This window comes from Bos indicus x Bos taurus, chromosome 3, assembly GCF_003369695.1.
Source record: "Bos indicus x Bos taurus breed Angus x Brahman F1 hybrid chromosome 3, Bos_hybrid_MaternalHap_v2.0, whole genome shotgun sequence".
Lineage (NCBI taxonomy): Eukaryota > Metazoa > Chordata > Mammalia > Artiodactyla > Bovidae > Bos > Bos indicus x Bos taurus.
This window is the reverse complement of record NC_040078.1, coordinates 3,354,005-3,426,093: the sequence shown is the minus strand read 5'-3', so window position 1 is coordinate 3,426,093 and position 72,089 is coordinate 3,354,005. Positions and strand designations below refer to the sequence as shown.

The 72,089-nt window shown below is 43.4% G+C and overlaps 1 protein-coding gene and 1 pseudogene across 1 annotated transcript; both read left to right on the top strand.

Moving 5' to 3' along the window:
* Positions 1-13,159: 13,159 nt before the first annotated feature.
* Positions 13,160-13,796, top strand: LOC113890390 (annotated as a pseudogene).
* Positions 13,797-31,235: 17,439 nt separating this feature from the next.
* Positions 31,236-53,318, top strand: LRRC52 (leucine rich repeat containing 52). The gene is made up of 2 exons (XM_027538279.1): positions 31,236-31,901; positions 52,787-53,318. The coding sequence occupies exons 1-2, from the start codon at positions 31,280-31,282 to the stop codon at positions 53,125-53,127; spliced, it is 963 nt and encodes a 320-aa protein (XP_027394080.1). The 5' UTR covers positions 31,236-31,279; the 3' UTR covers positions 53,128-53,318.
* The last annotated feature ends 18,771 nt before the right edge of the window (positions 53,319-72,089 follow it).

Here is a 72,089-nt window from a genome sequence, read left to right as displayed (position 1 = left end):
GGAGAAAAGGAAAGATATCCCATTTGAATGTAGAGTTCTAAACAATAGAAAGGAGAGATAAGAAAGCCTTCCTCAGGGATCAACGCAAAGAAATAGAGGAAAACAACAGAATGGGAAAAACTTGAGATCTCTTCAAGGAAATTAGAGATGCCAAGGGAACATTTCATGCAAAGATAGGCTCAGTTAAGGACAGAAATGGTTTGGACCTAACAGAAGCAGAAGATATTAAGAAGAGGTGGCAAGAATACACAGAAGAACTGTACAAAAAATCTTCACGACCAAGATAATCACGATGGTGTGATCACTGACCTAGAGCCAGACATTCTGGGATGTGAGGTCAAGTAGGCCTTAAAAAGCATCACTACGAATAAAGCTAGTGGAGGTGATGGAATTCCAGTTGAGCTATTTCAAATCCTGAAAGATGATGCTGTGAAAGTGCTGCACTCAATATGCCAGCAAATTTGGAAAACGCAGCAGTGGCCACAGGATTGGAAAAGGTCAGTTTTCATTCCAATCCCAAAGAAAGGCAATGCCAAAGAATGCTCAAAGTACCACACAATTGCACTCATCTCACACACTAGTAAAGTAATGCTCAAAATTCTCCAAGCCAGGCTTCAGCAATACATGAACTGTGAACTTCCTGATGTTCAAGCTGGTTTTATAAAAGGCAGAGGAACCAGAGATCAAATTGCCAACATCTGTTGGATCATGGAAAAAGCAAGAGAGTTCCAGAAAAACATCTATTTCTGCTTCATTGACTATGCCAAAGCCTTTGACTGTGTGGGTCACAATAAACTGTGGAAAATTCTGAAAGAGATGGGAATATCAGACCACCTAACCTACCTCTTGAGAAACCTGTATGAAGGTCAGGAAGCAACAGTTAGAACTGGACATGGAACAACAGACTGGTTCCAAATAGGAAAAGGAGTACGCCAAGGCTGTATATTGTACCCTGCTTATTTAACTTATATCCAGAATACATCATGAGAAATGCTGGGCTCGATGAAGTACAATCTGGAATCAAGATTGCCAGGAGAAATATCAGTAGCCTCAAATGTACAGATGACACCAACCTTATGGCAGAAAGTGAAGAAGAAATAAAGAGCCTCTTGATGAAAGTGAAAGAAGAGAGTGAAAAAGTTGGCTTAAAGCTCAACATTCAGAAAACGAATATCATGGCATCTGGTCCCATCACTTCATGGCAAATAGATGGGGAAACAGTGGAAACAGTGGCTGACTTTATTTTTCTGGGCTCCAAAATCACTGCAGATGGTGATTGCAGCCATGAAATTAAAAGACGCTTACTCCTTGGAAGAAAAGTTATGGCCAACCTAGACAGCATATTACAAAGTAGAGACATTACTTTGTCAACAAAGGTCCATTTAGTCAAGGCTATGATTTTTCCAGTGGTCATGTATGGATGTGAGAGTTGGACTATAAAGAAAGCTGAGCACCGAAGAATTGATGCTTTTGAACTGTGGTGTTGGAGAACACTCTTGAGAGTCCCTTGGGCTGCAAGGAGATCCAACCAGTCCATCCTAAAGGAGATCAGTCCTGGGTGTTCATTGGAAGGACTGATGCTGAAGCTGAAACTCCAATACTCTAGCCACGTGATGCGAAGAGCTGACTCATTTGAAAAGATCCTGATGCTGGAAAAGATTGAAGGCAGGAGGAGAAGGGGACCACAGAGGATGAGATGGTTGGATGGCATCACCAACTCAATGGACATGGGTTTGGGTGAACTCCATGAGTTGATGATGGACAGGGAGGCCTGGCTTCCTGTGGTTCATGGGGTCACAAAGAGTCAGACACGATTGAGCGACTGAACTGAACTGAGGTACAGCATTTAGCCTACCCTGACAAATACACTAAATATCTACCTAGTCAAAAGTAAACTAATTTTTAGATAACCAGTGAATTCCTTGGAATATGTTTTATGGGAAAATATATTTTGTACAACTGCTGGCAATTTCAGAAAAAAGGCTATAAGAATAAATAGGTAAAATTTTATGTATTCTCTAACTCATAAAACATTGAGAGCCACATTTGTTACTTTACCAACATCTACCTCTTGGGAGCTCCTGGCAAAACTCCTGGGATGTGCTCTTAATCAAGCATGGTATAGTACAATGGAAAGTGCCTTGTATTTGTAATAGGAAGACCAATATTCCAGCTTCTGAGATGCTACTGATCAGTCATGTGGCCTCAGGAAGCATTTTACCTCTTTGATGTCCTTTTTTTTTTAATGTATAAAGGGGGGATAATAGTACCAATCTTCAAGGGTAAAGGATTACACTGTAAGGATTAAGTAAAGCAATATCTGTGTGGTAGATTGCTGTAATCTCACCAGTGCTTTCCCCTTCCCTGTATCTATACCTTTCGCCAGATGATTCTATTAATACAACTCCTCCAACAAAAGGAGTGAAGTGCATTTCCCCATACTTGACACTGAGTTCAGCCATGTGACTTCCTTTCACCAGTAGCGGAACCCTAGCACGCTTCTGCCTACTCCTGTGCTTCTTGCATCAGCTCTTCCATCACCACGAGAACACACCTGGGTTAGCTTGAAGGAAGACAGGAGAAGTGGGTCAGATCTGAGTTATCCAAGTCTTCACAGCGAAGGCCATTCTAGGTCAACTGACAGCCAGCTGATCTCTGGCTCTATGACCAATATAGCCGGACAAGATCAGCAGAGCCGCCTAGCAAACCTCCAGACACGTGAGCCGTAAATGCTTATTGTTGCACGCCACTGAGAGGTCACAGTTGTTTGTTACACAGTATCACTGTGGCAGCAGGTAACCAATGAAATAGAGTACGAAATTAGGCTCCTACAGACTGTAAACTACTGCACAGATGAAAATTGTTTAAGTTCATGGGCGAAAATGTATATATATGGGGCTTCCCCAATGGCTCAGCAGTAAGGAATCTGCCTGCAATGTAGGAGCTGCAGAAGATGCAGGTTCGATCCCTGGATTGGGATGATCCCCTGGAGGGTACAGAAACCCACTCCAGTACTCTTGCCTGGAGAATCCCATGGACAGAGGAGCCTGGCAGGCTATAGTCCAAAGGGTCGCACAGAGTTGGACACAACTGAAGTGATTTAGTATGCACAGCACATATATATATATACACATATAGTGGAGTCTTGCCCCAAAGCCACAGGTGTGAGACCTGGTACCAAGGCCACAGAAGCAGAGTCCAAAACCAAGGTCACCTTCAAAGGTGACTGAGCCCCTTTGTAACTGTTGCCAAAAGCCCCCTGATCATCAGCAGCAGACTTTCTGACCCCAAATTAGGCAAAAATGCCCACTCCAGTAGTCACCCTATAGCACCCTAGAAAGTGAAGTCAATCAGTCGTGTCCAACTCTTTGTGACCGCATGGACTATAGCCTACCAGGTTCCTCCGTCCATGGGATTTTCCAGGCAAGAGTACTGGAGCCCCAACCAGTCACCTAATGCTACCCTTCCAGCAGGAATTTTCTTTGTTTCAGGGTTATAAAAATTGGCTACTAACCCACGAAAAGCATCAACTCTTCCTGTTCTGTGAGAAAGTCGACCCACTGCTTGCAGCGTCCTATAACAGAGATAATAGTATTCTTTGTTCTTAATAAACTCACTCCCTTCTGAAATGCTGTGTCTGGAAATTCTTTTCCAACTCGAGTTTGGACTACCCCAACATATATGTGTGTATATATATATATATATATATATATATATTTATATATATATACGTATATATAGATATATATATATTTAGTATATATATACATATATATGATATATATGATTGATATATATATATACACATATATATCATATATATATACATATATATCTCCAAGGACTCCCTTGGTCTATGAGATATTAGAGCCTGTGAAGAAATTTCATTGAGTCCTGATTCAGAGTCATGAGATCAAAGTCTGAGTAGGGCAGAACCTTGAAAGTGAAAGTGTTAATCACTCAGTTGTGTCCCACTCCTTGTGACCCCATGGACTGTAGCCCACCAGGCTCCTCTGTCCATGAAATTCTCCAGACAAGAATACTGAAATGGGTTGCCATTTCCTTCTTGAGGGGATCTTCCTGACCCAGGGATCAAACCTAGGTCTATTGCACTGCAGGCAGATTCTTTACCCTCTGAGCCACCAGGGAAGACAGAACCTTGAAAATGGTCTAATCTACCCTCTACCTGTGTATATAGACTCGTTTTCTCAGCCACATTGATTCTCTTTTGTACATACTACACGCAGGTTTGTTCCTTCTAGCACTTTTATGCTCTGACAGTTATAAAAACTTCACCTTTAAATCTTGCCCTCTCTCTAGCAGTCCCTGTGTTAGACAAGCCAGGAGGCTGGGTCCAGTTCCATTCTTCTCAATTCACCATTTCTCTGCCTTGGCCTCTGTTGGTTATGCTCTGATCATGCTGTGAGTTACAATTTTCTCAGATGCCTTCAACATGCAGCCACTTTACAGACTAGAAGCTGCTAATGCTGTTTCATTTATCATGTTTTCCGGCATATTGCATTCATCCTAAATATCCAGCTTAATTCACACAAGAACACCCTCTCTGAATATAGGAGGGCTGGTCTACAAAAGCCCATAAAATAAGCATCCTCCTAGCTTCCAAAGGAATGAAAAGCCACAAGAATAAATTGGAAGAGAAACCAAGCAAGCTGTTTTTTATTTTCTAGAGGAAGGAAGAAATTATTCAGCCTGACTCAGGCCTCTTTCAGGCACCTCACACATTATTATCGCTGAACATTTGTTATTATTTTTTATTATTTTTCTTAACAAGCAGGTAATCTGAGATGGACCTTTTCTTCCCTAAAAGGAATAAGGAAGATTTCCAGGTCTATTTCTGCATCCTAAATGGTATCTTTACCTTACTAGCTGAAGGATCTTTTTTTTCCTCTGAGAAGAAGGCAGGAGGCAGAGTGCCTGTCTAGAAAGTGACAAATCAGACATGACGTACACACAGACCCATTACTTCTGTCATATTTCTCCTCTTAACTTTTCTCAGCAATTAAGGTTTCCATGAGCCTCCCACTCCTTTTCAAATCCTGCTCGTGAGGCAGTTGTAATTAAATCCCTTGATTTCCCAATGCTTCTTTATAAAGTAACTTTATATTAGAAAAGTTGTCTTTTAAATTTCCCCAAACACCCTTTCCTGACTCAGACTGTGATGGGCAACAAAAATCTCTTCCTCCTTCTCTTTGGTGTCTAAATTCAGGTCAAGGATTGTCTCCTCCAGGAAGTCTTCCTTGATAACCTAACCCAGCCTCATTTTAATGCTCTTTGTCTGGACTCCCATGTCCCCTATACTTGCCACTATCATAATATTTACTACACTGTCTTATAGTCTTCAATGTCCTTATTGTCTCCCACACTTTGCATTCATGGAGCTAGTTTTGGCAGTAGAATTCTAGAGTAGGAACACGGACCAGTTGTTTATCAACCCTCACAGCAACTGTTTTGTTCCCCATTGAAAGTATTCTCAATGTGTAAGCCTAAACCCAGCACTGCCTTTGTTTCTGCCTTATTTGCATCACAGTGAGAATAAGATTGTGATGATTTACCTGGAAATGAGCTTCATGGGATCTTCTGAAATCATCATGTTACCAAATAAACTTTGGTACCACATTTGTACTGGGCACTGTGGTGGGCGATTGGGGGAAGGTAATAAGGAAATACAAAACTAGGTCTCAGACAACCAGAAATATATTATCTACTTGGAGTTATAGGTATATGTATATAAAACACTAATTAACATGAGGGTAAATGAGTGCCAAATAAGTCACATAGATACAATAGCTAAGGGAGACATTCAGACAGAAGGAGGTTACTGGAATAAGCAGGGCTTCCCTGGTGGCTCAGTGGTAAAGAATTCACCTGCCAAGCAGGAGACACAGGTTCGATCCCTGGGTTAGAAAGATCGCCTGGAGAAGGAAATGGCAACCCACTCCAGTGTTCTTGCCGAGGAAATCCCATGGACAAAGGAGCCTGGCAGGCTACAGCCCATGGGGTCACAAGAGTCAGATACAACTTAGCAACTAAACAAAAACAACTGGAAAGAGAGGAAAGTTGGAAGTGTTTTCAACGCAGCTTTACAAAAGAAGCTATAACTGGGTCTTGAAGGAACAGCATAAATGCAGGCACAGAGGTGGAATCTGCACTATTTCGATTTAGACAATAATAAATAGACTTTTTGGCTAGTATAAAGGCCTTGTGCTGAGGAACAATGTGAAATTAGGTTCCAAAGCCAGATCATATTATTTTCATTTTCCCCCACTAAAAGAACTGTCCAAGTCACCTACTTTTAAGAGGCCCCATCAAGTCTATGTCCTGAACAGGAAATGTGTGCTTAGCAGGGTGCACATTATTACATAACTCAACCACCACCAATGGCTCTTCAAGAGCACCATGTTAACTCTTGGTTAGCCAAAAGCTATCTTTCTAGTCTGTGCTCTACCTCATTCAACCAACCAGTACAGATTGCACACCCACTAAGTTCTTCTTTCTGAATTGAACTCCCTAAACCACTAAAAAATGAAGGAGATAGAATTCCTAATTTCAAAGAACATATTTTTGTCTTATTTTTCTTTTTCCATACTTGTCTATCTCCCACCATTTCTTATGGATAGTATTCTTTTAGGCATTTCATCAAATTTCAGACCTTCTGCAGCACTTCCCTGTTAAACACATTGTAATTACACTGGTAGATTTTAAAAGAGAGGAAAGAAGAAAACAAGAAATGCTTTGGCTTTGGAAATGAAACGGTTACATTCAGAGAGCCTTCTTTATAATACTAGATCTATAGCTATTCTCTCCTCAGTGGTTAAGAATTGGTTCTATCTGCCAGAAAACTTTTTTTGCATCTCTCTCTGATGAGAAATAAGACATCTCTCTTCTTGTCTCATGGAGAATTGAAATTGTGGCCAGGCCAAGATAACACTGTCCAACTCATCCTTCTGAGCTTAACTTCTACCAGCCCCTGAGCCAGCTCCAAGGCAGCATAGCATGCCTGGAAAACCCTCCTTTTCACTGCGCCAAGCCATGTGTCTCATCATTTAAGGAATTCCTAAAATCCCACCCTCTCTGTGGTCCTTAAGACTTCAAGAATAACCAAGTGCTTCCCCTCAACAGAAACTGCCTATTCATCCAAGTCATTGGCCACTTTCCCTGATTGATTACCACTCCAATCCCAGCCCTTCCCACCTCATCCCTAAACATATGTGCCCTTGAGCTGGCCTTACTAGAAACAGCCTACATTTTAACTCATCTGTGGCATCATGAAACTTTTCTGTGGGTTTAAGTAGTCCTGGGTTTGCTGGGATGTAGGGAGCTAGCCCTGTGGGGGGTTGTTTTCGAAGGGCATTGAGAGAAGCCTACACCAAACAAGCAAGCACCCATTCACACATTATTTTCTTATAACAACTAGAAAAAAATAGCATTTCCATAGTATTGATAAAATGCTTTCATATCCATGACCTTAGTTTTTTCTTCAACCTTACTCTTCAAGTTAGGATGTATCTTATCATCTCCTAATAAGGAAATGGAAGTTAAAAGAGGTTAAGAAGAAAAAAGAGGTTTAAAAAAAAAGAAAAAAAAGAGGTTAAGTTGTTTGCCTTTGATCAAGTAGTAAATGGTTCTAGGAAAACTATTTGGGACTAACATCATCTAGGCCCTTCACCTGACACCATAAAGCAAAATAAATCTCAGATGGATTAAAGAATTAAACATAAAAAAGTAAAACTATTAACAAAAAGAGAAAATGTAGTTGAAGATTTGCCTAATCTCTGGATGAATAAAGAGTTTTCAGGCATAAAAACACTGGAAGAGATGGCAAAAGGAGAAAATTTAATAGATCAGTCTACATAAAAAGGTAAAACTTTTACTTGTCAAAAAATCAAATAAAAAAACAAGCAACAATCTGAGGGGAAATGGTCAGGCTATTGTAGCATAGCCTTGCTCAGTCTCAGCTGGAGCCACCTCAAAGTCCAGGAGGGACTTTCTGGTGGCCCAGTGCTTAAGAATCTGCCTGCCAAAGCAGGGGACATGAGTTCGATCCCTGGTCCAGGAAGAGCCCAAACTAAGCCAAAACCACAACTAGTGAGCCCACATGCTGCAACTACTGAAATCCGTGTACCCCAGAGCCTGTGCTCCACGAAAAAGAAGGCTCCACAATGAGAAGCCTGCACACTACAACCAGAGGGGAGCCCCAGCTCTCCACAACTAGACAAAGGCTCTGGAGCAGTGGAGATCCAGCACAGTAAAAAATTTAACTAATTTTTTTTAAAAAAAGAACACAAGAATGTTGACACAAATGCTGAGGCCAGTTCCAAAGGAGTTAATAGCTGGATGCCAGGTCTCTCATGAAGGGAGATGTGAATAGCACATCTACACAGAGAAAAGACTTGAAATGCACTAAAATGTTGACAGTAGTTATGGAATTATAAATTATTTTTGTTTTCTTCTTTATCTTTTCCATATTTTCCATAATTTGGCAAAAAAAAAAAAAAACCAATAATCGGGGAAGAAAAGGTGTTATATTCAGGAAAATAGGTCTTTTTATTTTAAAATGAGGATTATCAAGGGATTTTTGTTTTCCTTAATCTCTTGTTCTTATCGCCACACATCGTTTGAAGGTGATAGTCTAATATATCCATAGTTTGCCTGGAGACATTTGTGTCAGGACAAGACCAAGCTTTAAATTACACACGTATACACATAGCACTTGGCTCACTCTCTGAGGTCTTTGTTTCCTTCAAGGTTTATATGAAGTTCCAATTTCTCTCTTGAAACAACTGCATTGGGAGGAAGATAAAGAACTTGGAGTTGAGGGGCAAAGGAGTTCACAATTACAGTCTGCTGTATGCAGGGCTGGGGCAGGGGTTTCCAGCACTAGCACCGTGTATCTGGGGTAAATTGTACCATTACCACTCCACAAAAAACAAGGTTCAGAGTCAAGTCTATTGCCGCACGTCTAGTGAGAGCTGAAGATGGGATTCACTCCAGGTCTGGCCCCAAATCTTTGCTCATTCATCTACACCTCAACTCCCTTCAATCAAGGTATATCTATATCCTGCAGCTCAGCAAATCTGGGGGAGCTGAGCATTGGAAATGCCTTGGCAGGCAATTTGGAATTCTGTTGAGAGCGGGCTGAGAGTCAAGGGATGATTGCCTTCTAAGAATGACCATGACCAAGGTGCCAGATGACTTTGGACAAATTTATCTTCTTGCCCATAGAAAGAGTAGTTGGAAATAGTAGTTTCAAGAAGGCTTTCCTGTTCTTCACCTCTGGCTCCCTTAATATTCATTTATATATGTGTGAGAAGTGTGTCAGCAAGCCAAGACTACTCATTGTGCTGCAGGGAAAACAGAGGGCTTGAAACAGTTCCCTGTGAGTGTCTCACCAAAAACTGCCGAAAAGTCCACCACACGCCAGCAAAAGCATAGTAACAATCCAGACGCCAATGGACAGAGGACTAGTTAAGTGATGTTGTAGCCATACAGTAGAATGCAATGCAAATATGAAAAAGAATTGGCAGAGTTATCTAGCACTTTCTATGCTGGGCTTCCAAAATGCCACACTCACGTTTTTCTCCTTCCTCCCTGGTCATCCCATTTCAGTCTCTGTAGCTGGTGTAGCTGGTCTCCCCTCTTCCCAACCTCTCAATATTAGAGCAACCCAAGAATCAGTTTCAGCTTTCTCTTTACATTCTCTGAATTCAATCCCTGATGGCTATCTGGGCCCAAAGTTTAAAATATCTAATGACACCCAAATTTCTATCTCCAGCCCTAACCTAAGCTGTGCCCCCAGACTCATACATCCTACTGGGACAGGAAACAGCCACCCCAAGTGTAGCCCTCCTAAGCCAGAAAATGGCAGTCCCCACCTTACTGGCCCCTTCACCCCCATTTCCCCCATTTTAGTAAGTGGAGAACATTCACCCAGTCACTCAGGTCACTTTGATTGCTTTCTCTCACACCCCGTATTCTGCAGGCTCTACTCTCAACATATAAATCTACTGTTACCACCCTGGCCCAAGCCACTGTCACCTGCTTCCTGATTATAGCAACAGCCACCTGGTCCTCATCACTTCCACTCCTGCCCCTTGACAGTCTGTTCACCACACAGCAGGCAGAGGATCTTTTTAAAACAGGCCAGCTATTATCCGCACCCCCAACCAAACCACCCGTGGATTTATATATCCCTTAGGACCTCGTGGGCTGCGTCCCCTGACTGCCTCAGTGACCTCTTTGGCCCTCACACCGCCATCTCATTCTTTCCCAGCCACAGCAGCCTCCTCCTGTCCCCCTAACATGCTAGACACATGTTCATCCTCTTCCTTCATATATTTCTGCCCACCTGGCAAACTTGGCATGGTTATGCCTCTCTTTTATGTCATCTCCCCAGACTGGCCTTCTTATCTAAGAGACCCTAGCACGTCTATCCTTATACTGCTTTTATTTTCCTTCACAGCACTTCTCCTTACCTGACCTCATATTACGTAATTACTGTTTACTTGTGCATCTCCTGATATTGTCAATAGAATGTCAAGGAGGGTGGAGATCTTGTCATGCTTTTCTACTGCTATATATTCAGGGCCTAGAACACTCTGCACCTCAGAAGACACTCAAAGTTATGTCTAAATAATTAATGAATGTATGTGTGCCAGGCTACAGTCCAAAGGGTTGCAAGAGGCAGACATGACTGAGCGACTAAGCACGCACATGCTGTGACAGGACAATCTCTAACATGTGTGTTAGATAAAGCCAAGTGAGGATAACACCCAGAGTACGTCTAGAAGGACACACAAATCGTAAAAGATGGTCGTCTCTGTGAATGAAGACCGAAGGTCGAGAGTAGAAAGGAAATGCATTTTTCAGTGATAACTATTGGACTGTCTGAATTATTTCCATGTACATGAACTACCTTCTCAGTGGAAAAAAGGAAAATCCCCTTGTGTCTGGCCACTTATTGCTCTAATTGGACACATTTTTTGATAGGACACCACAGCCTCCCTTGTTGTCCTACCAGGGTCCTCAAACACCTCCAGTTCACCTTGATTTCTCCAAATGGACCACCACATCCTCCAAGTTTTGTTTTAGTTTAGTTTTGTTTTGCAGGGGGAGGTTCCCTGCCACAAGACCAGAGACCAGAATTTGATTTCACATACATACACTATTCTGACAGGTTCCACTCTCCTCCCAGGGAATCTCAGAGCTTTGCTGTGTCCAAGTTACCTATCCCCTGCTCTCCCAGTGACTCCTGGCTGTTCCACACCTCCAGACTGCCAACTCTAGATTGCACCAATCTCAGAAACACACGTTGTCAGCTTGGACAACACTACTTGTAAAGGACAGCTGGGATGTGTCTTTCAGTGGGAAGGGAAGGGGCTGTTTCCTGCCCTGATGCTTGTCCCCGGCCTAGGTCCACAGAACCTGAGAGCCAAGGCCATAGCTCCTGTATTTCTCAGATGATCAAACCAAAGCCTAGAGTGTGGCACTTGCCGAAGATTGCATGGTGAGTTAATGAAGCACCAGGACTAAATTCAGGTCCCAAATTCCCAGTTCTAGGCTCTTTCCAACAGGATTGCCATCAGGGCGGATCCCAATTAGACCACCCCTCAGCTCCACACTTGGCTTTTAGGGGAATTAAAAGATGGGGAGGGAGGAGAGCATGGTCTCAGCCAGAGCAGCTCCAGGAGGCTCTGAAGGAGCACTGGCCTCTCACGGATTTTACCAGGGCTGGGGACCAGCTCCTGAACACACTTAGGACTTCTAGGGACATGATAGTAATTTCCTCTGACCTCAGCCTCCTCACAGACCACAATACACAAGTAATATCCCTTTCAGTCTCCAAAATCAGGTATACTTTAAGTTGACTGCAGAAACCTCTTACCTCTAAAGAGAGAAAGAAATTAAAGTATTGCAAAAGCAGAGGGTGTTAAACAAAACTACTCTTTCTCCTGGTAATGCCTAATCAAAGAAGAATGTTTAAGAAAACACCAAAGACATGGGATTCCATTTGTAATGGATTTATACATCAGAGATTACATACTCACACATGCTCTCATGGTCAAAATAAGCGATAAGCTTTGGGGGTTGCAGGTCTGCTAGGGAAAGAGTCAAGAAGCAGCTTCAGGTGTAGCCTTCATGTAATGCTCCCAAGAAACTTAACTGTCAGGAGTTTCCCATCCAGTGTGGGGGGTGGTGATCTCAAACAATCCAGGGTCGTGTGCAAAGAGATCACCTGCATTTTGTCTGCTCTGTGAGGCCGTGCTGAAAGTCTGTAGCCACCCAGCCTCCTAACACACACTTGGCCTGCTTATTGGGTCCCCTAGCCTTGTCTGCTAATCTTGCGGTACTCAGAACCACAGATTATCTGAGCATCTTCTTTCTGTGGGATGGCCTTAGCCGAGCAGTTCTTTTGGAATTCTTTTGAGACTGGGTCTAACCTCTAAGTGTTAAACAGCTACTAATAACAAACTAAATTCTAATGTACCAGCAAACTAGTAATTATTACTGCAATTGCTATTTCTTTGGGGGAACTTACATTATTGTATTATTCTGTATTGCTATAGTACAATTTATCAATAACTAATAATAGTTCTAAAGTCAAACAAAAATAACAGCTACTACCTTTTCTGAACGCTGTCCTATATGTCAGGTGCCCTATTAATTACATGGCTAAATACCTCAAAAGGGCTGTAGGAATGGATAAAGTATAATTATGCCCATTGTACAGATAATAAAACTGGCAAGCAGTTCAGTGAGCTGCCAATCACACAGATAAGTTGTATCTGCTTGACTCCAAATTTCATGTTTTAACCACCACGTTATATGACCTCCCATTACTAAGCGTTTATAAGACACTGTTAGTTAGCATCATAGAGCAAGTGATTCTTTGGTGACCTCTAAGTTTGACCTTTCTACCCATTAACCAAAGGAGTATCAGTGAACTGTAGTTTTAGCTTCCTGCTACTGCTGCCCGTATGCAAAGATGATTTCCTTCCACAGGACGTTGTGGAACTATCATATACAGCAATGCAGAAAAGACCAGGGTCACAGTCACTTCAAAAATCTTTATGGACCAGCTCCCCGCTGCCCTGAGCTCGGCGGGCTGGCATCAGGCAAGCAGAGCAGGTCTGTCGGTCTACGTGTCAAGTGTTGCAGCAACTCACTTTGCAGCAGGAATCGGGAGGAGGAGGAGACAGCAAGGATAGGCTCAGGAGCAATGATGCCCAAAGAGGAACAAGTGCTGAAAAATCTCACCATGTAAAATGCCAATGAAGAAAATGAAAAAAAGGATGAAAAGAGCAAGATGCTAATAAAGGAGAGCCTTTGGCCCTCTCTTTGGGAGCTGGAGAATATTGTGTACCTAGAGGAAATTGCAGACGGTTCCATGTTAGGCAGCCTACATTATAGATGGGACATGACTCAGAGACTTGGAAAGCCACAGGTGAGGATGAGAGAAGAGAATATAGAAAGGATTGGGGAAGAGATGAGACAACTCATGCAAAAGCTGAGGGAAAAGCAGTTGAGTCACAGTTTGTGGGCAGTTAGCACTGACACCCCTCACCATGAACATAATGATGAGTTTTGCCTTATACCTTAAATCCTGATGTTAATAGGGAGACACACTTGCTTCCTAAACTTACATGTTCATGATGTACCTTTGTCATAAACCTTTTGATGCCACTCATTTCTGGTGGGTCTCAGATTACCAGCTTCTAGTTGAATGTTTTGACCCAGTCTGTAAGATTTTGTTAACAGGATAATTTTACCTGTTTCATGACAAGATGCTCACAGCAGGATCCTCTGTGACCCACCTCCCAGAATGTTGGAAATAAAAGCAAAAATAAACAAATGGGACCTAATTAAAATTAAAAGCTTCTGCACAACAAAGGAAACTATAAGCAAGGTGAAAAGACAGCCTTCAGAATGGGAGAAAATAATAGCAAATGAAGCAACTGACAAAGAATTAATCTCAAAAATATATAAGCAACTCGTGCAGCTCAATTTCAGAAAAATAAATGACCCAATCAAAAAGTGGGCCAAAGAACTAAACAGACATTTCTCCAAAGAATACATACAGATGGCTAACAAACACATGAAAAGATGCTCCACATCACTCATTATCAGAGAAATGCAAATCAAAACCACAATGAGGTACCATTTCATGCCAGTCAAAATGGGGCTGCTATCCAAAAGTCTACAAGCAATAAATGCTGGAGAGGGTGTGGAGAAAAGGGAACCCTCTTACACTGTTGGTGGGAATGCAAACTAGTACAGCCACTATGGAAAAGAGTGTGGAGATTCCTTAAAAAACTGGAAATAGAACTGCCATATGACCAAGCAATCCCGCTGCTGGGCATACACACCAAGGAAACCAGAATTGAAAGAGACACATGTACCCAATTGCAGCACTGTTTATAATAGCCAGGACATGGAAGCAACCTAGATGTCCATCAGCAGATGAATGGATAAGAAAGCTGTGGTACATATACACAATGGAGTATTACTCAGCCATTAAAAAGAATGCATTTGAATCAGTTCTAATGAGGTGGATGAAACTGGAGCCTACTATACAAAGTGAAGTAAGCCAGAAAGAAAAACACCAATATAGTATACTAACGCATATATATGGAGTTTAGAAAGATAGTAACGATAACCCTGTATGCAAGACAGCAAAAGAGACACAGATGTATAGAACAGTCTTTTGGATTCTGTGGGAGAGGGCGAGGGTAGGATGATTTGAGAGAATGGCATTGAAACATGTATATTATCATGTGAAATGAATCGCCAATCCAGGTTCGATGCATGATACAGGATGCTTGGGGCTGGTGCACTGGGATGACCCAGAGGGATGGTATGGGGAGGGAGGCGGGAGGGGGGTTCAGGAGTGGGAACACGTGTACATCCGTGGAGGATTCATGTTGATGTATGGCAAAACCAATACAATATTGTAAAGTAATTAGCCTCCAATTAAAATAAATTTATATTTAAAAAAGATTTTTAAAAATCTTTATGACATCATAATGCTATTAACTGGCAGTGCAGTGTAATGAACTTAAGTTCCTTCAATAAGTGTTGGGCATTACAAGAATATACAAACATTTACATAATGAATAGGTCCCTGGGTCCCAAGGAGCTCACAGTCTAGTGGAGAAATGCATAATTATGGTGCATTATGATGAGAATTATCATAAAGTGCAAAATTCAAGGAACTCTAGGGTAATTCCATCTGGAGGAATCCAAAGAGGTCTAGCATGCACGCTAGAAGGAGGAAATTTGAACTGGGTTTTGAAGAGTGAACAGGAACTTGCAAAGCCAAGAGCATACAAGAAAAAGAATCCAAAGAGTTAATAATGTAAAGAGACCAGGGAACACTGTGTCAGCAATTGCCAGCAAGCACCTAAGGGTCTATCGGTAACAAATGAGTTTGGGAAGGAGGTTGGCTCAGATCCTAAAAGGTCTGGACTCACACGTGTTAGGAAGATTGACCGTCATCTGTCCACAGGACAATGGTGAGCCATTCAAAGTTTCTGAGCAGAGGAGCAGAGCAATTAGAACAGTGTCCTGACAAAGAAAGATCACTCTGGAGGCTTTGTGGCCAACAGATTAATAGGTATCTGGGTCTGAGTAGATTTGATGGTCCTGAATATTTAATTAAATGAATTTCCTAAACACAAAAAGTATGATACATTTTAATGTGTTTTTGTCTCTCTCTCTCTCTCTCTCTATGGCAACTAATCTTAATTATCTCAGAACTCCTAGGTCAGGAAGATATCTCACCTGTTTATCTTCAGAGGGAACAAACCAAGGGTTTACTCTGAGTATTAAATATCCATTTCTATAGGTTTAGGATTTAATTAAATAGCATTGAAATTCATATGCAGGTTACTGAAAGTGAAAGTACCTGGAAACAATAGAGGGGAAAATATTTAAAAGTTGCCACATTGAAACATTATTATTAAAAGAACAGAAAACTCTCCTTAAAAACCAATTCATTGTACCCTGGTGTCTTAATCTGTTCACGTCGCTATAAAAAAAATTGCTACAGACCGAGTGTCTTACAATAGGGATTTATTGCTCACGTTCTAAAGGCTGGAAGTCCAAGATCAAGATGCTAGAATATTTGAACAAGGGCCCTCTTCCAGGCTTCAAGCTTCTTACATGCATACATGGTGGAAGGGCCCTCTTTTAGAAGGTATTAATTCCATTCATGAGGGCTCCACCCACATTACCTAATCGCCTTCCAAAGACCCTGCCTCCTATCATCATCACATTGGTCTTTAGGCTTTAACCATAGCACCTGGATTGCATTTGCTACAGGTAAATTCATGTCCTTTGGGATCTTAGAGCATCTTTCCCCACTAGAAAGAAAATCTGTGAAGGAAATATGATCCAACCTCTACCTGCCGGTCTCTCCACACCTGCTCCCACTCACCCCTTCTCCCCCACTACATACAGGGGCATACACCCAACACGTGTTATAATCCCATCCACCACTGTGATTTGGCTGAATCCAAAAGTTTAAAGAAGTCATCCCAAAGCAAAATAAATTGTGGTAATCATCCAGGACAGCAGACAGGTGGAAGAGGAAGAAATCTCAGTGGAGTCTAGAAAAGGAGTGGACCCTGCACCCCAGGTGGCTCTGTGGTAAAGAGCCTGCCTGCCAATCCAGGAGACACAGGAGATAGGGGGAAGATCCCCTGGAGGAGGAAATGACAACCCATTCCAGTATTCTTGCCTGGAAAAGTCCATGGACAGAGAAACCTGGTGGGCTCTAGTTCATGGGATTGCAAAAAGGAGGACGCAACTGAGCAACTGAGCATCGCATCATGTATAGCAGGATGTGCAACTGGATTGTCGTCAATTCATTCAGGAATCAGAGCATACGTGGCACCTGCCCAGCCCTGGCCCAGGCACTGGGAATGCTAAGAGGGACAGCTGTCTATCTCTTTTGATGCCTACTGCAATTCCGTAATGGCTTAAGCATTCAGAGGAGGGAAGCTGAGGCTCAGAGATGCCAATGCACTTCAAGACGAAGGATCCCAGCTTGGGAGTGGAAGGCAGGGGTGGCGAAACAAGGCAAAAGACCAAAGTGAAAGCTGCACACTGAGCCACTAAGTCTGAGCACAATGTCAGGAGAACACATGTCACAAAAGAAGCTCCCAGGCTAGGGGCCAAATTTGCACACAAGGACCCCAGATGAGGGGGAAGAGCACTGTCTAAGCAAGAAGCCACACAAACCATTATGTTCCCCAAAGACCAACTTCACACTAAAAGCTTGTATAGATGAGATAGGTGATAGACAGACAGACAGATAGACAGGCAAACAGATATGCAGATAAATTGAAAAGGATTGACTTCTTAGCTGCAGTAAAGAGATTTAGGAGTCAGTGGGTATAGTGGTAAACTATGTAGCCTCTGGAAACACAATGAGCTAGGTTCAAATCCCAGCTCTACTGCCTAATAACTGCAAGTAGGTTACTTAATCTTGCCATGTGTTAACAGTACTTATCTCAAGGACTTGTGAGAATTACATGAAATAATGCATTTCCTGTGCTTCATATAGTTCCTGGCACTCAGTGAGAATCAGTAAAAGTGAGTTGCTGCTGCTGCTGCTGCTAAGTCGCTTCAGTCATGTCCGACTCTGTGCGACCCCATAGACGGCAGCCCACTGGGCTCCACCATCCCTGGGATTCTCCAGGCAAGAACACTGGAGTGGCTTGCCATTTCCTTCTCCAATGCATGAAAGTGAAAAGTGAAAGTGAAGTGAGTTAGGCCACTTCAAATTCAACAAGCCCAAAAATGAAATCATTGGTTGTTTTCACAAACCAGTTCCTTCTGCACCTGGATTCACCAAAATCAGGAGCCATTCTCAATTCCACTTCTCATAACTTTCCCCTTTCTCCACCATCTTCATCAACACAGCTAGCATGTTCAATGAATTTCTATGTTCAGTGAATATGTTCATATTTCTGTGATGCTAAGTGCCATAGAAAAATCTTTAACTAAGCAGAGAATCCCTTTTGAGGAAGGTACTATCATTATGTCCACTTTGCATATGGGGAAATTGAGACAGGTTAACAAACTTGTCCATGGTCATTCAGCTAGCTCCATTAGACTAATTTCAAAACCCATATGCTTAAACATTGCACTGTATTGCTGGAACCAGATACAGCAGATTCCAGGTTCTGGGAAAAACATCTCAGGCAAACATCTTACTGTTCAGGCCATGTGCTCCCGGGGACCTGTGCAAGCCTTAAAACGACCTTGCTTAGTAAAGATTCACCCATACTTCTCCGAGGCAGCTCGAGGACCTGAATCTGTCTGCTTTGTACTGGTTGTGGGCATTCCATTCCTTCTGTTGTATGCAAAATGAATGTCCACAACTATCTGAAAAGACTACTAAAATTCCCCTCCCTTAATCTCTGGAGCGGTGAGCAGTGGCTGCGTGGTGCTGGAGTGGCAAGCGGCCGAGAGAAGCCACCCCATGTCCAAGGTCAGTAGCAGCCGTGAGGAGATACCCAACGTCCAAGGTAAGAGAAACCCCAGCAAGACAGTAGGCACTGAGAGAGGGCATCAGAGGGCAGACAGACTGAAACCACAATCACAGAAAACTAACTAATCTGATCAAACAGACCACAGCCTTGTCTAACTCAATGAAACTAAGCCATACCCTGTCGGGCCACCCAAGACGGACGGGTCATGGTGGAGAGGTCTGACAGAATGTGGTCCACTGGAGAAGGGAATGGCAAACTACCTCAGTATTCTTGCCTTGAGAACCCCATGAACAATATGAAAAGGCAAAAAGATAGGACACTAAAAGACTAACTCCCCAGGTTTGCCACTGGAGATCAGTGGAGAAATAACTCCAGAAAGAAGGAAGGGAATGAGTCAAAGCAAAAACAACACCCAGTTGTGGACGTGACTGGTGATTGAAGCAAGGTCCGACACTGTAAAGAGCAATACTGCATAGGAACCTGGAACGTTAGGTCCATGAATCAAGGCAAATTGGAAGTGTTCAAACAGGAGATGGCAAGAGTGAACATCGACATTCTAGGAATCAGTGAACTAAAATGGACTGGAATGGGTGAATTTAACTCAGATGACCATTGTATCTACTACTGCAGGCAGGAATCCCTTAGAAGAAATGGAGTAGTCATCACAGTCAACAAAAGAGTCTGAAATGCAGTACTTGGATGCAATCTCAAAAACGACAGAATGACCTCTGTTCATTTCCAAGGAAAACCATTCAATATCACGGTAATCCAAGTCTATGCTCCAACCAGTAACGCTGAAGAAGCTGAAGTTGAACGGTTCTATGAAGACCTACAAGACCTTTTAGAACTAACACCCAAAAAAGATGTCCTTTTCATTATAGGGGACTGGAATGCAAAAGTAGGAAGTCAAGAAACACCTGGAGTAACAGGCAAATTTGGCCCTGAATACAGAATGAAGCAGGGCAAAGGCTAATAGAGTTTTGCCAAGAGAATGCACTGGTCATAGAAAACACCTTCTTCCAACAACACAAGAGAAGACTCTACACATGAACATTACCAGATGGCCAACATTGAAATCAGATTGTTTATATTCTTTGCAGTCGAAGTTGGAGAAGCTCTATACAGTCAGCAAAAACAAGATTGGGAGCTGACTGTGGCTCAAATCACGAACTCCTTATTGCCAAATTCAGACTTAAACTGAAGAAATTAGGGAAAACAACTAGACCATTCAGGTATGACCTAAATCAAATCCTTTATGACTACACAATGGAAGTGAGAAATAGATTTAAGGGACTAGATCTGATAGAGTGCCTGATGAACTATGGACAGAGGTTCATGACATTGTACAGGAGACAGAAATCAAGACCATCCCCAAGAAAAGGAAATGTAAAAAAAGCAAAATGCCTGTCTGAGGAGGCCTTACAAATAGCTGTAAAAATAATAGAAGCAAAAAGCAAAGGAGAAAAGGAAGGATATACCCATTTGAATGCAGAGTTCCAAAGAATAGCAAGGAGAGATAAGAGAGCCTTCCCCAGTGATCAGTGCAAAGAAATAGAGGAAAACAGTAGAATGGGAAAGACTTGAGATCTCTTCAAGAAAATTAGAGATGCCAAGGGAACATTTCATGCAAAGATAGGCTCGATAAAGGACAGAAATTGTATGGAACTAACAGAAGCAGAAGATATTAAGAAAAGGTGGCAAGAATACACAGAAGAACTATACAAAAAATCTTCACGACCCAGATAATCACGATGGTGTGATCACTCACCTAGAGCCAGACATCCTGGAATGTGAAGTCAAGAGGGCCTTAGGAAGCATCACTATGAACAAAGCTAGTGGAGGTGATGGAATTCCAGTTGAGCTATTTCAAGTCCTGAAAGATGATGCTGTGAAAGTGCTGCACTCAATATGCCAGCACATTTGGAAAACTCAGCAGTGGCCACAGGACTGGAAAAGGTCAGTTTTCATTCCAATCCCAAAGAAAGGCAATGCCAAAGAATGCTCAAACTACTGCACAATTGCACTCATCTCACACACTAGTAAAGTAATGCTCAAAATTCTCCAAGCCAGGCTTCAGCAATACGTGAACTGTGAACTTCCAGATGTTCAAGCTAGATTTAGAAAAGGCAGAGGAACCAGAGATCAAATTGCCAACATCCGCTGGATCATGGAAAAAGCAAGAGAGTTCCAGAAAAACATCTATTTCTGCTTTATTGACTATGCCAAAGCCTTTGACTGTGTGGATCACAATAAACTGTGGAAAATCCTGAAAGAGATGGGAATACCAGACCACCTGACCTGCCTCTTGAGAAACCTGTATGCAGGTCAGGAAGCAACAGTTAGAACTGGACATGGAACAACAGACTGGTTCCAAATAGGAAAAGGAGTATGTCAAGGCTGTATACTGTCACCATGCTTATTTAACTTATATGCAGAGTACATCATGAGAATTGCTGGGCTGTATGAAGCATAAGCTGGAATCAAGATTGCTGGGAGAAGTATCAATAACCTCAGATATGCAGATGACACCACCCTTATATCAGAAAGCAAAGAGCAATTAAAGAGCCTCTTGATGAAAGTAAAAGAGGAGAGTGAAAAAGTTGGCTTAAAGTTCAATATTCAGAAAACTAAGATCATGGTATCTGGTCCCATCACTTCATGGAAAATAGATGGGGAATCAGTGGCTGATTTTATTTTTCTGGGCTCAAAAATCACTGAAGATTGTGATTGCAGCCATGAAATTAAAAGACGCTTACTCCTTGGAAGGAAAGTTATGACCAATCTAGATAGCATATTGAAAAGCAGAGACATTACTTTGCCAACAGAGGTCCGTCTAGTCAAGGTATGGTTTTTCCAGTGGTCATGTATGGATGTGAGAGTTGGACTATAAAGAAAGCTGAGCACCAAAGAATTGATGCTTTTGAACTGGGGTGTTGGAGAAGATTCTTGCTAGTCCCTTGGACTGCAAGGAGATCCGACCAGTCCGTCCTAAAGGAGCTCAGTCCTGAGTGTTCATTGGAAGGACTGATGTTGAAGCTGAAACTCTATTTTGGCCACCTGATGCGAAGAGCTGACTCATTTGAAAAGATCCTGATGTTGAGATGGCTGGATGGCATCGACTCAATGGACATGAATTTGGGTAAACTCCGGGAGCTGGTGATGGACAGGGAGGCCTGGCATGCTGCGTCCATGGGGTTGCAAAGAGTCAGACAGGACTGAGGGACTGAACTGAACTGTATTGCCTCCCACCCAGCCAGTCCCTAGATAAGCCCCATGGATTCTCCTTGTTTAGTTCGTCTTGGATCTATTTCTTGACACTGCCCTACAGCCACAGTGTGCTCTGCTGAGGCCCAGGTAGTGCTGTGGGTTTTAGGAATGGAGGCATGGGAATCTTTAAATGCCAGCTGATGGAGACATTGACCAATGCTGAGTCTCTGAGCCTGAGAAAGGGTGTTGCTGAGCTAGAAGCAGCCCCAGTGCAAAGGGTGGGCAGGGCACTGAGGCCAGGGAGGAGAAGAGTACATTATGTGTGAGGTACATGGGGCCTGAAGTGAGGGGGTGGGAGTGGAAATGAAAAGAAAGCCTGGATGCGACAGACATTACCTCACCAGCATAAATACTCTCGAGGCTAGAACATGGTTTAATAATTCTGTTACTAGGGCAACAGCAAAAGAATCTATCTCAGAAGGAACCCAGCGTGGACTGTTTCTGCACAGGAGTGTGGCAGCTATAAGCTGGGAAAACAGAGGTGAAGGCTAGTGGCCTGATGACACAGCAGGATGTATGGACTAGGATCTTCTCACAGGCATTTTCCTGACCTTTCATCCTCTACAGGTGGGAAGAAACATGTGAAGCAAGCTCTCCAGGAAGGAAGATAGCAAGGTCATGAAGCAGAGGCTATCTAAGCCCAATGACAGACTAGAGACTCTGCTCCTGAAACTTAGATTAATCCCCACCACAAAAGGGAGGGCAATGCCTTGCCTGCATCTGCTCTTTTGGTGAAGCTGAGCAGGATCCTGTGGGGCTCCTGCTCATAGAAGCCTTTCTGTGTCCCCCATTCCCTGTTCGTAGGGGACAGACTTCAGGCTCCATGACCTTCCCTGACTCCAAAGGGCAGATTCAAACAGTTGCCAATAAGGAAAGGGAGGGGCTGCAAAGACAGGAGACACGTAGCGAAGAAACAGTACAGCCTTGGGGCAGGGTCCTGGTTCCCCCTCAAGGGACACCCATAACAGTGTCTTCTGAGCTCTTTATAGAACTAAAACCCCCCAATAAATGAAAGACGTCAGCATTCTTCATGCCGGAGAAGACCTCCTGAGGCCAGATTAAAAGGAGGACAGGCCCTGCACACATCCTAATCTTATCAGAAAACCTGCCCTTGACCTATGACTATAAAACTCCTCACCACATCCTCCCGGGTTGGGACACACAGCTTTCAGGGCAGGAGCCCACTGTGTGCCCCTTTGACTGGCAAAGCAATAAAGCTCTTCTTTGCTACTTCACCCAACACTCTCTCTCTGAGGTTCACTTTGGCAGCAGTGCACAGAGGCCAAGCTTTTGGCATCAACAAAAGCTCTCATGGAAAAGAGCTCAGGCCTGGCAATGGAGGCAAAAGCATTTATCACAAAGTTAACCTGCTGCCCAGCTATTTACTTCCTATGAATTGGTATCACCGGGACTATGGCCAGGCCTTAAAGGTCATTTTTTCAGTCTGTCCAGGAAGTGAAGTGCTAGGAGGACCCTGCCCATGGGAGTGGGTCTGTGAGCTCCAAAAGGAAGTACTAAGGCTCCTTGCAAGGCTCACATTTACCCTCGGCTTTCTTCCTATGAGCTCCCTGCTTCTCCCCCTCCCCTTTATCATCTGCCCTTGCAGAAACAGCACGATGAGATACTCATGACATTCCACTTAGCTCTGACAAGAACTTATAGCCTTTGAAAAACACTAGGAAAGCTTTGAGACTTAGAGACATTCTCGCCAGCCTCACTCAGGTTGAGTGCCATGCTTTTCAATTTCCAGGCCAAATACCAATTTGACCACCCTACACAACATCAGGTAGAAAAGTCAGTAGCACTTGCGCTCAAAGTGTTTACCTCCCATATTACATATTTTCTTGAAAATCTGTCCACAAGGAATGCTGAAAAAGAAATAGGACTCCATTTCCTTCAGTCCTCCTCCTGACTTCCCATGAGCCTATGGGAAGTGTAGATTAAGAAGCCACCAAAGGCTTTCACTGTATTTGAATTTCAGTGTTGTTGTCGACTCACTAAGCTGTGTCTGACTCTTCTGCAACCCCATGGAATGTAGCCTGCCAGGTTCTTCTGTCCATGAGATTTCCCAGGCAAGAATACTGAAGTGAGTTGCTATTTCCTTCTCCACGGGATCTTCCCAACCCAGGGATCAAACCCAAGTCTCCTACATTGGCAGCTGGATTCTTTACTTCTGAGCCACCAGGGAAGCCCATTAGAATTTCAGTATAAAATACTAAAAGAGCAGGCAAGGAGGTAGGGCTAGCCACACTTGATTATGAAGAGATAGATTTCAACTAGAATGGTTTTGTACTATCAGGGGCTTTGATAAGTATTCATTGCCCAGTGGTTTGTAGCATGTTCCACATTATATTCTAAGGAATTCCTTCTTATGAGAATAGCTATATGGGGAATTCGATTCACCTCAGGATTTAATGAGTCAGCTGCTTCAGGCTTTGTCACTCATTTTTTGAGTAAGCCTAGGCAAGTTTTTTTCCCCTTTTAGCTTATTTGCCTGAGAAAAAAAATGTATACAAACAATCTCAATCTTTCTTATAAGAATTTAAAGTGAAAAGTCATAGCCTTCTGAAAGACAAGAAACCCCAAAGCATATATAAATCCTACGGCAATAGTGGTTTTGATATTGTCTGAAGTCAAGATACCATTTGGTGCTAGGAGGTGACGATTGATTCTATGGTGTCAGTAAAAACAACATGAATATTTTGAGGCATTTGTTCATGATATAACTGTAAGTTTAGTAATTAAGGGCTTGCACTCAGAAGTAAAACTTTCTGAAACAAATTCCACCTCCATCACTCACCACCTCTGTGACCTTAGACAAATGGCACCTCCTAGAGCTTCTTTCTGGAGAAGGAAATGGCAACCCACTCCAGTACTCTTGCCTAGAAAACCCCATGGAAGGAGGAGTTTGGTGCAGGCTACTGTCCATGGGGTCGCAAAGAGTCGGGCACGACTGAGCAGAGAAAGAGAGAGCTTCTTTGTCTTCATCTGTAAGATTCAGGTTATGCTATGTCATTCACTGGGTTGCTGGGAAGATCACGTGCTTGATACAAGGGGATCAGTTCAGTTCAGTTCAGTCGCTCAGTCATGGCCAACTCTTTGCAACCCCATGATTTGCAACACACGAGGCCTCCCTGTCCATCACCAACTCCCAGAGTTCACTCAAACTCACGTCCATCGAGTCAGTGATGCCATCCAGCCATCTCACCTTCTGTCGTCTCCTTCTCCTCCTGCCCCCAACCCCCTCCAGCATCAGAATCTTTTCCATTGAGTCAACTCTTCACATGAGGTGGCCAAAGTATTGGAGTTTCAGCTTTAGCATCATTCCTTCCAAAGAACACCCAGGACTGATCTCCTTTAGAATGGACTGGTTGGATCTCCTTGCAGTCCAAGAGACTCTCAAGAGTCTTCTCCAACACCACAGTTCAAAAGCATCAATTCTTTGGTGCTCAGCTTTCTTCACAGTCCAACTCTCACATCCATACCTGACCACTGAAAAAACCATAGCCTTGGCTAGACGGACCTTTGTTGGCAAAGTAATGTCTCTGCTTTTCAATATGCTATCTAGGTTGGTCATAACTTTCCTTTCAAGGAGTAAGCATCTTTTAATTTCATGGCTGCAATCACCATCTGCAGTGATTTTGGAGCCCCAAAAAACAAAGTCTGACACTGTTTCCAGTGTTTCCTCATCTATTTTCCATGAAGTGATGGGACCAGATACCATGATCTTTGTTGTCTGAATGTTGAGCTTTAAGCCAACTTTTTCACTCTCCTCTTCCACTTTCATCAAGAGGTTCTTTAGTTCCTCTTCACTTTCTGCCATAAGGGTGGTGTCATCTGCATATCTGAGGTTATTGATATTTCTCCCAGCAATCTTGATTCCAGCTTGTGCTTCTTCCAGCCCAGCATTTCTCATGATGTACTCTGCATATAAGTTAAATAAGCAGGGTGACAATACACAGCCTTGACATACTCCTTTTCCTATTTGGAACCAGTCTGTTGTTCCATGTCCAGTTCTAACTGTTGCTTCCTGACATACAGATTTCTCAAGAGGCAGGTCAGGTGGTCTGGTATTCCCATCTCTTTCAGAATTTTCCACAGTTTATTGTGATCCACACAGTCAAAGGCTTTGGCATAGTCAATAAAGCAGAAATAGATGTTTTTCTGGAACTCTCTTGCTTTTTCCATGATCCAGCGGATGTTGGCAATTTGATCTCTGGTTCCTCTGCCCTTTCTAAATCCAGCTTGAACATCAGGAAGTTCACAGTTCACATATTGCTGAAGCCTGGCTTGGAGAATTTTGAGCATTACTTTACTAGCATGTGAGATGAGTGCAATTGTGCGGTAGTTTGAGCATTTTTTGGCATTGCCTTTCTTTGGGATTGGAATGAAAATGGACCTTTTCCAGTCCTGTGGCCACTGCTGAGTTTTCCAAATGTGCTGGCATATTGAGTGCAGCACTTTCACAGCATCATCTTTCAGGACTTGAAATAGCTCAACTGGAATTCCATCACCTCCACTAGCTTTGTTCATAGTGATGCTGTCTAAGGCCCATTTGACTTCACATTCCAGGATGTCTGGCTCTAGGTGAGTGATCACACCATCGTGATTATCTGGGTCATGAAGATCTTTTTTATATAGTTCTTCTATGTATTCTTGCCACCTATTCTTAATATCTTCTGACACAAGGGGATAGTGAATGGTAGATACTGTGTTATATTAAATCACATGCAATCTTTCTAAGAACCCCAGAAAAGCAATATTTGTCATCCCTATTTTATCAAAAAGGAAACTAATATCCCTAGAAACTAAGGTATGTGTATAAAGTCATTCAATGAAGTCTTCTCATCTCAGAACTCACACTGTACTGCATACAGTTGTCTCTCCCATGCTGAAATCTACAAAAAGATCCCATATTTTCCTCCCATATCAATGGGCTCAGGCAAATCACAATGTGAGTTTCAGGCATAATGACTCTTATAGAAGACTAGCCTTAGGCAACAGTGTATAGATTTGTTACAAGCTGAAAATGTGATCCTATCCCTCCAAAACAGAATGCAATTCTGAGGCTTCCCCTTGGATTCCTCTAGATAATGAATGCTGCAGAAGCGCGTAATGTGGAGAAAGCCTAAAAACAAAGGCATCCCTGGGGAACACAGCAACTGGAGTGATTTTCTCTGGTCTGGACTCTATAAGGGTCCAATCTCCTGAGTGGGAACTCAGGCAGCCTGAAGGGAAAAGACAAAAATAGTTCATACCAGCTGATACTAAAAACAGACCCAAGGCTCATTATAGGTAGGTAGGTAGGTAGATAGATAGATAAATGTACATATTTGACCCAGGCTTCCCAGCTTATCTTAGGAGTTTTTTTTTTTTTCTTCCAGTCTGACTCATTAATTTTTATCTGCTTTCCATAGGACTTGCCCCAAGCCTCATACCCACTGAGATGACCTTGCTGAAAAGGGCTCAGATGATGTCCTAAGTCTGGAGTGAATTGAATACCATAGCAGGTCCTACAGAAATGTCGTTGGAATTTTGACATCCTTTAGACCTCAGCTCACTAAATTTCCTGCCCAGGAAGCAGGGCAAAATACTAACTTGTGTGCCCCTAGATCCTAATCCCATGCAAGTACAAAATTGAACACATGAGCATTTTTACCTTAATGACATATGTATTATTTTCTGCTATTTTTCTCCTGAGTAAATTAATTTATGTCAAAGTTTTGCACTTGTACCCATGCCTCCAGATGGAGTATTTCCTGGACAGACTTTCTCACACCGTGCTGAGCACTGGGCGGTTGCTTGAACCTCTGTCCCTAGTGTGTGGGTCTTAGAACTTTTAAGCATCTGTCCTCTCCCTGCACAGGCTTGGTCTTTATAGAATTTCACATTTGGAAGGGCCCTTAAGAAACCATCCTATCTTATTTCACAGAAAGGAGATCAAGGTCCTGGAAGTCACAAAGTCCTACTGCTTCACAGTGAGAGAAATCCAAGTGCCTCGGTTGAGTCCACGTTTCTCTATGTCACCCTGTTCTTTCCTTTTATAATTCCAGGGGCCTTTTGAATCTTGAGAGAGCTGTTTGGAGATGCATGGGTACCTGAACACAGTCGTTAAGCTGAGAAGTCAGTGTCTGTAACAGATATAGCTAAAAATAGGAGCCTGACCAAGACCAGCTGCAGTGAGAGAGACTGTACTGATACCAGGGCTTCTCAGTGTGGCCACCTGATATTCCACCTGTGCTACCAGAAGGATGGCCACGCCGGCCACCTAGGGGGCAGAGGAGGTCTCATAAAATAGCTGTTCATACAAAGGACAACTTAGCTGCAGCTGAAGCTGCTAGAGTAGCTCACTGGGAAGATCAAATTCTGTCTTTGCAGCCTCTTGACAGGTCGGACTACATGGTGTGATTAGAAGGAATAGGAAGTCTTTTATCTTAGCCCCGAAATTCTTCCCTACTGGTTCACTGAGTGGTGCCTGGAACCTTTCCATTATGAAGGAGTTTGGAAGTCCTAAGGGAATATGGAAATTACCTTGTCCACCTTTCTGAATATATAGATGAGAAAAATAAAGCCTCAGAGACTTTAAACAGTTCTACCTAAGGCAAACAGCCTCGTCCAGAATCTCTCGCAGGATCCCTGAAAAAGTAGTTTAACAAGAATGTTCCTTGAAAAAAGAATCTTTAAGTTTCTGAGATCAGGTAGTCTTGGAAAGACTACACTCTCAACTCCTTTGTCTCATTCGGGCATCCTCTATTTAACGCTTATTTACTCAGTCTCAAAACAAAGAAAACATTTTAGGGATCTGATCTAACCTGGCCATGCTGAAACTAGCCTGTGGATAGTTAGACTTCAGGACCAAAAAACACACAACTAGCTCAAGCCAAAAGACTATTCCTTGAGGTCAACCACTCATAAAACTTTGTTAAAATGGTAATATTCCAAAGAGAGACACAGCTGTTGGTGTTGGTCAATAAACTGTTTTATTTGTCTAAGGCTTTTCTAAGAGACAGCACTTGAATCATATAGCCAAACAGGTAAGCCTGGGCCAGAGGCTACTGTCTAGAGAAAGTTCATCTACATGAGGGGTTGAAATTCAGTAGGGCAACCTGGAGACACTGGTTCCCTGAGGAAAAGGAGTCTCAGAAAGAGAAAGTCACTGAAGAAGAGGTGGACGTCCCTCAGTATGTCAGTCTTTGGATCCATTCATGTTGCTGCAAATGGCATTTCGTTCTTTTTTATGACTGAGTAACATTCTGCTGTACATGTGTGCCACTTCTTCTTTATCCGTTCCCTTGTTGATGGACACTAAGTTGCTTCCGTGAACTGGCTATGGTAAACAGTGCTGCCGTGAACACTGGGCGGCATGGCTTTCGAATTATGGTTTTCTCTGGATATAGACCCAGGAGTGGAATCGCTGGATCTGATGGCAGCTTGGGAAACTGAGATTGACATATACACACTACTATATGTAAAACAGTAAACTAATAAGGACCTACTATATGGCACAGGGAACTCTACTCAGTACACTGTCACGACATATAGGGGGAAAGAATCTAAAAACGGTGGATATACTATAACTAATTCACTGTGCAGCACAGCAGAAACTAACACAAAATTGTAAATCAACTTTACTCCAATAAAAAGTTTTAAATAAAAAATAAAAGCACTGAGAAGATTTTTTAAAAGAAAGAAAGAATAGGTGGAACATCAATAAAAACACTCCACTCAATGAGCCTTGGTAGGCCACTCAGCGATCATCTCCCATTAAAAGGAAACACAACACACACAGCCCCAGCTGAAGAAAGCATCCCCACCACACACCACCATCAAGCTACACCTTTGCCCCAGCCCCCAAAAGAAACAACCACTTTGGAAATTAGTTCTTCTCCGTAGATTTCATGTACCAAATTCCTCTCCTGGGCAATCATGTAAAATCTAGCCAGGAATTTATTTTTTTAATTATAAGGAGAGGGTGATGCTTCTATCAATAAACTCCTGCCTCAATTAGTACAATTATCATCTGGGTCATTATTTTAAGTGTTTGAAATTTCTGCTTAAATAAGGTCACTTTCAATTCAGTAAACACACCAAAGTCATCATCTTAATTCATGGCCAGTCACCCCGGAAATGCTGAGTAAGTAAACACAATCAAGCATTAGCTAACCAGCCACAGATCCACTTGAGTTTATTAATTTCTCTCTTGGCAGAGAAACAAGAAAAGGAAGCAGACCATCAGAGCCATTCACGCATCATTCATTCAATAAATATTTATTACATACCAGGTGCCAGGCACTGTTCTAAGCTAAATATAGATTTCATTGCTTTATTAATATTCAAGCTATGTTATACATGAATGTTTTAAAGAATGAGATTCCTTCTTCTCCAAAATAAAAATTTTAATTCCTGAGATGCTTTCTTTGTTTCTGCCCAGTGTGCCTTCTTCTGTAGAGTGGATGATACATCTTAACTCTTAAACTTCAGGCTCTCCATCCCTCCCTTTTAAAGAGCCCCTACCATCACCCCTCAAGTAACTAATGGATATAAACTCATACTAGAGTATTAGTGACACCCTATTTTAGAATATAAATATAAATGGTAAGAAAAGTTCGTATCATTGCATTCAGATTTTTTTTATACATTTGGGTTTTGTTTCAGGGGGATTATTTATACTTGCTCAAAAGGCTTTTAATTCTAGTACACATATATATTCCAAATGCAGACAGAGTTGTATGAAAGTAAACTGGGAATACAACCTTATCAGGGAACCTCCCTTGCCTCATTTCAGAGAAGCCCACCTGCTTCCTGCCCCTTTCCCATTTTCTGACAACACCCCCAAAAATGGCACCTAGCCAAACTCAATACCCACGGAAGAGACCCATGGTGAGAACCGACCTCAAACAGGTCACTTTTCACATCAGTAAAAAAGGGAGTTGCATTGGAGATTTCTGTGATCCCGCTATGGCCTGCAGATTAGGGGGTTCGATCTAGTCTAATCCACTGCACCTCCATGGGGAGCTGATAAGGAGCTTCCCCCCTACTCCTATGCTTCAGGCCCCCACTCCCCCAAGGACAGCCAGCTTACCAAGTTACACAAAACACCCCCACACAACCCAGAAGGAGAGTCAGGACTCTCCCTCCCTCCCCCGGGCAGTCTCCGGAAGCTGCTGACATCACAAAGGTGTCAACTGGCAACCTCATTGTCATGTGGCTCTCCCCTGGCTCCCCTTCACTTGCAAACGCAGGCAAGCAGGCAGGCTTCCAGCAGCAGTCTGGGAGTGAGCAACCAGCAGAGCCACCAAGCCGGGTGGTGGGGCACCCGGCTTGGCGCTTCAACTTCTGTTCACTTCTTCTGTAATGGAAAATTGCTTTGCACAAAGCTAGAGTGTTACAGTTCTTTCCAGTGCCCTTCCCCCGCCCCACCCCGCCCCTCGCAGCCTTCTGATCAGAGGGATAGCGCCCGCTGGAAAGTGGAAGGAGGGTAGTCGCCGCGACTTACTATGTCCCTCGCTTCAGGCCCTAGGCCGGGGTGGTTACTCTTTTCCTTCGGAATGGTACTGGTATCGGGGTCAAAGTGTCCAAATAATTGTCAATGTCAAGACCAAGAAGTGATCTGCACAGGGATCCAGTTAACTGAATACCCCTCTGATATACCCCTGAACACCCGGAGGCTGTACCTGAATGATAACAAGATCCGTTTCTTGCCAGCGATGAATCTAGGACTCCTCAGTGACCTTGTTTACTTGGACTGCCAGAAGAACAGGATTCAGGAGGTGATGGATTATACCTTTGTCGGGGTCTTCAGACTCATCTACCTTGACCTCAGCTTCAACAATCTAACCTTCATCTCCCCGTATAGTTTCTCCATGCTCAGCAACCTGCTGCAGCTGAATATCTCCAACAACCCTCATCTGTTATCACTTAACAAGTACACCTTTGCCAACACCAGCTCTTTGAGATACCTGGACCTCAGAAATACTGGCTTGCAGACCTTGGATGAAGCTGCCTTCCAAAACCTCATAACACTCCAGACCCTGTATCTGAGTGGAAACCCCTGGAAATGCAACTGCTTTTTCCTGGACTTCACCATCTACTTAATAGTGTCCCATCTGAACTATCCAGGTGAGGGCTTGATTGCGTGTGGGGATGAGGATATGATGGCATAGGAGGAACTGGTTCCGGAAAAGGTGAAGTCAAAAGGTGGTTAGTGCGGGAGAGAAATCTGGGTAAAACTGATTGAAAGCATTCTTATTGCTCTGCAGGATCCATCCTTGGGTTGACTGGAGAGGCAATAAGGATCAATAGAAAATGTTCTAGAATAGTTATCCAAAGAGCTGAGTTCTGCTCCCATACTCAGCCCTTACTACTCAGCTGCTGTTGGGGAAGTCTCGATTTCTCTGAGCCTCAGTTTCTTGATCCATAAAGTGGGGACAATAATATTACCAAACATAGAGAGTGTCCTTTCAATGTGAAATGATATGAGTGGAAATGATAATGTACTATAACTGCAAAATGACAAAGTAATACAAGGACACTGAATTCCCTTGGTAAATTATTTTAATCTGTTTAATTTGGTGACTGACTTTTCTAGGATCTAAAAGTAAATTCAGTCATTCCTAACCAGGAGAAAATCCAATGGTATGATGCATAGAAAGGAAAGATCAATAGAGATGGAGGAGGCACAGTTGAGCCACTGAGACATGAGTGAGAGGGGGAGGAGAAGAGAAGGCTTGGATATCTCCTTTGTGTTCAGATGCTAACATGCACGGAAGGTGAGAACAGCACGAATGAGTGCAGAATGGGCCACCAATGCCCAGTGTGTCAAGCAGAGAGATTCCGAACTCACAGGCAGACGCTCAAGTCTTACCTGGTAGAGTTCCAAGCCAGTTGCTGCCACTCTGTCCACTGTCCCCATGGCTCTGCCATGGTCCCTGGGGCACTCTGGTGCCTCATCCCTTCTTTTCAGTGGCTTTACTGTCCCATTCTCATCCTTCAATTCCCCCACACCACCAATATCACGTTGACCCAGGGAAGGCAGAGCTTTGGATAAGTGTGAAATAACGAGCCCCTCACAGAAAGCTTGGAGCCACTGATGTAATTAAACTCGGTCAGAACCATGTCTTCTCTGCCTTCCCTGGGTGTGTGTTTTTGAAAATAATTTCATATACCAGCTTCACAAATGTCCTGCTGAAGTTTCCACCCTTAAGTCCAAGTGGCAATATTCTAGAAAGATTCCTGACCAAAATGCCAGGCTTTTAAGGGGCACTGGGAGAGAAGGAACTGGGTGATGACAGCAAGTAAAAAAAGCCTCCTAGCTTTCTAAGTGGGTCTGTCGTTAAATGTCTTCCAGGCAGGGGCTGTACTATGATGGGGCAAGTGATGCAAAATTGGGGCTCCCAGGATACAAAATTGAAGGTGGCACCAAGAGAAAGTATCTCCTTAAATTTTGTGCCTGAGGCACCTGGCCCTGCTGCCAGGTACTTCAACTCGAATTGTGTGTGTCACTCAGTCATGTCCAACTCTGCAACCCCATGGGGTGTAGCCTGCCAGGCTCCTCCATCCATGGGATTCTCCAGGCAAGAATGCTGGAGTGGGTTCCATTTCCTTCTCCAGAGGATCCTCCTGACCCCAGGTTTCCTGCATTGCAGGCAGACCCTTTACCATCTAAGCCAACTCAAGTTAGAATCAATCGAAAGGAAGAAACTTTGTCAGACCATTTTCTTAACAGTACTAATCATAAAAGAATACAGGAGCAGTTTCTTGGGTCGCTTGCCTTGCCTCTCCAGAGATGGTGTCTTCTGCTTTTCTCAAGACTGGTGCTGTGGTGGTTTCTAGAAAGCTCTCTAAAAGACGGTTAATATTAATCATTCTCATACATTAAATGTGGTTCCCAGATGGGATTCTCCCTGTCAGTGTTTGTGTAACTAGCCTGTGGACCAGCATCATCTTCTCTTGCTCCCTCCCCACCATTCATACACATTTTTCTTGAGCAGAAATTGCCAATTTGCCAGGAGGACCCCCTGCTGAAAAGTGTGAAGGAGCTTGGCTCCTTTCCCAGTCCCAGAGCCTTTCACTTCACCTCCCAGGTAATCTCCCTTAATCCGAATTTTAGCTTTTAAAGTTGTATCTTCTCAGAATTTTCAGACTAACTACTTTGGACTCTTTGACTGAATTCCATCCAGGATTGGACAGGATTATAAACTGAATCTGTTTCACTACATGTTTTCAAAAACATCAGAAGCTGGTGTCTATCTTGTCAAGCTCATAAGCTTCTCATGAATGAAGAGTCTGTCTTTTGAGGTAGACAAATCTTTTCATCCATTGTCCAGTGGAAGTCCCCCACCCAACACATACACACACACACACACACACGCACGCACGCATGCAAACTACAAATCTGCTCATCTCCCTCTGCTGTTTGGTTAGATCACTTCATGCAGAAATATAGTCCCATTGCCCCAATTCACTATTATTATCTCTTAAAGGTATCAGTGAACCCCAAGCCAGGCATAGAACAATTTAGTTTTGTATCAGGTTTTGCAGCTACTGAAGTTTTTCACATGTGCAGTTTCATTTTCTTTACTTTGAGTTTCATACCAGCTCTTAGATTTTGTGCCCTAAGACTATGGAAAGAGGCTAGAATAGGTATTTTTGACCCTATCCTGTGGTTAATAAGATGGATTGGTTCACCCAAAGTCACACAGCAACTAAATGGCAGGAAAGTGGTTTGAACTTCCTGATTTCAAATTCAAGTCTTTTTCTATATGGCTGCTATCTCTTAAGTCCTCAAATTATATAACTATGATCCAATAAGTCACTTTAGTAATAAATATAAGTCATGTCATAAGCATAGGGCCACAGCACCTATATTTCACCTTTATGTCTTGTCTACATTTGGAACTCACACAAGATCACTTTCATTGGATAATAAGCCCGAGCCATCATAGACTCATTATAATATGCCTGCACTTCCCTTCCAATCCAAGGTTTCACCCCAATCTACCCAAACTCTAAAAGAATAAACCCAACTTCAGTGTTTGCTCTCCTTTGCACCTTATTCAGTCTGGTTCTCCCTTCCCATGCATACACACACACACACACACACACACACACACATGTGCGAACATATACACACATGCACATATACAAACACAAAACTATATCTACACAGACATACATACATATATATACATACTCACACTCTCGACCACGTATTACATATGCATGACACACATACATGTGTAAAAATGCACAAATACACACCAACACATGAACAAACACACACAGACACAAAGTTGAAAACACACGCAGTAGAATTCACCGAATGCTCCACTTGTCCTTTAGCCAGACCTCAACATAACGGAGACATTTATTTTACATGACTCTCATATGATGACTCATTCCTCTGTTAGGTGAAAGTATCTTTGCTATTTACAAACACTCTAGTTGAACTCTCAACCTTCAGCCCACCTATTACACCACATTTTCTATCAAAATGGTAATCTTCGACATGTTCTTGAATGGTATCACATCTCTTTCCCATGTGCCCAAGTTTCAGGATATAGGAAAATTTCTATGAAATGAGCTGAATAACCTGGTTGTTTATAAAGGAGAATCAAACTTAAAGATGGGTTTCATTTTAGACCCAGGGAGAATACCAAACCGTACTCCTGGAGATTTTGCCTGCAGTGCTGTATTGAGGTCAGTATGACAGCAGAATTATAGTATGTAGACCGTTTGAAGAGCATTGCAGTGAAGTAGGGATCTTCCATGCCACCACTCAGCTCATCCTTTCATTCATTTAAATATTTATTATGTCCCAAACAAGTGCTCATGGAGACAACTAGCCAAGAAGCCTGGGAGTATGTACAGAGACTCATGTGACTATGAGTCACCTGCACATATGTGTCCCATGGTGCAATGGGACACCAGAACTAAACTCACCGGACAGAGCAGGACAAAGAAGGCAGCATGTGCCTTTTGGGGTAGAACAAGCACTTGGGAAAGTCTCAGCTGTGGGTGGTGAAGGATGGCCACCATGTAGGCAGGAAAGCCCAGTGTTAAGAGCTCAGGTTCTGGAGCAAAACAGACCTGAATCATATTCCTAGCCCTGCCACTTAGTATCTGTAGGAGATCAGATAATTCATTTAACCTCTCTGCACTTCAATTTCCTCATCTTTCAGACAGGTCTAATAATAGACCCAACTGCCCAGGGATGGTACAAGGATGAAATTAGAACATTTATGAACTTCCATTTAGCATTAAGACTGGCACAGCATAAACATTCAATAAATGAATGGCAGGCAGTAAACATTCAATAAATGAATGGTAGGCAGATGTAGGAAAGGCGCAAGGAATGGAGAGAGCACCAGTTATCAGTCAGGTGGCCAATGGGGCAAGCAGTGGACTTCAGCAAGGCTCGGTGGTATTGGAGGACAGTGTGCCTTGTCCAGGAGACACGCCTGTACAAATGCATGTGGGCATATAAATAGGCTATGAGAAGGTGGGCAGCAGGTCTCAGGACACTCATCCCTGAGAAAATAGGAGGGAGGGAATCCTGGAGGGAGTTGGATATTGGATGAATTATGAATATAGGAATTCAGACCCTGGGGGGAAAAAAATCTCAAATAAAGGCATGGTCTCAACTGGATCATGAGACTCGGGGCTGGACCAACATCAGTAAGGGGATTCTTCCTGAGTCATCTGAGTCTAGAACTGAAGTTCTACCTTAAAGACAAGCCAACTTCCAGGAACACATATGGACATGCAGGCATCTTTCGAGGGATGGAGTCGAGGTCAGTTCCAACCTCCAATGGGTAGACATGGCCCTGGGAGAAAGAAGTCACCTTCATGGTGTAATTTTGTCATCTGAAGAGTACTGAATAGAAGTTTTGTCCCAGGCTCTCCCTATCCACAGCCTACCATCAGGCTACCATTAGCCATTAGAGATGTATCCTTATGGATCCCCCAAAGTGCCCCAATCTTGAAGAGGGTTGTGAAAGATACATAAACTCCTGGGCAAATAATATAAGTACCCCTTGATGCCTTTGAACTGTGGTGCTGGAGAAGACTCCTGAAAGTCCCTTGGACATCAAGGAGATCAAACAAGTCAATCTTAAGGGAGATCAACCCTGAACATTCACTGGAAGGACTGATGCTAAAGATGAAACTCCAGTATTTTGGTCAACTCACCCACTCCAGCATTCTTACCTGGAGAATCCCACGGATGGAGGAGCCTGGGGGGCTACAGTCCATGGGGTCACAAAGAGTCGGACACGACTGAGTGACTTCACTCACTCACTCACTCACATGTGAATAGACAACTCATTGGAAAAGTCCTTGATGCTGGGAAAGATCAAGGGCAGAAGGAAAAGAGGGCATCAGAGGATGACATGGCTGGATGGCATCACAGATGCAATGAACATGAACTTGGGCAAACTCCAGGAGATGGTAAAGGACAGGGAGGCCTGGCGTGTTGCAGTTCATGTGGTCACAAAGAGTCAGACACAACTGGACGACTGAACAATCTTTTATCAACTTTCATATCAGAGGAAAGAGTGATTTCATAGGAAATACAATTAACTAAGATTAACTCTGAAACAGTGGGGAACCCTGAAGGAAGCCAAGATCCAAAAAAGACATGGAGTGGTCTTAAAAGACATGAGGGTAATAATGTGTTCTCCCCCTATGTCATACTGCTGCTTGCCCCCTCAGAGGAACTGTAGAGGAGGTTGAATGTTTTATTCACCTTGCTTCATCACAAGGCTACAGCTAATAGGAGCATCAAAACTTTCCCTTACTGACCAGAGATTTGGTGCTGTTACCAAAAGTCTTCATTAAAGGAAACCCTCAATGATAGACTCACCAGATGCACTGGAAACTGTCCAGTTCTCAAAGAGTTCATGTATTCAGTTTCCAAAGACAAAAATCATAGCAGAAATAGAAGTGAGTTGAAGTGTGCTTGTTCCTCGGATGCTCTGGTCAATACAGAGTTAAAACAGATTCACAGATTGCATTTTCTTTTTGGCTCAAGTCAGCAAATAGGAAGACTAATTCCTGGCCAGAACTGTAATCTTCCAGTCATTAATGCTATTTGAAGGTGAGCGTGGAAATTGAGCTCTTCCCAGGATAGCGCTCCCCAGCAGGACAGAGTTGAATGCCTCTGAAGATGCTCTCAAAAACTCATGCAGCTCTAAGCTCCTGGACAGAACAAGTCTGGCTTCCTACATCCCTGCACCCTGCCTCCACATTGGTCTAGCGCTGTCCAACAAAACCTTCTGCAGCAGCAGAAATGGTCTAAATCTGTGCTGTCCAACACAGTATCCACTAGCCACATGTGGCGATTAAACTCTTGAAATAGGGTTAGTGGAACTGAGGACCAAATTTTTAATTTTATGTCATTTCAATTCATTTAAATAGCCATATTTATGACTGGTCAGGGAAGCCTTTAATATAAGATACTTAAGCTGGAACTTTATAATTTAGCCCCCTCTCAGGTAAGTGGCTGGAGAAGGCAATGGCACCCCACTCCAGTACTCTTCCTGGAAAATACCATGGACGGAGGAGCCTGGTAGGCTGCAATCCATGGGGTTGCTAAGAGTCCGACACGACTGAGCGGCTTCACTTTCACTTTTCACTTTCATGCATTGGAGAAGGAAATGGCAACCCACTCCAGTGTTCTTGCCTGGAGAATCCCAGGGACAGGGGAGCCTGGTGGGCTGCCGTCTCTTGGGTCGCACAGAGTCGGACACGACTGAAGCGACTTAGCAGCAGCAGCAGGTAAGTGGTTATAGAGTCCAGTCCAGGATGGAGATCTTCTAACATCCAAGTTAAGTGTTTCCCCCATGCCATGATATTTCCTTACTATCAGGTACATCACTGTCCATTCAACTTTGAAACAGATATTGTATGTTTATTATATGCTTAACATTCTTTTTTTTTTTTTATGTTGGGGTGCTTTATCACAGGGAAAGAAGTCATAAATCCTGTCTTTAATAAGACAAATCTAGGGATACAAGAGAGGGAAAATGCAGTTGAAAGCCAGGAGTTCTGATCTCAATCATGTCAATGTATGATTTGGGTGGCAAGTCATTTTCTCTCTGAGTCTCACTTGTCTCTGAAATAAGGAAACAGGAGTAGACATTCTATAAGACTCCTTCTAGTTGGACCTAAATAGAAATAAAAGATGCACTTAGATGGAGGAAGAGGAGAGCAGTGGTCAGCAGACAGGGTCCCAAATGGGCAAGTACACAATGGGTTAGTGTTGAGGTACAGATGTTCCTAGATGAGTACTGTGGTCACACAATTAGGAAATGCAACCTGTAACTTCTGCATTCTCTCACCTCCTGTCTTAAACACCCTCTGCTGGCTAGAACAATGCCTCCACCCTCCAGGGACTCAGTGCCTTGAATTTTCCTCCCAGGCCTGGCCTGCTCAACCAGCAGTTCTCAAACTCCAATGAGCACAAGAAGCCCAGGCTCCCTGTCCAGAGATGATGACCCAGTTAGCTTGGGGCAGGGTCTATGAGAAGCCCAATGACAATGACCTGGATTCTAGCTCTACAGTGGCTGCTTCAACTAGTGAATAAATTGATTTACACTGAGATGTTGGGGGCTTCCCTGATGGCTCAGATAATAAAGAGTCTGCCTGCAATGCAGAAGACCCAGGTTCAATCCCTGGATTGGGAAGATCCTGTGGAGAAGGAAATGGCAACCCACTGCAGTATTCTTGCCTGGAAAATGCCATGGATGAGGAGCCTGGGGGGCTACAGTCAATGGGGTCATAAAGAGTCAGACGTGACTGGGCGACTAACACACTGGATGTGATGCTGGTGGCTAATAATGTTTTGATATGTCTCCCTCAAGGGGCATTTGCAATGTGACAGGGAACAAACAGAACCAGAGAGAACACAGAAAGGGACAGGCTACTAGCATAGACATGGGGGTAGTTTCAGGACAGAAGGTCTGTCTGAGTCAGCCCTTAAATTACAGTCCTTGGACCATCCTGCTTAGTCCAATGGTGGGGTCCACAAGTCAAAAAAAGGACTCTAGGCAGGAGTGCCACCAAGGCAGGGGGATAAAGCCACCTGGGGACATCTGCAGGAAGCAGATGGGCTGGGTCATGCACTGCTTCAGGTCTAAGCCATTTAGAGGGCATTTTGAACAGAGAACATCTTAGTTTCATTCTGAGGCTATTTTATCCTGTATTCCAGGCTGCTGTAATAGGATAATGGCCCCATTTCAACCCACCAAGTACAAAGTCATCTACAACTGTGCCAAAACTTAGATTTCCAGAATGAATTCAGGTCTTCACACCCTTCCACTATTAATGCTAACCCATCTCCTCCATCAGGGAGATTGCAATAAAGACCAGACACCAAAAGCGGGAACAGCTGGGCAGCAGACATTGCCAAGGCTGTCAACTGCTCTGCTAGCGTGTCTCTCCCACCTCACCCTGGCCCTGTGGCTCCCTTCTGCTGAGAGCCGGAGAAGCAGCCTCCCGAGGGCAATGAAGCCGCTGAGAGGGCTGCAACTGGGGCAGTGATCCCCAAACGATCCAGAAAACTTGAGAAGGGATGGAGGGGGCAAGCTTGTTCAGTTTGGGAAGGACCTTGTGTGATTCTCATACACTCTCTAACTCAGCCCAGTTGGAATCCCTGAGAGTAGGTGATCTAAAGCCCCCTCAAACTCAGAAATGCCAGACCGCTATGCATGGCCCCTCTGGTCACCCAATACCATTCAGGCCCCTGGAAGGAGGCAGTGTAAGGCCGCCAAAGCAGCCAACCTCAGTTTCTTCACCTCTAGAAATGAAGAATTCCCCAACCTGAAAGAAATCCAACAAAGTGTGGATGCGGCTAGAAAAGAGAAACGGGCGGTTGGCCATCTAGGGCCTTTGAATGATTTTCTAGGGAACATGCAATGTATCCTGAGAAGTTTTGGAAGGCAGGAAAGATGAATACAGAACTAGGAGGCTTCTGTGGGCATTCAGACAAGAGAGGCTGGCAGTCTACAGCAGAGGCATGAATTGAAGAGGTACAGATAGGCCAGAAGAAACTGTTCAGAAGGCAGACACAACAGGACCTGGGACTGAACTAGACCTTCTCAGAGTCCCCTGCACTCCCTTTGTGACTCCAGGCACAATTCTAAGTAATTAACAGGTCTGTGTTCTTTAACATTTGTATTCTCTAATAGACAGGAAGGTCTACAAGATCCAAGAGCAGGTCTGAATCTTCAGACACAAAGAAAGTTCTCAAAAAATATTTGAGTGAATAAAAAAGTCAATGAGATGTGGAAAATAAAGGAAAGGAAAAATCAAGTGTAATTCCCAAGGCTTTGGCTTGGACAGCTGTGGGGGCTCCACTGAGAGAAGAAAGTAGTAAAGGGGCTTGGGGAGAAGCCAAGTCCTGTCTTGAATGTGTTGAGCGGGAGCTCTTTGTGAGACAGGAGGCTTTTGGATGTTTTGACCTGAAATTCAGAATAGAAGATAAAATATATGTTTGTAAATCATCAGCTCACTGGTGATCATGAAAACCAAACAAATGATGCTTAGCATGAGAGGATCACAGGGACTGCAAGGAGATCCAACCAGTCCATTCTGAAGGAGATCAGCCCTGGGATTTCTTTGGAGGGAATGATGCTGAAGCTGAAACTCCTACTTTGGCCACCTCATGCAAAGAGTTGACTCATTGGAAAAGACTCTGATGCTGGGAGGGATTGGGGGCAGGAGGAGAAGGGGACGACAGAGGATGAGATGGCTGGATGGCATCACTGACTCAATGGACGTGAGTCTGAGTGAACTCCGGGAGTTGGTGATGGACAGGAAGGCCTGGCGTGCTGCAATTCATGGGATCGCAGAGAGTTGGACACGACTGAGCAACCGAACTGAACTGAACATATCAAAGGATAAATTAAGGAGTGCAGAAAACTGAATAAAGTGAGGGGATCGGCAAAGGAAACATGACACAGAGTGTGGGCTTTCTAAACAAAGACAAGAGCAAGTGCAAAGACCCTAGGGTGGAATAAGTTCGATGTAGTAGAAGGTGAGTATGGCTGAAGAGGAGTGGAGCCAAGGTAAGAGATGAGGTTAAAAATCAAAGGCCAGATCACATAGGACCTGGAGGTCATGGAGAAGCTTTCGATTTCATTCCAAATGTGACAGGAAGTTATGAAAGGGTTTTAAGTGGAGAAGAGACACGATCTATGATGTACAGCTGCCTCCCAGTGCTAGATGGAGAGCTGGGAAAGCGGGGACCTGAGTTAAGAGGCTGCCTCAGTTTTCAGGCAGCAGGGAACAGTGGCTTGGCCCCAGGTAATGGTCCAGAGAAGGTTAGAATCGGGGTATACTGTGAAGGTCAGACTAACAGGGCTGGCTCATGGCTTGAATTATGGGATGTGAGAGAGGCAGCAAGGACTCCCAAGACTCTGCCTGGGCAACTGGTGAATGGTGTTGCCCTTCCACCACTGAGCTTTTCTAAATTGCCTCTTACCCATGAGGACAATAACTGTCCACTATCTGAGTTTTTCCAAGAAGATGGGTAGTTATTCACAAGGTCCAGCTCTAGGCCAAACTGAGAGCCAACTTTGTTTGGTTTACAAATTAGCTTCCCAGAACTGCCTGGTACCATCCCCAGATCTGATATGCAGTTGGCTCCTCTCCCCCCATCATAACCTGCTACAGAAAGTCAGTAGCAGGCGTTCCACATGGGAGGGCTTAAGTCTTTGGCTTCTTTTCCAGAGGACTTTACACTTTAAGCCTTATTTTATCAGTGAAGTGAAGCTCCTGCTGACAGAATTCTGGGCACTGAGAAGCATCTGAGAAATGTCATGAAGAAAAGGGGTCTTTCTACCTGTAAACTGTGCTCATCTACAACTGCTCATACAAAAGACCAGTTCTGTAGTCTAAGCAACTTTAAAGCACAGGAATAATCAGGCTGAACTCGATAGACTTCAAGGTTTGTTCCTGTAGTGTTCCAATGGTCTATGAATCAGGCTTAAACCTTACCAAAATATGAACTCTTCATGCAAGGGGAAAAATTGTTATAAGAACTGTATTGCCCAAGCCCAAATCATCCAAAGCCAAGGATGCTTTAGACCAGGAGTCAGCACACACTTTCTACCTATGGCTGATTCCTGTTGATTGACAGAAAACAACAAAATTCTGTAAAGCAATTACCCTTCAATTAAAAAAATTAAAAAAAAAGGACGAGTAAATATTTTAAGCTTTGTGGGTCTTTGTTGTGACTACTCTGTCTCTGTAGCATAAAAGCAGCCATAGAAACTACATTAATGAATGGTCATGGCTGTGTTCCAATAAAACTTTATTTATCAATACAAAAACATGCCACAGGATGGATTTGGCCCACAGATTATAGTTTGCTAAAGCCTGGCTTCCATCAAGGGAAGACATTTGGGTGAGGAGAGAAAGGAGCTCTAGGGAGGCAAAAGTAGGAGCCAATGTCAGAACTAGAAATACTCACAGGACCATGCATGAGGGTCTAAGAAGGGGCCTTGTTGGCCAGTTGGCTTTGGTTGTGCTGGGCTGCATATGGTGCAATCCAGGTTCCCCTCTAGGGAGTCTTCTCTGAGCCATTCATAGTATGCTGCTGCTGCTTAATCACTTCAGTCATGTCCAACTCCATGCAGCTCTGTGGACTGCCACCTGCCAGGCTCCTCTGTCCATGGATTCTCCAAGCAAGAGTACTAGAATGGGTTGCCACACCCTCTTCCTGGGGATCTTCCAGACTCAGGGATCAAACCCAGGTCTCCTGCATTGCACGCAGATTCTTTACTGCTGAGCCACCAGGGAAGCCCCATTCATAGTACAGCAGAATATAATAGTGTTCCCTTCAAATTCCATCAGAAACAAGTCCTGCACAGCAAAGCCAAAAACATGAGTTTTAAAGAACTGCTGTATGAGAATCCAGCTGAGCTATTTCAAATCCTTAAAGATGATGCTGTTAAAGTGTTCCACTCAATATGCCAGCAAATTTGGAAAACTCAGCAGTGGCCACAGGACTAGAAAAGGTCACTTTTTATTCCAATCCCAAAGAAGGCAATGCCAAAGAATGCTCAAACTACTGCACAATTGCACTCATTTCAGATGCTAGCAATGTAATGCTCAAAATTCTCCAAGCCAGGCTTCAACAGTATGTGAACTGAGAACTTCCAGATGTTCAAGCTGGATTTAGAAAAGGCAGAGGAATCAGAGATCAAATTGCCAACATCTGCTGGATCATAGAAAAAGCAAGAGAGTTCCAGAAAAGCATCCACCTGTGCTTCATTGACTATGCTAAAGCCTTTGAATTGTGTGGATCACAACAAACTGTGGAAAATTCTTCAAGAGATGGGAATACCAGACCATCTTACCTGCCTCCTAAGAAATCTGTATGGAGGTCAAGAAGCAACAGTTAGAACTGGACATGGAACAATGGACTGGTTCCAAACTGGGAGAGGAGTACATCAAGGCTGTATATTGTCACCTTGCTTATTTAACTTACATGCAGAGTACATCATGCAAAATGCTGGACTGGTTGAAGTACAAGCTGAAATCAAGATTGCAGGGAGAAATATCAATAACCTCAGATATTTAGATGACACCACCCTTATGGCAGAAAGTGAAGAGGAACTAGAGAGCCCCCTGATGAAAGTGAAAGAGGAGAGTGAAAAAGCCAGCTTAAAACTCAGCTTTGAAAAACGAAGATCATGGCATCTGGTCCCATCACTTCATGGTGTATAAATGGGTAAACAATGGAAACAGTGACAGACTTTATTTTCTTGGGCTCCAAAATCACTGGGATGGTGATTGCAGCTATGAAATTAAAAGACGCTTGTTCCTTGGAAGAAAAGCTATGACAAACCTAGTTCAGTTCAGTTCAGTCGCTCAGTCATGTCCGACTCTTTGCAACAGTGTATTAAAAAGCAGAGGCATTACTTTACAGGCAAAGATCTGTATAGTCAAAAAGATGGTTTTTCCCATATGGATGGATGTATGGACATGAGAGTTAGACCATAAGGAAAGCTGAGTCCTGAATAATTGATGTTTTTGAACTGTGATGTTGAAGAAGACTCTTGAGAGTCCCTTGGACTGCAAGGAGATCAAACCAGTCAATCCTAAGGGAAATCAGTCCTGAATATTCACTGGAAGGACTGATGCTAAAGTTGAAGCTCTAGTACTTTGGCTGCCTGATATGAAAAACTGATTCATTGGAAAAGACCCTGATATTGGGAAAAGTTGAAGGCAGGAAAAGAAGGGGACGACAGAGGATGAGATGGGTGGATGGCATCTTGAGTTGATGGACATGAGTTTGAGCAAGCTCCAGGAGTTGGTGACGAACAGGGCAGCCTGGCATGCTGCAGTCCATGGGATCACAAAGAGTCAGACACAACTGAGCAACTGAACTGAACTGTATGAGATTAGGCCAATAATCCACACATTTTCTCCTATATGTATTCAACAGATATTTATCAAGGCTCTATTGTGTGCTGCTGCTGCTAAGTCCCTTCAGTCGTGTCCAACTCTGTGCGACCCCATAAACGGCAGCCTACCAGGCTGCCCCGTCCCTGGGATTCTCCAGGCAAGAACACTGGAGTGGATTGCCATTTCCTTCTCCAGTGCATAAAAGTGAAAAGTGAAAGTGAAGTCGCTCGGTCATGTCTGACTCTTCGAGACCCCATGGACTGCAGCCTACCAGGCTCCTCCATCCATGGGATTTTCCAGGCAAGAGTGCTGGAGTAGGGTGCCATTGCACTAGGGATATACAGGTGAACAAATAGGATCTCTGCTCTCAAACAATTCTCAAGCAGTGATCGAAACAATAGCTACCTTTTGATATCATGCCTGCAGCCCTTGTATCCTCACCCCCCATCTCCATCTGCACTTACCCTCATCTCCTTCTCCACTCTCAGAAGACAGTTCAAGGCTTACCCTTCATTTTGTCCTGGAGACCATCTGTTCCTGCCTCCTCCAAGCCTTCACATCCCTTAGCTCACTGAATTCTCCCTAAACTCTCACAAGGTAAGCAGGGATTGGTATTAGCCTAATGTAGAATAGTCCGAGATGGTACGAGGTTAGCTGCCCATCTATGGCCTTCTATCACCCCAAGGTCTCTTTCCTCCCATTAAGCCCTATGTCAATAACACTGCCCCCAAGGGACATTAATAACAAAAAATATTTAATCCACTCAACAAACATACTTTGAGCTCTGGTGTGTGTTAAGCAGTACTCTAGATGTTGGGGACACAATAGTGAACACAAATCCATGTCTTCATGGAGTTCATAATCTAGCAGACAGAAGCAGACAGATATCCACTTCCTCAATAAATACATAATTTAGCTGGACAAAAAAAAAAAAAGACAAAGTACTGAACATCCAATGATATTGAGGCAAGCTAGGGCCTAATAAGGAGAAATGGGGGAACTGGGCCTTTCTCTAGGTTCCAGGTGGAAATTTTTACCACAAAGTGCTTAGACTGATAGAAACTGGCATTTGTTCTCCAAGGGGCAGTTGCAATGTAACTGAAGTCTGCAAATTGTATCCTCTCCCATTACATGGCCGTCAGCTGGAGGCTGGCCTCCTCCCCTTAGCCCAGGCAGTTCCTGAGCAAGACTGTCCAGGGAACTCAAAGCAGCCTGCTCATCTGGAGAGCCATGCAGACTGCAGAACTGTGGTCACTTTTGTGGATTAAGAAAAAGAGCAGTTCCTCATAAAGCCACCAGGTTCAACCTGGTTTTCTGAAGGAAGGCTTCCTCAGTTGCTATGCTACCAGGTGTGGTTCTGGGTCCCTGAAACTTTTTCCTTCATGCGTTGATTTTGGCAGACAGGTTTTCCACTTGTGAGCAATATGCCACATGAGGAACTAAAGAAGTGTGTGGTTTATGTTTCCTTAGGAACTATCTGCAGGGAGAATTTAAACATTAATGATACCTGTAATTGTACCTAGGCACTGTACTGGGGCAAATGCTCTGCACCTATGAAGTGGAGCTAAGGAAGGGATAATATGGGGCCTAACTGCCTGTTTGTAATATGAATGAAAGCCCTGGGATTGTGCAGTGCACAACATATACAACAGTGCCTTGGCAGCCTTTTCTCAGAGGCAAGGAGATCAAGAAAGCCAGAGAAGGAGTAATTGATGAACAACTTATTCATCCTGTAGCTTGGGAATAATTAAAACTACTTAGTGGAGCACTTTCCTGGTGTCTCAAAAGGTAAAGAATCTGCCTGCAATGTGGGGGACCCAAGCTTGATCCCTGGATTGGGAAGATCCCCTGGAGAAGGGAATGGCAACGCATTCCAGTATTCTTGCCTGCAGAATTTCATGGACAGAGGAGCCTGGGAGGGTACCATTCATAAAGTCGCAAAAAGTCAGACACGACTGAGCAACTAACACACACACCCAGTGGGGTGCTCAAGAGTAGAGTTTAATTTCGTGAAGCACCTTATATGATGCCTAGAACATATAAGACACTCCAAGATGAGCAGATAGGTCCATAAACCCTAAAGTCATCATACTAGACTAGAAGAATGCATGACTAACAAGCTAAAGAAGAGATGAACCAATAAGGACCTATTGTGTAGCATATGGAACTTACCCTGATGTTACCTAACAGCCTGAATGAGAGGGGAGTTTGGGGGAGAATGGATACATGTGTATGTCTGGCTGAGTCCCTTTGCTGTTCACCTGAAATTGTCACAATGTTGTTAATTGGCTATCCCTCAATACAAAGTGAAAAAATTTTTTAAGAAGAGAGAGATGAAATAATAGAGAGCTAGGATCATTTAAAAAAAGTGGGAGAAATGGAAAACAATAGTTAATCCAAATATATCAGTCTAACATTAAATGTTAATGGGCTGATTAAAATACAGTTTACTAGACTGAATGAAAAACAAAGCCCAGCTGCATCCGGCTTACTAAACGTACCTTAAATATAGGAACACAGAAAGATTAAAAGTAAAATGATGGGAAAAGATATGCAATACAAACACTAACCAAAAGAAAAGGGTAAATCTACCAGAAAGAACTAACAGTTATATATGTATTTAAGAACATTGCTTCAAAATATGTAAGCAAAACTTAACAGAACTATTTGCAGAAGTAGACAAGTGCACAACCATAACTGGTGATTTTAACATACTTCCCAGTAACTGCTGCTGCTGCTGCCAAGTTGCTTCAGTCGTGTCCAACTCTGTGTGACCCCATAGAGGGCAGCCCACTAGGCTCCTCTGTCCCTGGGATTCTCCAGGCAAGAACACTGGAGTGGGCTGCCATTTCCTTCTCCAATGCATGAAAGTGAAAGTGAAGTCGCTTAGTCGTGTCGGACTCCTAGCGACACCATAGACTGCAGCCTACCAGGCTCCTCCGTCCATGGGATTTCCCAGGCAAGAGTACTGGAGTGGGGTGCCATCGCCTTCTCCATCCCAGTAACTAGCAGACGACAAGTAGGCTAATAGTAGCTGAGACAATAAAGTTAACAAAAAGCCAAAAAAGATGAAAAGTCAATAAAGATGTAGACAATCTGTATAAAAGCACACTCATTGGCATACATAGAACAATGTATTCAACAAAGACAATACATTTTTTCAGTGCACATGCAAAAATTACTAAAACTGACTCTATTATAAAGAAAATTCTTAATAAACTTCAAAGGACTGAAATCAGAAAAATATGCCTCTGACTACAGTAGAACTGAACTGGAATTGAATAATGAAAGCAGTGCTAGAAAATCCCCAAATATTAAAAATCAAGTAATTCAAGGAATAATAGCTCTTATTAACAAGAATGATAATGATCAGACATGGATTATGCCTTCAGGAGCTAAAAGTCTGTCTTGTAGGAGAGAAAAGATGCTTTTTGCAGGACCTTCATAGTGGTCCAGTGGTTAAGACTTCACTTGCAGGGATTATAGTTTTGGTCCCTGGTCAGGGAGCTAAGATCCCACATTCCTGTGGCCAAAAATCCAAAGCATGAAGCAGAAGCAATACTGTGACAAGTTCAATAAAGACTTTAAAAGTGGTCACATCAAAAAAATCTGTTTAAAAATATGCTTTTTCAAATTTTTTTTTTTGATGCTTTGCTTTTCTAGCAAATAACCACCAAGTAAGACAGAACGTGATAGGTGCAGTAAGAATGATGCTAAGAAATGCAACAGATGAGCCCACAGTGGGAACAATCACAATATATCCTCTGAACTGGGAGGATGAAGTGGCTGGGGAAGGGTTCCTGGAAGTAGATGCATTTACATTAGACCTTGAAGGACAGGAAGGACTTGATGATGCAAAAATTGGAGGAAGAGATATTTGATGCGAAAAGAGCAGTGTAACAAAGCTAGCTGTAGGTAAGGGGGAGAGGTAACCAAGGAGCAAAGAGAGTTTAATTTGACTAGAATAAAGGGTGAGTTACGGGGAGAACTGAGAAGTAAGGTGGGAATGGTAGAACGGGGCAACGCTGAGGGCTCTGAACACCAGGCGGTCTGGATGTTATCCTGAGCCCTGGGGGAAGTCAGACAGGGGTTTTGAACCAGAGTGTGACTGGCAAGAGCCAAGCTTGCAGAAGGGGAAATCTGGCAGGAGTGTGTGCAGCGGTCCAGAGCTGGGGAGCTGGCTATGGTGGAGACAGACGTGCTGGGAGGTGAGGAGCGCTCACACCTTGGCGGTGACAGGTAATGAAGAGGGGAGAGAGAATGCAGCAGTAGAGAAACCCTCTCCACAGAGCCACCCACATCCCTCACTTAAAAGCAGCCTAACAATGCATTAAAATCGCTGCCTAATTGCTCCTTTCAAGGTAATGCTCCAAAATGGGGAAATAACGCATTTAATGTTTAGTCTCATATCTGCCGCCCAAGCCCTGATTTGAAAGCCTAATCTTTTTAAAAATAGAATGAGATAAACCCCTCTGCACCCACCATTGGGCACACTCCAGACCCTCAGAGTCCCATGTTCTCCTTTCTCATATACATCTTTCTTTGTATATTCCCACATGGTGTCTCTGGCAGCTTAGGCAGGTGATCTAAGCCCTGTCTTGCTAGAATTCCTGAAGATTGCCGGAGTCTTCCCTCACCTCACCAGCCTCTGCTTGGGCCTCCTGGAAAAGCACCAGAGGTCCTTGAACCAGGCTGACTAGAGAGAGGTCTTGAGACATAACTGCGTTCCTGACCCTTTACAGCACCCTGAGATGGAAGCCCAAGGGCCCTTTCCTCTCCAGTTGGCCTGGGTCACCCACAGAGCCTCTGTCTCACACTCATTCTAGAGAGGGGCTTCTTCCTCTCCTTTCCTCTGTAATCTTTGCAAACAGTCAATGTGGCAGCCCCATGCTGGCTTCCTCCTCCTGTGACTAAAACCTCAACCAACAGCGAGTCCTCAGTAGCATTACAAACATCAGGCCATCTTCCTGAAAGTAACCAACAAGTTCACTGTAGGTGCACTGACCAGGAACCAGGGTGCAGGCAATGGTGTCCAGTTTGGAGAGGACCTAATGGTCAGCCTGGACAGCTCATTCCGGTCACCCAGAACCAGCTGCCTCCCAGTAAGCTCACCTCTGTATTCCTTTCCCTATTTCTCCTGCCTCTAGCTCTAGTCCAAACTGATTTCCCTCATTTCCTTGGTCACCAAGGAAATCAGTGCCTTTACATAGCCTGGGCTTCCCTTGTGGCTCAGCTGGTAAAGAATCTGCCTGCAATGCAGGAGACCTGGGTTTGATCCCTGAGTTGGGAAGATCCCCTGGAGAAGAGAAAGGCTACCCACTCCAGTATTCTGGCCTGGAGAATTCCATGGACTATATAGTCCATGGGGTCCCAAAAAGTCAGATACAACTGAGCAACTTTCACTACTACCACTACATAGCCTGGAGTTCCTACCCTGTTGTAGGGGAAGCTTCTCCCCGCATTAGTCTCTCTCTGACTCCTACTTCTGCGAAACAAGCTCAGATGGCTCAGTCCAGGTTTTCTGTCTCCTGTCCCCTGCTGAGATCCTGCAGTTTATCCAGAACCTTCAGGTTAGGAAACTTTTCTGAGTCTCAGTTTCCTGATGTGAAAAACAAGGATGAAAATGTGTCAACATTCTTGTAAGAATTAAATGAGATAGCATTTACATATCACTTAGCATGTAGACAGAACTTGGTAAATATCAGCTGCTACTATGACTCTGATCATAATTGTCTTAAGCCCTAATCTCAGCCCTGAGTGGAAACTCATTTATCTAATGCTTGCTGGATATTTTCACCTGGACACTGCACACAGGCACCTCAGCATCAGCATGGCAGAGTATATGGAGCTAGAGAAATGCAGGGCTGACAACAGAGCTCTGAGCAGTCTGTGCAGCTCTTGTGTACAGTGTTACTGTGTGCACTGCTGTGTACAGTAGCTCACCTGCTCACCTGTGCCGGTTAAATCCTCTTTATTACCCTGAGAATAGATGTTCTTCTTTATCAGTTCAGTTCAGTTGCTCAGTCGTGTCCAACTCTTTGCGACCCCATGGACTGCAGCACTCCAGGCTTCCCTGTTCATTACCAACTCCTGGAGCTTACTCAAACTCATGTCCATTGTGTCAGTGATCCCATCCAACCATCTCATTCTCTGTCTCCTCCAGCCTTCAATCTTTCCCAGCATCAGGGTCTTTTCTAATGAGTCAGCTCTTCACATCAGGTGGTCAAAGGATTGGAGTTTCAGCTTTAGCATCAGTCCTTCCAATGAATATTCAGGACTGATCTCCTTTAGGATTGACTGGTTGGATCTCCCTGCCGTCCAAGGGAATCTTCAAGAGTCTTCTCCAACACCATAGCTCAAAAGCATCAATTCTTCAGCGCTCAGCTTTCTTTAGAGTCCAACTCTCACATCCATACACGACTACTGGAAAAACCATAGCTTTGACTACAAGGACCTTTGTATGCAAAGTAATGTTTCTGCTTTTCAATGTGCTGTCTAGGTTGGTCATAACTTTTCTTCCAAGGAGCAAGCGTCTTTTAATTTCATGGATACAGTTATTCTTTATAGGATGAGGCAATGGGATTCCAAGACAGTATCAGACATCCTGCTGAAGTTTCCAAAATTAGTGACAGCGGGTTTGAATTCTAGTCTGTCTGGCTCCATGACCCACTTTTCCTTCTATTATATACTGAAGTCCACAGTGCTTGGTGTGGGGAGGTGCTCAGAGAAGGATCCAGGCAGCTGAGTCAGCCGCTATAAAGGACTGAGACTCATGTAAATCATGAGTGATGCGAACAGCATCACGGAAGCAGAACTGCTTCCCGTATTGGCTGTCCCTTTGCCCTGAGCTCGTCCCTGATTTCTCCAGGTTGAGGGTGTAGAGAACACACAGTAGGCATTTCCAGAGAATCCTGTCCCTCCTAAGTGGGGTGTGATGACCTTGAGTGGCCTTAGTGATCCCTGGCTGGGCTCAGGCACAGGAGAAGGGAAAGGGACAGGTGGAGGGGAAGGTGGGGGTAAGACGAGGAAGGGGAGTAAGAGATGCCAAACACTGATGGAGCTCTGTGGAGTGTCAATACTCCATGACCATCTTGCTTAAGTTTCCAAAATCCCAGCTCCTTCTGTGCTCTCCCATTCCTTGAAGAGCCTTAAAAAGCAAACGTCATTTTTAGGACGTGATGTGATCACAGCTAGAAGTGAAGTTGCTCAGTCATGTCCGACTCTTTGCGATCCCATGGACTGTAGCCTACCAGGCTCCTCCGTCCATGGAATTTTCCAGGCAAGAGTACTGGAGTGAGTTGCCTGAATGCAGCTAAGCCTGGGGCAAAAAGCAGTCCACGTGCAGTCTCAAACCTTACTATGCCCAGAGATCACCTGGAGATCTTGTTAAGATGCAGATTCTGAGTCAAGGAGGCCTGGGTGTGCTGCCTGAGATTCCACATTTCTCACGGGGTCCCTGTCATGCCGGTACTGCTGGCCCTCAGACCACGCTTTGAGTAGCCGGTGTCCATGCCATCACTCCAGGTCCCCGTTGGCCTCACAAGCCTAGGAGTTCTGTTTCAGCACTCTGCCTGCTGTGTGTTTCCTCTTAGATGAACAAAATGCCACTTGCGTGGAGCCCACAGAGCTGGCAGGATGGCCCATCACGAAGGTGGGGAACCCGCTCCGGTATATGTGCATCACGAACCTAGATCTCCAGGACTACATCTTCCTGCTGCTCATCAGCTTCTGCATCTTCTGCGCGGGCACCGTGGCCGCCTGGCTGACCGGCGTGTGTGCCGTGCTCTACCAGAACGCCTGCCGCAAGTCGAGCGAGGACGAGGTGGAGGAGGAGGAGGCGGAGAACGAGGACGAGCAGAGGGTGGAAGTCAGCAGGCGGATTTTTCATAGCAGGGTGGACTCGGGCCATGATGGGTTCCCTCAGCTGATTTAGTTGCAGAGGCTGAAGCTGCTGTCTGATGCAACTTTCCCAGGCTCCCGCCTTCTGTCTTGCCTTCCGCTTCCCATTCCTCAGAGCTGTCTTAGAAATGAAAGCCTACTATTATGGTAAAGTACTATTAATGTAAAATAAATAAAATGTTTGGTGGTCATTTCAGAGGTTGGTCTTCTTCTGCTCAACCAACCCAAGCACGATTTCTCAAGCTCAGAAGGATGGGGTAGAACCAAGGCTAGTGCAGCTGCTGTAGGATCTAAAGGTTGAGGAAGCCCACCCTGAAAGGGGGCCATATGTGTTTGATGAGCACCTACTCTGCCCCTAAATTAAGTGCTGGGGGGAGGCATCTGGGAAATAGAAGATTTAAAAGATTTGTCCTGGAAGAGCGACAAGCTGGTTCAGAGGAGTAGTCAACATTAAAGTGAATCAAATGGAGAGAAACGCAAGACAAAATGACAAGAACTAACAGGACTGGGGTATGTCTATGGGCTACGCTCACACTTCACCTTGTAATATCACTACAGTCCTACACTTTACAGTGACACCAGTTTACCCAAATGGTCAGCAGCACAGACTCCCAAAGCTACATTTTTTCCTTTAAGAGAAGCTGCCTTTCCAAGAAATGTTTAGCAGCATTGTCACAGTGAAGGAGAGAGGCACAGAGGCAGCCACCGCTCCTGAGGCCTTACCGTGTGCCGAGCATCATGACACATCTAATGGGAGTAATCCTCATAGCAACTCAGTCGGTTGGCCATTGGTACCTCATTTTCGTGATGCTCAGAGAGGCTAAGTAACCAGCTCACAAGATGACAAGAAACAGCACAGCTGCTGAGCCCAGACTGCCTGGCCCAAAGCCCATGCTCTGTGCACTGTGGCCACCTGACCCTGATGAAGCGACAAAACAGCCAAGTGTGCACCCACCTGGCCCTGCTCTAGGCGCTGCTTAGAAGACGGAAAAGCGCAGAAGTCGGGGGTGGCTCAACCCAAACACTCACGATTTCCCTTTCTCCCTTCCCAGACCGAATTAAGACTCAGATCAAAGCCCCACCCATGGAGCTACCTGTCCCTAAGCCCCCAACAAGACTCGCCTTTACCTCTACACTTACTCTGCAAATTCATGTGATTCTCTTGACTTTTCTTGGTGTCATGCCCCCCAAACTGTTGTTGTCGTTGTTCAGTTTCTAAGCTGTGTCCGACTCTTTGCAACCCCATGAACTGAAGCGTGCAAGGCTTCCCTGTCCTTCACTAACTCCCTGAGTTTGCTCAAACTCACATCCATTGCATCAATGATGCCATCCAACCATCTCATCCTCTGTCACTTCCTTTTCCTCCTTCCCTCAATCTTTCCCAGGATCAGAGTCTTTTCCAATGAGTTGTCCCTTCGCATCAAGTGGCCAAAGTATTGGAGCTTCAGCTTCAGCATCAGTCCTTCCAATGAATATTCAGGACTGATCTCCTTCAGGATGGACTGGTTGGATCTCCTTGCCATTCAAGGGAATCTTCAAGAGCCTTCTCCAACACCATAGCTCAAAATCATCAATTCTTTGGCTCTCAGCCTTCTATATAGTCCAACTCTCACATCCATACATGACTACTGGAAAAACCATAGCTTTGACTAGACGGACCTTTGTCAGCAAAGTAATGTCTCTGCATTTTAATATGCTGTCTAGATTGGTCACAGCTTTTCTTCCAAGGAGCAAGTGTCTTTTAATTTCATGGCTGCAGTCACCATCTGCAGTGATTTTGGAGCCCAAGAAAATAAAGTCTCTCACTGTTTCCATTGTTTTCCCACCTATTTGCCATGAAGTGTTGGGACCAGATGCCATGATCTTAGTTTTCTGAATGTTGAGTTTTAAGCCAACTTTTTCCACTCTCCTTTTCCAAGAAACCAACATTGGAATACTGCTATTAACTAAACTTCAGAGCTTATTTATATTCCCCAGTGTCCTTTTAATGTTCCAGGATCCAATCAAGGACACCACATTTACATTGAGGATATTCTTAAAAACAAAAATTTATCTAACATTTATTGGGCATTTCTACATGTCAAGAATTCATCTGCATGTTTCTAATTAAACACTAAATATATCAACTCATTTAACTGTCAACATAACCATTGTGATGTGGATATTATCATTATTTGTATCCCCATTAGATAAGGAAATTGGGGCTTAACTATCTCAAAATTATGAAGTAAAACCAGAAGTCAAACCAGCTCTGTGTGACTATAGACTGCTTTCTCCAAACCACTGATCAACACTAGCTCTCAAGAATTTAAACTACCAGGAAAGTCTTGGCAAAAGAAATCTGAATTGCAGATTTGCACAGTAGTTCTTCCCCTAAGAGACCCTGGATCTTTACACAGACACACACACATACACACAGATGGGCCCGGCATCTACTCTGACTGGCCCTCAGGACTTCACAGGGAATAGACAGAATCAAGACTCTCAGGGAGCTTATAGTCTAGTTTGGCAGAAACACAAGTAAGCAAGTGATTTCCAGCCAGAGTGGTAAGTGAAGTGTAAGCATGGGGTAGCTCAGTCAGTAAAGAGTCTGCCTGCAGTGCAGGAAACCCGGGTTCGATCCCTGGGTTGGGAAGATCCCCTGGAGAAGGAAATGGCAACCCACTCCAGTATCCTTGCCTGGAAAATCTCATGGACTGAGGATGGAGGAGCCTGGTGGGCTGCAGTTCATTGGGTCACAAAGAGTCAGGCACGACTTAGTGACTAACTCTTAATCTGGCCAAGGGACCCAGAGGAAGGGCACCTCTCACCAGGGAGTCTTGAAAGTCTTCCCTGAGGAAGAGACATTTAAGCTGAGACTTGGCTGAATGCAAAGTGGGCGAGGGGGACATTCTAAGTAACAAGAACTGTGTGTGCAAACACCTAGAAATGGGAAAGAACCTGGCACATCATTGTAGCTAGAATATAGAGTAGAAGAGGGGAGGAAGACAGGAGACATCACAGGAGAGAGAGATGCAAGGCCAGGCTCTGGAGTCCTTATGCCACCTTTTGTTACCCAGGGTTATGGTAGGTTCTGCTGCAGTATCAGATAAAACCCAAAGTTTCCTTAGCTTAGCACAACAAAGACCCTTCTCACTCCTGTAAGGTCTCCTATGGGAAGGGCAGCCCTCCTCCACCCTTCAGCTCCAGCATCTAGAACACAGGCCTGGAGTACACACCACAGCATCTCTTCAAGAGAAGAAATGAAACAGGCACGTAGCTCTTAACTGCCCACACCTGGAAACGACAGATCATTTTCAACTCACATTTCTTATGGCCCCAACCTCATGACAAGCAAATACAGTCTGTGTGCCAGGAACGCAAAATCTGATGGTAGACAAAGGTTTGTGTCTGCTGCTGCTGCAGCTAAGTCACTTCAGTGGTGTCTGACTCTGTGCGACCCCATAGATGGCAGCCCACCAGGGTTCCCCGTCCCTGGGATTCTCCAGGCAAGAACACTGGAGTGGATTGCCATTTCCTTCTCCGATGCATGAAAGTGAAAAGTGAAAGTGAAGTCACTCAGTCGTACCTGACTCTTCGTGACCCCATGGACTGCAGCCCACCAGGCTCTTCCATCCATGGGATTTTCCAGGCAAGAGCACTGGAGTGGGTTGCCATTGCCTTCTCTGAAGGTTTATGTCTAGCTCACCACAATAAGGAATTTGAACTGTTCCCTGGAGACCCCAAGGTCCACTCAAGAGTTTTTGGCATGAGAATCACATAGTCTAATCTGTGTTTTAGAAAGCTCACTCTGGCTATAAGGTGAAAGAGCCCAGAGGGAGGCACAAGAACACACAGTCTGGCATACGGCAGAACTCCAGGGGAGACCCAAGGGTGAGGAAGCAAGGGCTTCAACAGTGGAAACAGAGAGAAGTAGATGAATTTCAGTTATATAAGAGACAGAGTTGACAGAATTCTGTGAATGACTGGACAAGGAATATAGGGAAAGAATGGGTGGGCAGAGGATTCCGAGAGGGTGGAAGGAGTTAAGGAGGGTGCCCAAACTTCTGATCTAGACAGCCAGGGGGCTGGTAGCACCAGTCAGTGAGACAGAAAGAACCATGGTGGTGACCTGGATGTAAAAACTGGCCAAGCAATAAGACATGGGCATGGGACAAGGCACGTGTGAAGGCATGGTGGGGTGGAGGGAGGGAGATCGAAGGTGAAGTCCTTAGGCTCTTCAGTGGAAAGTCAATAGTGCTTAAAACTGAAAAATGAAATAGAAGCCATCTAAGCATAATCTTTAGAGATATCAAAAAAATCAGTCAAAAGAGTTTCAACTGTCTGGGGAGGGGGAGAGCATGGGAGAAATCATAGAAGATGGATGTTTTTCATAAATTTTGTAGAGCTACAACTGTAAATAAACTATGTGCTTCTATATTTGATTAAAATGGTTGTTTTTTCTTTAGATACTAGCTCATCTAAGTGTTGCTATCTCAAGAGGCTCTTAGCCCCCTTTTCTATCCATGTGGTATCCATGTGATTTAAAAGGGCAATGTGCCTGCAAAGGGAATGTCCCTACTCCATGCCAGATTTCTCCATTCACAATGTGCCCCTGAGACTGAGTCCCAGAAAAATCAGAGAGGGCTTTCTACAGGAGGCCCTGTTTAGCCTAGATCTTTAAAAGTCATGGGATTTCATGGAGGAAGGGGCATTTCAGATAATGGTATGGGTGAAAGCATGGAGGTATGACAAAGAGAGATGTGTTCAGGGAATGATTTTAATTCTTTTTGGCAGCCTGGACGACATTGAAATAACTCTAGGATGGGCTTCCCTGCTGGCTTAGATGGTAAAGAATCTGCCCACAATGCAGGAGACCTGGGTTCAATCCCGGGTTGGGAAGATCCCCTGGAGAAGGAAATGGCAACCCACTCCAGTATTCTTGCCTGGGAAATCTCATGGACAAAGGAGCCTAGCGGACTACAGTCCATGGGGTCACAAAGAGTTGGTCACCACTGAGTAACTAAGCGTGCTAGTATGGAAACAGAAGATCAGTCAGGATCAATCAGGTAGCTAATGAAATTCGCGCACTGTTTCGCAAAATCAGGCCCACGGACCTCCTGTAACAGGGACTAAGGATCCTTCAGTGCTTCTAAATCCTCAGGAGGGGTGAGGCAGTAATCTACATGATAATATATTCTCTCCGTGAATCCTATACATCCTAAAATTTGAGAAACATCAGTCAAGCACAAGGAAATAAAGTCCCGAAGTAGTGACTGTTTGAATGGGAAGGAGGAAATGGTCACTAAACCCAGGACCTCATAGGCTGCAAGGGCCTCTTGGATCTCGAACTGGTCTCAGTCATCATGTCAGGGTAAGTGGTTCTTTGGGCTACAAAGAAATGCAGATGCTGGCAACGGGAGGCAATACTCAACAGCTCCTCCTGCCCACCACTTACTGCCATTCCCGCCTCATTAAAAGGGATCCTTGTAGTGATACGTTGGGAGAAGTACTAATTTCCAGGCTCAGCTTTTCCATTGCATGTGTGATCTTAAGAAGCTGCTTACCAAAAAAAAAAAAAAAAAAAAGCTGCTTCTTCGCTTGGGTCTCATTTTCCCCAAATGTAAAATGAGGTGGTTAGATTAGATTACCTCAAAGGCCATCTCAAATATAAACATCTAAAAACAAATAAAGATAATATCCAGAATATTCAAGGACCTCCTGAAAATCAATAAGGAAAATAGAAAGAACCCCAATAAAAATACTGGCTGAGAATATGAATGGGCAACTTATAAAAGGAGGAAAAGAAAGCTAACTAGCATACAAAGAAGTGCTCACATTCATTAGTATTCAAAGAAATGCAAATTGAAAGCTGGATCTTGTCACATGTTGGCAGGGATGTGTACTGCTGAAGGAAGTAGAGATGGGTACAGTCAGCCAGGAGAGCAATCCGTCACCACTTAAGTCAAATTGAGTGTGTGCTTACCCTACCACCCAACAGGTCCACTCAGTCCTGGGTAGATCTCCTGCAGAAATGATTACTCAGCCTACAATAGAACACGCATGAAGACATCTTAGAGTTGGAAGAGTGACTAGGTAAAATGTACAGAGCGCTATAGAACGGTTGTAAGCAACTAACTAGGTGTACATATGGCAACATGAGTAGATCTCAAAAACACAAGCTGAGTGAACAAAGGGAGAAACACAATGAGAAATTTTTCTGATTCCCCAAAATTCTGAAACCCCCTAGTAAAATCTAAAGTCCTTACTGCTGTTGCTAAGTCGCTTCAGTCGTGTCCGACTCTTCGACCCCACAGACAGCAGCCCACCAGGCTCCCCCGTCCCTGGGATTCTCCAGGCAAGAACACTGGAGTGTACACAATGGACTATTACTCAGCCATTAAAAAGAAAACATTTGAATCAGCTCTAATGAGGTGGGTGAAACTGGAGCCTATTATACAGAGTGAAGTAAGCCAGAAGGAAAAACACCAATACAGTATAATAACGCATATATATGGAATTTAGAAAGATGGTAACAATAACCCTGTGTACGAGACAGCAAAAGAGACACTGATATATAGAACAGGTTTATGGACTCTATGGGAGAGGGAGAGGGTGGGAAGATTTGGGCGAATGGCATTGAAACATGTAAAATATCATGTATGAAACGAGATGCCAGTCCAGGTTCGATGCACGATACTGGATGCTTGGGGCTAGTGCACTGGGACGACCCAGAGGAATGGTATGGGGAGGAAGGAGGGAGGAGGGTTCAGGATGTGGAACACATGTATACCTGTGGCGGATTCATTTTGATATTTGGCAAAACTAATACAATTATGTAAAGTTTAAAAATAAAATAAAATTTTTTAAAAATGTGAAAAAAAAAAAACACTGGAGTGGGTTGCCATTTCCTTCTTCAATGGATGAAAGTGAAAAGTGAAAGTGAAGTCGCTCAGTCATGTCCGACTCTTAGCAACCCCATGGACTGCAGCCCACCAGGCTTCTCCATCCATGGGATTTTCCAGGCAAGAGTACGGAGTGGGGTGCCATTGCCTTCTCGAAAGTCCTTACACTGTCCTACAAAGCCCCACATGATCTGCCTCCCTGTCTCCGTCTCTCTGTTCTCCTCACTGACATCATCTTCTACCACTGTCCCACTACTCAGTGTGCCCCAGCCTCACTGGCTGCCTGCTATAAATACACGCCAGGCACTGAGGCTGCATCAGAGCCTTTGCACTGGCTGTTCTTTTGCCTGGAATTGCAAGCCTTCAGAATCCTCAACAGACACACACACGGTCCCCCTTGCCCAGCTCTATTGAAATGTAATGATAAGTAAACTTTATAGTCACCTTAAAGGTAGTAAATGCTGTCGCTCCACCCCTCTATTTACCACTAGAACATGAGTTCTGTGAGGGCAGGAACTCTTGCCTGTTTTTCTTTCTTTTCCTGATATCTCTTAAGACCTAGAACAAACCCTATCATAAAAGAGGCACTTCTAAACTTTTCTTGAATAAGTAAATGAAAGGTGAGTGGGAATGAGGGTGTGTGCATGCTAAGTAACTTCATTCATGTCCAACTCTTTGCAACTGTAGCCTGCCAGGCTCCTCTGTCCATGGAATTTTCCAGGCAAGAATACTGGAGTGGGTTGCCATACTCTCCTCCAAGGAATCTTCCCAACCCAGGGATTGAACCTGAGTCTCTTATGTCTCCTGCATTGGCAAGAAGGTTCTTTACCACTAGCACTGCTGGGAAGCCTGAGACTGAGGGTAAAAAGTATGTTTAATTAAAAAAAAAAAAAAAAAGGAGAAGGGCTGAGAACAGGAAAATGATGGTGAGGTTCAATTTGTTGAGAGATATGAGTAATTTAACCTGTGTGCCTGAGATTTACAAAGGGGGAAAACTGTGGATCAGTGTCTCATCACCCTCCCAGTGCCCACCCACTCCTGTTGGAGTTCCTCTTCCTGCCAGGTCTTTGAGAATGAGCAGACCAAACCCTGGCTGTGGGAAGAACCCTCTGCTTCATCTACAAGAGCGGCTGTCTCTGAGATGTCAAGACCACAACAGGGCTGAGGGCACGTTCTGGGAACAGTGTACACGACTCCACCCAGCACCTCACACTTCCTCAAACACAGGGCCCACCTGAGCAGGAGACGTCTGGACACAGAGCAGCATCTAATAACCAACTCACAAAGCCTTGCCACAACTTTGAAGGAAATTAGTCCCCTGTTGGATGAATAAGAAAACTAACATTGAAAGAGGTTAGCACTTGGTCCAAAAGGTCAACAAAAAGTCTACAAATTATAAATGCTGAAGAGGGTGTGGAGAAAAAGGAACCCTCCTATGCTGTCGGTGGGAATGTAAATTGGTGCAGCCGCTATGGACAGAAGTGTGGAGGCTCCTCAAAAATTAAAAATAGAGCTACCGTGTGATCCAGCAATGCCACTCCTGAGCATGTGCCTGGAGAAAACTGTAGTTCGGAAAGATACACGCACCCCAGTGTTCACAGCCATGTTTTACAGCATCCAAAACATGGAAGCAACCCAAATGTCCACTGAAAGAAATGGATAAAGAAGATGTAGTACATATATACAATGGAATACTTGATGTTGTTGCTCAGTCATTCAGTTGTCTCCAACTCTTTGCAACCCCATGGATGGTAGGTCACCAGGACTCAACTCTCTCCTCTGACCTCCATTGTTTCCCAGAGTTTGCTCAGACTCATGTCCATTGAGTCCGTGATGCTATCTAACCTTCTTATCATCTGCTTCCCCCTTGTCCTTTTGCCTCAGTCTTTCCCAGCATCAGTGTCTTTTCCAATGAGTCAGCTCTTCACATCAGGTGGCCAAAGGATTGGAGCTTCAGCTTCAGCATCAGTGCTTCCAATGAATATTCAGGGTTGATTTCCTTAAGATTGACTGGTTTGATCTCCTTGCAGTCCAAGGGACTCTCAAGAGTCTTCTCCCAGGACCACAATTTGAAAACATCAATTCTTTGGTGCTCAACCTTCTTTATGGTCCAACTCTCACATCCATGCATGACTACTGTATAGCTTTGACTATACAGATCTTTGTCAGTAAAGTGATGTCTTTGCTTTTTAATATGTTGTCTCAGTAAAAAAAAGAAAAAGAAAAAGAACGAAATAATGCCATTTGTATCAACATGGATATACCTAGAGGTTATCACACTAAGTGAAGTAAGCCAGATAAAGACATATCATATGATACCACTTATATGAAGAATCTGAAAAAAAAAGATACAAATGAACTTTTATACAAAATAGAAATACACTCACAGACTTAGAAAATAAACTGATGGTTACCAAAGGGGAAAGGTGTGGGGGCCGGGGATAAATTAGGAGTCTAGGATTAACACATGGAGGGAGGAGCCTGGTAGGCTACAGTCCATGGGGTCGCAAAGAGTCAAAAAAAACTGAGTGACTTCACTCGCTCACTCACTCACCACTCTATATGGGGCTTCCCCAGTGGCTCAGTGGTAAAGAATCTGCCTGTAGTGAAGGAGACACAGGTTTGATCCCTGGGTTGAGAAGATCCCCTGGAAGGGCACAGCAATTCTCTCCTATATTTTTGCATGGAGAACCCCATGGACAGAGGAGCCTGGTGGGGCTACAGTCCATAAGGGTGCAAAGAGTTGGACATGACCAAAGTGCCTGAGCATGCATGCATATAAAACAGATATCCAACAAAGACCTACAGTATAGCACAAGGAACTATACTCAGTACTTTGTAATAACCTATAAGGGAAAAGAATCTGAAAAAGAATACATATACATATTATTTATATATACACACATAACTAAATCACTGTGCTATACACCTGAAACGAACATGACACTATAAATCAACTATACTGCAATTAAAAAAAAGAGTTAATGGCAAAAATTTAATTAATTAAATCAGATGTAAAATGTTAACATGGTCCTCTGGTACTATTTCACCTGCTTAACACCTGGCAGCACTGGGATTTCAGCCAGTCTGTCTTCCTAATGCCATGCGTTGTGTTTTCTCTACCAACTTAGCCTCCTTCTCTGTACAAAGAAGACTCCTATGTCAGGGAAATTAACAAAATTAATTTTTCCAGTTTGATTTTTCATGATTTTACTGTCATCTCCTCCCTGTTGCTAACCACTCTAGGATTCAAATTACAAAACCTTTGGATTGGATACAGGCCATCTAAAAGCTAATGTTAGAAAATAGGGCCAAATGGATCATCTATTACTACTAAGACTTTAAAAGGATCATCCATTCCTTGCAAGCAGCCAGATGGCAGATATGGTATACAGGCCATCAGCTCTGGCAATAATAGTTCTGATACTTCTGAGGGGTAAGGAAGGACCCACTGAGAATACGGGACAATCTATGGGAAGGCAACGCTAAGTGCAGTTGGACTAGGAAAGGGTGCGGGCTGATTGGTTTCTTAACCAGGCCAATTATTCAGGACAAGAGATTAATGTCTAAGAACAATACAGTCTGATACATGACTTGGGGTCTTTTTGGTATCCATGGACTCATTTAAGTGACACTGAGCTCATTCCCAAAGAGAAAAGTGGATAAAAACCAGTTTAGTCCTTTGATCTAGTCTCCCTCAGAAGTAGTCCATGGCTTACAGTCCTTTATCTTCAGTGAACTTAACACATGGTATGCACGTGTGCATTCTCAGTCACTTCAGTCCTGTCTGACTCTGTGCAACGCTATGGACTGTAGCCCACCAGGTTCCTCCGTCCATGGGATTCTCCAGGTGAGAACACTGGAGTGGGCTGCCGTGCCCTCCTGCAGGGGATCTTCCTGACTCAGGGCACATGCACGTGGCAGGAGCGCCATAAAGCCCCTGAGACGTGGTCTCACTGAAGCTCACAGTGCAACGACTTTACACTGAAGCACTGGAACCCTGCAAGTCTCCTCCTAAGAAGCCCCTTGGGGATTACCAGTTTCCAGTAAAAATCTATTCAGGCAGATCTTGGCAGTCCCTCATCCGCACCCAGCAAACAAGTAAAAAGAAATTCACCATAATGATCCCTGCATAGAGGGATATTTCTTCATGAGCTACATGAACCTTGAACCCATTATAATCCCTGTCATTCTCATTTTCTCTCAAGTTAAAATGGGCATTAAACTCCATTTGTGGCTCTAAAACTCAGAGATTCTTTACATAAGAGACCTAAAATCCCAAATCACAAACACAAAAACAGCAGTAGAAGAGATATCAGAGCTCTTGTCCGCATCCTTTATTTTTATTAATGAAGAAATTGAAGCCTAAAGAGATGAAAGGACTAATTTAAGGTCGTATTCCAGGTGGTTCCTCCCTTACCTCTCAGAAGTACTATCAGCATCAAGTAACATTAACCCCATTTGATGGCGTCAAGTCCCATCTGAAAGTTCCCATACATGGGTGCCACGGTGGTTCATTCTGTCCCTGACATTCCCATTTTTCTAAGGCCTACATTGTGCCAGGGGAAAAAATGAATGGGGTTTAGTCCAGAAGAATTCCAGAAGCAGAAAATTTTGGTTTCTCTTTGGAACAGTTTTATTTAAGCTCAGAAGAACTTTTTAAACCATTGTTTGGAGAATAAAACAAAACTATGCCCTCAGACCTTGAATCCCAGACAGAGAGTCACATAAGCAAACAATAACATCATAAGATGCATTCTACGCACATTAAAATATGAGCAAGTATTTTTATATCATAAAAGAGAAAACAACTCTCGGCCTGGAGAGGCCGCGGAGTGCTTCAGCAACGACAGGACATCTCAGCTGGGATTTCAAGGACAGGGGTCACGGCCAGAACATTGCACACAGAGAGAAGCATGTGCAAAGTCCTCAAGGTATGGAGGGCATGACACGTTCAAGGTTGTGGAAGTGGAGAACACTACAGTGTTCAATATAGACAAAGAGACGAGTAAGGCTAAATAGAATGGAAGAGACAGAAAAAGCCAGATCACGCAGGCCCCCAAGGGCCGTGAAAGGGAATAGCTTTATCCTTAAAGCTATAGCAAGTCCTTAAAGAGTTTTAAGTGAAAGAAATGGCCAAGTTCAATTTTTTTTTTTAATGACTCTGGCTGTAGTTGTAGTGCTGAAAACAAATTATTAATAGAAGGGGAAAGAAGCAATACAGGAAGACAGTTGGGTTTATTGCAAGAGTCCATGTGACAGAAGATCATGGTTTGGTGGGGACAGGGATGGGGTAAGGGGGGGATGGAGGGAAGCGGCTAATCAGAGAGACCCTTTAGAGGTGAAGGCAAGGGAACTTGCAAATGGATTGGATAAGCAAGGGAGGGAAGAGGAAGTAGCAAGGATGCATTCTAGGGTTCCATGTATACACATGGCTAGATGGGCTGCTCCTAGAGGATAACATAGACTCACAAGGGTTGGGCTCTGTTACATTGAGATTTATATGTCATTATAATAGGGATGTCATGTGGGCAGCTGGCAATATGGGTCTGAGGCCCCAAGGCATCTGAGCTGGAAATGTTGAAAAAAGATTCCTCAGAGAGTAATCAACTAAAGCCTTGGTGCTGTATAAGATCACCCAGAGAAAAGAGCAGAGAAAAAGACAATGGAGTCTAAGAAAGCCAACATTTGAACAAGTATAGTGGCTTAAAAGAATGAGGTGGGAAGAAAATTTGGAAAATATTTTCTGACAAATTATCTTTTATCAGCTCTGCTTTTAAAAAGAAAAACTGTAAAAGCAGGCAAATTGCCACAGCCAAAGGGAAAGATAAAAACAAAGAAGCTCCAATATTCCATTTACATAGTCATTATTCCTTGGATACCAAGAATTGCTTCCATCAAAATTCTTACTTGCTAAGGTAGCTTTTTATTCTATTACAAAGCCCATACCATGTTTCCCTTTAGGTAAAGTATACTTCCTCACCAATTGATTTGGGGTTTGGCCATATGACAATGGATGTGAGCAGATGTGATATAAATGTCTAAGCAGAAACTTTAAATACACTTGTATCACTTGGCTCCAGCTTTTTTAAATTCCTGCCCCCTGCCATGAGAAGAGCATGCTTCCTCAACAGGATCCGGAAATGAAAAGATACAATGAGCAGAACCTCCAATGTAAACCAGTGTAGCCCAGCAAAGCAACAGTTAATTCAGCCCTCAGGGGACATGAGCAAGAAATAATGTATGTGATTTTTAACCACGGAGCTTTGCATGCTATTTGTTACTCCAGCAAAATCTGACTAATATATACCTGCCCACAGTGAGATTTCTTCAAAACTAAATCTGGTTATTTCCTACCGTAGAAGGAAGCAAAGGTACTCTGTCTAAAACAAATTATACGCCTGGCACTAATAAACCATTTAGAGACATTCTCTCATTTTACTCCTTGAGACAATTATTTGCATCATTTTATGCAAGCAAACTGAGACTCAGATAAGTCAATTATATTTCTCAGGACCACAAAACTAGCAAATGGTATAAATGCAACAAAAATTCATTTAACTGATTCCAAAACCTATGCACTCTCCTATTAAAGGCTTTGCTAGAAATCAAATGTAGATCTCCTACATGGGAAACAAGAAAAAACCGGTGAACCATCAGATCAGAGTCAACTTTAGGCTACATTCATATACATGGGTAGTTGTACTGCTGTTGAATAAGCCCAGAGCAAGCAGCAAGAGGACATTTGCAGCTCTGGATCTGAAATATGAAATATCACATTGCCACAACCTCCACCTTTCTCTCACCAGTTCTCACCTTTCTCAATCGTAGTTGAGAAAATCAAAGCCGTAAGGTGGAATTTAGTGCTCAAGTCAGGTTGCACTGAAAATTGGAAATAAAAGTTGCCTTTTATCTCCATCTCTACAGCCATGTAAAACAGGTGAGTTTCTTAATATCTCCCTGTGATCACCCCTTATGAATTCACCTTGGTTTTCTCATCTAATCCTTGCTGAATCTCGAGGCAGAATTAAATCTTTAACATATTAAGTAAGACAAGCAAGATATAGTAATCACTTATCAGTATCCATTTTTCCATTGAAGAGGTATGTGCCTCACCCAGGATTTATCATTGCCTTGTAGATCCCCTGATGAGACTTGGTGGGGGCAGACGGGGTGGTACGTGTAGAGGGAAGGCAGAGGGTTTGAAGTTAGACAAGCCTGGGTTTAAGTTTCAGGGTTTACATCCTGCTCTACCTCTTCCTCACTTGTAACCTTGGGAACTTGACTTTATCTCCCTGGACATCGGTCTCCTAGGTGCAAAGTGTGGATGAAAATACTAACTCAGTAAGTTGTCTGAACAGAGAAAGACAAACACCAATTGATATCACTTACATGTGGAATCTAAAAGAATACCACAAACTATTGAATATAACAAAAAAGAAGCAGACTCACAGATACAGAGAACAAACTGTGGTTGCCAGTGGAGGGTGGAGGGGGCCAGTATAGGGATGGGAGGATGGGAGGCACAAACTATTGGGTGTAAGATAGGCTCAAGGATCTATTGTACAAAATGGGCGAAACAGCCAGTTTTAAAAAAAAAAAAAATTGTAAATGGAAAATAACCTTTTAAATTGTATAAAACCTTAGAATTTTTTAAATAAAATTTTTAAGTTGTTTGAGGGTCAAATGAGGTGGAATGTTCCCTTCTTCACTGTGATTCACTGGCCTCTGCCTTGAACTGCAAACAGACTCAGTGGCCAGGATGAGAACCCTTTAAAAGCACAGGGGTTACACAGTGCTGTATATCCATCACCATTATCACAGGCACCAATGATGTCAAGCACCAAATAGTGAACACCCACTAACTCCAGCGTTTTTCCAAGTCCTTTCCACACATTGTCTCTAATCCTCACAACCTTGAAGCAAAATAAATTATATTATACTCATCTTAGAGAGCAATAAGCCGAGAGGTTAAAAGGAGGGTTGGTCCTCCTGATTCCCAGGCTAGTCTCTTTCCCACTGATCACCCTCCTGCTCTTGGCTGCTAAGCTATGCACCTCTCTCCATTGTTCTCTACAAGATCTCTGGGGAGGAAAAAACACAAACAAATTTGCCTAGCAGGACTGCTATCAAAAAGTATTGATTGTAAGACTTGCACACTAAAAGCTGTAAATTATTACTGGGAGAAGTTAAAGAAGATCTAAATCAGTGAGACATTCTGTATTCATGGATTAGAAAACTTAATATTGTTCAATTGGCAACTGTCTTCCAAATTGATCAATAAGTTCCACAACACACACACACACAGAAATCCCAACAGGCTTTTTGCAGAAATTGACCAGCTAATATTTACACAGAAATACAAAGAGCCCAGCATAGCCAAAACAACTTGGAAAAAAGAAGAACATAGTTGGGTGGCTTATACTTTCTAATCGCAAATTTTATCCTTAAGCTACCATAATCAAGGCAGTGTGGTACTGACCATAAAGATAAACATAAATAAATGGAATGAAACTGGAAGTCCAGAAATAACCCCTTATATTTATGGTCAATTGATTTTCAACAGAGGCACCAAGGCAATTCAATGGGGAAAAAATAACTTCTTTAAAATGGTAATGGAGTAATTGGACACTTTCATGCTAAAAGATTAGCTTAGATTCCTACTCACACCATACCTAGAAATTAATTCAAAATTAATCAAATGCCAAATGATTTAACTCAAATTAAATCAAAATTAATCAAAAAAGAGCTAAAACTATAAAAGTTTTAGAAGAAAACCTAAAATCTCCTAAAATCTAGGAGAAATACTTCATGATCTTGAGTATGCAAAAAATTTCTTAGATAAGACACCAAAAGCACAATACAAAAAAAATGATAAAGTGGATTTTAGCAAAATTAAACACTTCTGAGCTTCACACCATCAAGAAAGTAAGAAGACAAGCTACAGAATTGGAGAAAATGTTTATAAATCATATTTCCAATAAGGAACTTGTATCTAGAATATATAAAGAACTCTTACAACTAAATACTAAGTCAAACAAACCAACTTAAAAATGGGCAAAATATTTGAAGAGACATGTAGCCAAAGAAGATATATGAATGACAAATAAGTACTTGAAAAGATGCTCAACATCTTTAATCATTAGGTAAATGCAAACTAAACCATAATGAGATACCACAGCACACTAAAATCAAAAACACTGATACCAACAAGCGTTAGTAAAGATGAGGAGAAACTGTAACCTTCATGAATTTTGGGTGGAAATATAAAATGGTACAGCCACTTTGGAACACAGTTTGCAGTTTCTTAAAAAGCTAAACATAAATTTGCCATGTAATCTATGAAGTCCACTCCAAGCTGTTTACCCAAGAGCAACGACAGCATGTCCGCACAAATGGACTAATGATCACAGTAGCATGAGCCATCACAGGAAGTGGAAACAAGCCCAATGGCCATCAGTAGATGAATGGGTAAATAAAATGTGGCACATCCATTCAATGCAATACTATTTAGCAATTAAAAAGGAACCAATGATACATGCTGCAATGTGGATGAAGCTCAGAGATATTTGCTAAGTGAAAAAAGCAAGACACAAAAGAACTACACGTTGTAGACTCCATTTACATGAAATGTCCGGAAAAGGCAAAACTACAGAGATGGATGCAGATTTGTGGTTCCCTGCCTCTGGGATGGGTGTAGAAACTGACTGTAAACAGGCACAAAAGATCTTTTAGGGGTAATAAAAATATTCTAAAGCTGAATTGTGGTAATGTTGCATAGCCCTGTAGACTTACTAAAACTCATTGAACAGATGACGTTTATGTTATGTAAATTATACTTGAACAAATCTGGGGTTTTTTAAAGTCTTAATTGCTTCCTCTGCAAAATATCTCTGACAAGGTGAAGGAGGAACCCTTGGGGAGTCTGCTCCCTGGCCTTGCTCCTTTCTCTTCTCTAGGAAATACACCTGAGCCCCTCTGCCTAAGTGCTAAGAGTTGTTTCCCCAGAAGCCCAGAGCAGCTGTGCCCAACTCCTCTACCTCAGTAACTCTTAACTGCCCCAATTCAGGCCTCTGGCAGCAAAGCTCACCTTGCAGAAATACTGTAAGAGTTATAAATACTTTAGGTCCTCAGGGAGCCCTGTCAGTTCTCCACTATGGCATCAGTGACATAGGGCAAGGAAAATTCTATTTCTAGGCATACTGTCTGTGGGCAGCCTCAAGATAATAAACTGTCTCTTTCAGGGCATGGTTTGGACCCTTAAGACACATGCTCTCTTAAAAGCTGATTCCCCCAAGCCAATTGCAGCCCACTCCAGAAAGACAGGATGAATGCATGAAATTTAAATGAAAGCCCATTTACCAAATAAGGGGCTGTGGAGGGCTTCCAGGTGGGGCTAGTGGTAAAGTATCTACTTGCTGGTGCAGGAGACTTAAGAGAGGTGGGTTCGATCCCTGGATCCAGAAGATCCCTGGAGGACAGCATGACAACCCACGCCAGTATTCCTGTCTGGAGAATCCCATGGATGGAGGAGTCTGGCAGGGTATAGTCCACAGAGTCCCAAAAAGTCGAACACGACTAAAGCAAGTTAGCACACACACATGGAGTTGTGGACCTGGTTTTAGAGCCATGTAACCTTCTCAACCTGGGCTGCATAATAAAACCATAAAACACCTGGTAAGCTTTTCAAATGTATTAGTGGAGAAGAAAGTTCCTAAATGTATTATAACTGCCAATTAAAATATATTTTGTTTTATCAAAGTAATATGAATTGGTAACAGAATAAACTCATAAAATCTCAAAAGAAAGAACCCCACCTGGTAAGCTTTTTAAAAATACTGTACCTGTGTGCCTCTCAAAGAGATTTGTATTTAACTGGCCAAGAATATGACCTGAACATCAGTATTTTTAAAGCTCTCCAGCGATTCTGCTGTTCATCCAGGGCTGAGAGTCACCAGGTTCAGAAGGAGATGGGTGTCAAAACAAGGTTTTCCATTAGTTACTCTTTCAAACTTTAAAATACATTTCTCTCTGAATAAGCACCTTCTTCACATCTAGTAAGAGCAGCAACTGGATTGAGCCAGCTAAATAATGGGCCCCAGGATGCTGTCACTTGTGGTACAGATGCTGCCAGTTCATCTCTGTTTATCCCAAATGAGCTCATGTTGAGTGTATTGATCTATACATCCTTAACCATGACACTTGAAAAAAGGGCTAATGCTACTAATGTAACTGGTGGAGAGAGGCTAAAAGAAAAAGACAGTCTTTATTATCAGTATTCAAGGACTTTTCTTGACACCAGGGACCAAGAATAAAGCCAATTAGGACCTAGTGCAATACTAACACAATATTAAATATTAAAGGCAATCAAGCATTCACCTCAGACATGAGTGATCATGAGAATTTAGGACAGAGTTCCCTGCTGGTTTGAGCAGACAAAAAAAAAAAAGCTTTGTGGATGAAGAAGAGCTCCAGCTGGCCTTGGAAGATGGACAGAATTTGAATTGGGGAAGTGAAAAAAAGTAAAAATAATTACCAATAACAATAATGGCAACAGCATTTATCATAAATCAGCACTCTCATTCATGCATCATTTTATATAAACCTCACAACTGCCTTATGGTTCTCATTTTACAGGTGAGGAAATGGGGGATTAGAGGTTAAAACATTTTCCCAAGCTCAGTCAGCAAGCAGGATTTGAACCCATGCAACTTAACTTCAGAATCCAGGTGCCTGCGCCAAGGGAGGGAGACAGAAAGGAATCCCACCTTGTGTCATATTATGCAAGGAACCCACTAAGCTGAGAAGAGAAAACAACTTAACCACAAGGAGTCCAGGTCACCCACACAGCCCTTGCATCCAATGAACAAAAAGAGGGAAACCCAGACACTAAGCCAGCTACAATGAGGAGAATTGAACGAAAAGCAAACAAAAACAGGAGGTTCAAGAGGGAAGGGACATATGTATACCTACGGCTGATTCATGTTAATGTTTGACAGAAAACAACAAAATTCTGTAAAGCAATTATCCTTCAATTAAAAAATAAATTTTTGAAAAATGGGATTTCCTTCCTTTAGGAGCCCAAGATGAGAAAAGCATCTGAATAGGTGAG

Bases quoted from the DNA above. Each gene is read 5' to 3' on its own strand.
- LRRC52 (XM_027538279.1), top strand. From the start codon at position 31,280: ATGTCCCTCGCTTCAGGCCCTAGGCCGGGGTGGTTACTCTTTTCCTTC. The intron at 31,902-52,786 runs GTGAGGGCTTGA...GTTTCCTCTTAG, and splicing joins GTCCCATCTGAACTATCCAG to ATGAACAAAATGCCACTTGC.